The 72089-nt window shown below is 44.5% G+C and overlaps 1 protein-coding gene across 1 annotated transcript; it reads right to left on the bottom strand.

Annotated features, from left to right (window-relative positions):
* Positions 1–29015: 29015 nt before the first annotated feature.
* Positions 29016–29642, bottom strand: LOC109753892 (uncharacterized). The gene has a single exon (XM_020312812.1). The coding sequence runs from the start codon at positions 29640–29642 to the stop codon at positions 29016–29018; it is 627 nt and encodes a 208-aa protein (XP_020168401.1).
* Between the last annotated feature and the right edge of the window lie 42447 nt (positions 29643–72089).

Raw genomic sequence — 72089 nt, 5'->3', positions numbered from 1 at the left:
AAGAGTTCCTAGGCGAGGTGCAAGGAGCAGAAGGCACCAAGAGAGCATCCCGGTGCCGGGAGAGAAGCTGGAAGATGAGGCAGCGGGCCGACAATACGCGACGAAGGCATCGGTGGCCGCGTACTCCGACTTGATGGCCGCCACCCGCCTTCTTCGCCTTCTCCAGCCCTCCTACGCCAGCCGCCCAAGGAGACGACGGGAGCGCCCTGATGGAGAGCTTGACGAGGAAGGCCCTCGACAGGGCGCGTGGCCGAGGGAGGGGCGACACGGTCAGTCGGAGTCGGGGTCGGCATCCCGCCGCTCGACTCCAAAGTCATCGCTGTCGCTGTTGTCCTCGTCACTCCCACTCGAGGAGGAATCTTCATCATCGGAGGAGCTCTCCGCGTAGCACTTTAGGCGAGTTCCAAGATCTCCAAAGACCTTGACGGAGAGCAGGCCGCCCTCCATTAACTTGAAGTAGAGGACGAGCCCCGCCGTCAGGCTGTGGACGCGAGCAAACGTCTTCCATCCGCGATGGAGGTACATGACGTGAGGAGCAAGGAATTCGACGTCGACCCGCGTGCCGCCGTTCCCGCAGCCCCTCATGTGCAACCTGAGGGTCTGGGGCGGATCGAGCTCCATCTCCCGAGCAAATGGGGTAGGGAGACGAAGACGACGATGCAGTGGCCGGCGCAGCCTGATGAAGAACTCGCGGGGCTGGTCCCCGACGTGGCCCTCCATCGCGGGAGGCATCGCTGGCGGAGGCACGGCCATTGCACCGCCTCGTCCCCCTCTTCCCCGAGCACCACGGCAACCTCGGCCTCGCCCCCTCCCCCTTCCTCTCGTAGCCGGCTCCGCCGCCGCGGGCTCTTGGGAAGGAGGAATGCACTGTCGAGCAGCGACCCTCGCCGCCACCGTCGAAGGATCTGCACCCCCTCTCGCCATAGCGGGTGGAAGAAAGAAGCGGAGGTGGAGGAGGATGGATGCTGAGAGAATGTAGGATGACACCCCCTCCCCCTCCTTATAAAGGGGCGGGGTCGAGGCTCGGCCGCCCCACTCAACCAATCCAGCCATCGGAGGCATAGGGAATCAGGACCGACCCGCTGCCCCAATCAGCGACGGCCCGGTTTCCCGCCTGCACCGCCTGCCACCTGCATGGGGGACGCGTGGCGACCGAGCAGGATCGAGGGGACGGGTGAGGCGACAGTTCCCCACCCCGTGATCGTGGGGCGCGGGCGCCTTGAAGATCACGATCCGAGTCCACTCAGTAAATGAGTCGCACCTCTGCGCCTCCCTCTTTTTATGGGGAAGGCGTGAGCCTCCTCTTTACCACGATGTGACGCATGCGTGCAGGAACCGCCCCACGCATGACCCCCACGTCACACACGACCCTCCACGTCGCGCGTTCAACGCGGGTCGTGGGGAAGCGCAGCGGACGAAACAGTTACTACGGTTAAAATCTGCCCCACCTGCCCGCGCACCATTCCGGGCCTGGCCCAACAACGCGTCGCGCTTATGTGTGGCCCAGACCCGGGAGCTCCTGTCTGTGTACAAAAGTAGGGGCTCTCCTTTTGACCCCTTTACTTGTGCATGGGCAGTCAGAGCCGTGCGCCACAGCCACACTTAGCAGGGCAGAGGAGGGAAGCTGGAGAGAAGCCAAAGCACAAGACAACCAAGGCAACGCCAAGACCAGAAACACAGGAGAGCAAGAGGGCGAGGTGGACTCCCTCGGCAAGATCCTTGCCGAGGCAGCCTCTGCAGCCCCGGCAAGAGCCTTGCCAGGGCAACTTGCCCAACGCCAGCAGAGCAAGCCACCCTTGAGCCCACGGGTTCCAACACCATCAACTACATTGGAACCAAGGCTCGGGAGGCGCCTCTGTGGTGGCATGCAGATCCTCGTCAAGATCATAAACATGTGAGATCAGATGAGGACCAGAAGACGGCAACCCTCGGCGGGATCCTAGCCGAGGAAATCCACAAGACCCCCGGCAAGAACCTTGCCAGGGACAACTGCAACGCCACAGCAAGACCCTTGCCGAGGACATCAGCGGGGCCACAGTTAGGCCCGCGTCTGCCAAGGCTCCACCGCCATCCATGCAGCTGCCAGCTCGACCAGCTGAGCAGGCACCTGTGTGGCGGCGAGCGGCCTCCACAACCAACTCAGCAAGCACCTGCGTGGTGGCATGCAGGTCTTCGTGAAGGCTCCACCACCGCGCCAGCCCAGCAGCCAGCCAATGTGGCACCACGATGCCTCATCAGCTCGGACGCTTGTCGAGGCCAGGCGAGGTGGCGACAGCTGGGGCGTGCTTCCTTGCCGTCCCCGATAAAGCAAGGGGGGCACGTCAACAGCGCATTAAATGCGTTTGTCCGACGGTCCCAGAAGATAGGCTTATCGACTGTACACCTTTCCACCTCCTATGTGCCACTGTGGCAACCCCTTTTTCCTATAAAAGGAGGCCCGAGGTGAACAGGAGAGGGATTCGGCTCTTTTGGGCAAGTTGCACCCCGTAGCTAGCTCAAGAACACTCAAATACATCCACCAAAGCAGGACTAGGGTATTACGCATCTTCGCGGCATGAACCTGGGTAAACGATCTGTGTGCTTCCTGTCAGACCTGCTCTTTGCACAACCTCGCGCCCGCCAACCGTAGAAGGGATCCGAGTGACCCCATAGGTGTCGTTTCCACCGACACCCGAATTGAGAGATATGAAGTCTCCAATAAGTTCTACAGCTGCAAAATGGAGGAGAATAGTTCTGTCAGTGATCATATACTCAAAATGTCTGGGTATAACAATCACTTGATTCAACTGGGAGTTAATCTTCCTGATGATAATGTCATTGACAGAATTCTTCAATCACTACCACCAAGCTTCAAGAGCTTCATGATGAACTATAATATGCAAGGGATGGATAAGACAATTCCCGAGCTCTTCGTGATGCTAAAGGCTGCGGAGGTAGAAATCAAGAAGGAGCATGAAGTGTTGATGGTCAACAAGACCACCAGTTTCAAGAAAAAGGGTAAAGGGAAGAAGGGGAACTTCAAGAAGAACGGCAAGCAAGTTGCTGCTCAAGTGAAGAAGCCCAAGTCTGGACCTAAGCCTGAGACTGAGTGCTTCTACTGCAAAGGGGCTGGTCACTGGAAGCGGAACTTCCCCAAGTATTTGGCGGATAAGAAGGATGGCAAGGTGAACAAAGGTATATGTGATATACATGTTATTGATGTGTACCTTACTAATGCTCACAGTAGTGCCTGGGTATTTGATACTGGTTCTGTTGCTAATATTTGCAACTCGAAACAAGGACTACAGATTAAGCGAAGATTGGCTAAGTACGAGGTGACGATGCGCGTGGCAAATGGTTCCAAAGTCGATGTGATCGCAGTCGGCACGCTACCTCTACATCTACCTTCGGGATTAGTTTTAGACCAGAATAATTGTTATTTGGTGCCAGCTTTAAGCTTGAACATTATATCTGGATCTTTTGATGCAAGACGGTTATTCATTTAAATCAGAGAATAATGGTTGTTCTATTTATATGAGTAATATCTTTTATGGTCATGCACCCTTGAAGAGTGGTCTATTTTTGTTGAATCTCGATAGTAGTGACACACATATTCATAATATTGAAGCCAAAAGATGCAGAGTTGATAATGATAGTGCAACTTATTTGTGGCACTGCCGTTTAGGTCATATTGGTGTAAAGCGCATGAATAAACTCCATTTTGATGGACTTTTGGAATCACTTGATTATGAATCACTTGGTACTTGCAAACCATGCCTCATGGGTAAGATGACTAAAACTCCGTTCTCTGGAACAATGGAGCGAGCAACAGATTTGTTGGAAATCATACATACTGATGTATGTGGTCCAATGAATTTGCAGCGGGTATCGTTATTTTCTCACCTTCACAGATGATTTGAGCAGATATGGGTATATCTACTTGATGAAACATAAGTCTGAAACATTTGAAAAGTTCAAAGAATTTCAGAGTGAAGTGGAAAATCATCGTAACAAGAAAATAAAGTTTCTACGATCTGATCATGGAGGAGAATATTTGAGTTACGAGTTTGGTCTTCAATTGAAACAATGCGGAATAGTTTCGCAACTCACGCCACCCGGAACACCACAGTGTAATGGTGTGTCCGAACGTCGTAATCGTACTTTACTAGATATGGTGCGATCTATGGTGTCTCTCACTGATTTACCGCTATTATTTTGGGGTTATGCTTTAGAGACGGCTACATTCACGTTAAATAGGGCACCATGTAAATCCGTTGAGATGACGCCTTATGAACTATGGTTTGGCTAGAAACCAAAGTTGTCGTTTATGAAAGTTTGGGGCTGCGATGCTTATGTGAAAAAGCTTCAACCTGATAAGCTCGAACCCAAATCGGAGAAATGTGTCTTCATAGGATACCCAAAGGAGACTGTTGGGTACACCTTCTATCACAGATCCGAAGGCAAGACATTCGTTTCTAAGAATGGATCCTTTCTAGAGAAGGAGTTTCTCTCGAAAGAAGTGAGTGGGAGGAAAGTAGAACTTGATGAGGTAACTGTACCTGCTCCCTTATTGGAAAGTAGTTCATCACAGAAATCTGTTCCTGTGACTACTACACCAATTAGTGAGGAAGCTAATGATGATGATCATGTAACTTCAGATCAAGTTACTACCAAACCACATAGGTCAACCAGAGTAAGATCCGCACCGGAGTGGTACGGTAATCCTGTTCTGGAGGTCATGTTACTTGACCATGACGAACCTACGAACTATGAGGAAGCCATGATGAGCCCAGATTCCGCAAAATGGCTTGAGGCCATGAAATCTGAGATGGGATCCATGTATGAGAACAAAGTGTGGAGTTTGGTTGACTTGCCCGATGATCGGCAAGCCATCGAGAATAAATGGATCTTCAAGAAGAAGACTGACGCTGACGGTAATGTTACTGTCTACAAAGCTCGACTTGTTGCGAAAGGTTTTCGACAAGTTCAAGGAGTTGACTACGATGAGACTTTCTCACCCGTAGAGATGCTTAAGTCCGTCCGAATCATGTTAGCAATTGCTGCATTTTATGATTATGAAATTTGGCAAATGGATGTAAAGACTGCATTCCTGAATGGATTTCTGGAAGAAGAGTTGTATATGATGCAACCTGAAGGTTTTATCAATCCAAAGGATGCTAACAAAGTGTGCAAGCTCCAGCGATCCATTTATGGACTGGTGCAAGCATCTCGGAGTTGGAATAAACGTTTTGATAGTGTGATCAAAGCATATGGTTTTATACAGACTTTTGGAGAAGCCTGTATTTACAAGAAAGTGAGTGGGAGCTCTGTAGCATTTCTAATATTATTTGTGGATGACATATTGTTGATTGGGGAAATGATATAGAATTTCTGGATGGCATAAAAGGATACTTGAATAAGAGTTTTTCAGTGAAAGACCTCGGTGAAGCTACTTATATATTAGGCATCAAGATCTATAGAGATAGATCAAGACGCTTAATTGGACTTTCACAAAGCACATACCTTGATAAAGTTTTGAATAAGTTCAAAATGGATCAAACAAAGAAAGGGTTCTTGCCTGTGTTACAAGGTGTGAAGTTGAGTCAGACTCAATGCCCGACCACTGCAGAAGATAGAGAGAAAATGGAAGTCATTCCATATGCTTTAGCCATATGTTCTATCATGTATGCAATGCTGTGTAGCAGACCTGATGTGTGACTTGCTATTAGTTTATCAGGGAGGTACCAAAGTAATCCAGGAGTGGATCACTGGACATCGGTCAAGAACATCCTGAAATACCTGAAAAGGACTAAGGATATGTTTCTCGTTTATGGAGGTGACAAAGAGCTCGTCGTAAATGGTTACATCGATGCAATCTTTGACACTGATCCGGATGACTCTAAGTCACAGACCGGATACGTATTTATATTGAACGGTGGAGCTGTAAGTTGGTGCAGTTCTAAGCAAAGCGTCGTGGCGGGATCTACGTGTGAAGCGGAGTACATAGCTGCTCCGGAAGCAGCAAATGAAGGAGTCTGGATGAAGGAGTTCATATCCGATCTAGGTGTCATACCTAGTGTATCGGGTCCAATGAAAATCTTTTATGACAATACTGGTGCAATTGCCTTGGCAAAGGAATCTAGATTTCACAAGAGAACCAAGCACATCAAGAGACGCTTCAATTCCATCCGCGATCAATTCAAGGAGGGAGACATAGAGATTTGCAAGATACATACGGATCTGAATGTTGCAGACCCGTTGACTAAGCCTCTCTCACGAGAAAAACATGATCAGCACCAAGACTCCATGGGTGTTAGAATCATTACTGTGTAATCTAGATTATTGACTCTAGTGCAAGTGGGAGACTGAAGGAAATATGCCCTAGAGGCAATAATAAAGTTGTTATTTATATTTCCTTATATCATGATAAATGTTTATTATTCATGCTAGAATTGTATTAACCGGAAACTTAGTACATGTGTGAATACATAGATAAACAGAGTGTCACTAGTATGCCTCTACTTGACTAGCTCGTTGAATCAAAGATGGTTAGGTTTCCTAGCCATAGACATGAGTTGTCATTTGATTAACGGGATCACATCATTAGAGAATGATGTGATTGATTTGACCCATTCCGTTAGCTTAGCACTTGATCATTTAGTATGTTGCTACTGCTTTCTTCATGACTTATACATGTTCCTATGACTATGAGATTATGCAACTCCCGAATACCGGAGGAACACTTTGTGTGCTACCAAACGTCACAACGTAACTGGGTGATTATAAAGGTGCTCTACAGGTGTCTCCGATGGTGTTTGTTGAGTTGGCATAGATCGAGATTAGGATTTGTCACTCCGATTGTCGGAGAGGTATCTCTGGGCCCTCTCGGTAATGCACATCACTATAAGCCTTGCAAGCAATGTGACTAATGAGTTAGTTGCGGGACGATGCATTATGGAACGAGTAAAGAGACTTGCCGGTAACAAGATTGAACTAGGTATTGAGATACCGATGATCGAATCTCGGGCAAGTAACATACCGATGACAAAGGGAACAACGTATGTTGTTATGCGGTTTGACCGATAAAGATCTTCCTAGAATATGTGGGAGCCAATATGAACATCCATGTTCCGCTATTGGTTATTGACGGGAGACGTGTCTCGGTCATGTCTACATAGTTCTCGAACCCGTAGGGTCCGCACGCTTAACGTTCGGTCACGATCGGTATTATGAGTTTATGTGTTTTGATGAACCGAAGGTAGTTCGGAGTACCAGATATGATCACGGACATGACGAGGAGTCTCGAAATGGTCGAGACATAAAGATTGATATATTGGACGACTATATTCGGACACCGGAAGTGTTCCGGGTGATTTCGGAGAAAACCGGAGTGCCGGGGGGTTACCGGAACCCCCCGGGGAACTAATGGGCCACATGGGCCTTAGTGGAGAGAGAGAGGGCCAGCCAAGGGCAGGCTGCGCGCCCCCTCCCCCTTGGGTCCGAATTGGACTAGGAAGGGGGGGGGGCTTTCCTTCTCCCTCTCCTCCTTCCTTCCCCCTCCTAGTAGGACTAGGAAAGGAGGAGTCCTACTCATACTAGGAGGAGGACTCCTCCCCTCCTTGGCGCGCCCTAGGGCCAGCCGGCCTCCCCCCTTGCTCCTTTATATATGGGGGCAGGGGGCACCCTAGAACACAACAACAGACATTGTCTTAGCCGCGTGCGGTGCCCCCCTCTACCATAATCCACCTCGGTCATATCGTTGCAGTGCTTAGGCGAAGCCCTGGGCCGGTAGCTTCATCATCACCGTCATCACGCCGTCGTGCTGACGAAGCTCTCCCTCGACACTCAGCTAGATCAAGAGTTCATGGGACGTCACCGAGCCAAACGTGTGCAGATCGTGGAGGTGTCGTACTTTTGGTGCTAGGATCGGTCGGATCATGAAGACGTACGACTACATCAATCGCGTTGTCATAACACTTCCGCTTACGGTCTACGAGGGTACGTGGACATCACTCTCCCGCTTGTTGCTATGCATCACATAGATCTTGCGTGATCGTAGGAATGTTTTTGAAATTACTGTGTTCGCAAACAATATTTTGTGCGTGGGAGGAAGCAAGGTTAATGGATACACAGATAAAGGGAGGGAGATTGAGTGAGTGTGGGTTGTCCTGTGATTGAAAGAGTGAAAAGGGTTTGAGAGAGTGACCTAGATAGACAATGTGCATGAGAGAGTATACAATATGAATATGTCGAATTGGGCCCAAACATGGAGATATCGTTTGTGTCTGAGAAAGAGCGAGGTCAATCGAGACATACATACATAGAGAGAGAGAGAGAGAGAGAGAGAGAGATTGAGCGAGCGTGGGCCGCCATGAGGCCGAAAGAGTGGGGGCGGCTTGGATGGACTGACCTAGATAAACAATCTGCATGAGAGAGTATAGAGTGTGTCGACCGAGGCCCGAACAGGGATATATATCATTTGTATGTGAGAGAAAGCGAGGTTAATCGAGACTTAGATAAAGAGAGAGAGAGATTGAGCGAGTGTGGGCTGTCGTGCGGAAGAAAGAGTGAGACAATCTCAAGAGGGTGACCTAGACAGACAATGTGCATGCGTGCGGACGAGAGGGGGGGTCTAGCAGGCAATGCATGTATCTAGCAAGAGATGGTGGGAGGGAGAGAGAGTTAGAGATCTCGGCATGGAGTGCAATGGTGGGTGTGTGTGAGAGATACAGTTTTGGGTAAAGAATTGATGGACTATGGAAGAAGGAGTGGCAAGAGCCTAAGCTTGGGGATGCCCAAGGCACCCCAAGGTAATATTCAAGGACAACCAAGCATCTAATCTTGGGGATGCCCCGGATGTCATCCCCTCTTTCGTCTTCAATCCATCGGTAATTTACTTGAGACTATATTTTTATTCACCATGTGATATGTGTTTTGCTTGGAGCGTCTTGTATGATATGAGTCTTTGCTTTTTAGTTTGCCACAATCATCCTTGCTGTACACACCTTTTTAGAGGGACACGCTTTAATTCCTAGCTCTATCTATGTTGTGTAAATATTCATGCTTGTTCTCTTTTCTAGCAAGAGAGTCTTGTTGCCATGAATGTTCATATTGATGCATCATGGAGTAACATTTCTTAGGTCAAGACATGAACTCGGAGGCTAGCACGGTGGTACTGCTCACGGTCCGCCCTGGCACTGTGTTTATGGTCGTCCCTGACACTACCAAAATCCTGCACCTCAAAACTAAACAGTCACCCGGTCGCCCCATGCACTATAAGGGTTTAAAGATCGTGGAAGTGCAAGTGGCACTTAAAATATATTTTGGTGTGATGACAATGTGGTTAGTGGAACTAATATTGGTTGCTAAAGTCTATCTTAGGATATTGGTTCCATATTGCTTTTGATGGAGATGTGTGACCCCCCAATTCAAAAAGATCAAAGGCGTGGTCTTCCGGCGATTCGAAGGTTTTGTTTTTGGTTCACTTTGAGTCGTAGGAAAGACCGTAGTATTAAGAGGGGTCGGTGTGTATATGTGTTGTGTGGGAATTCCATCACCAAAACATAAACACTAGCCTACCCATTCCTACCACTTAAATCCATAGTGTGTGTGCTTGACGTACTCAGAAACTTAGCAACAGAAAGTTTCTGGGTACCCCGTGCGCACGGGGTCTTTTGACCCCCGTGCGCACGGGGTACTGCGTAACTCTTTGGGAACCCCGTGCGCATGGGGTCTTTTGACCCCCGTGCGCACAGGGTACTGCCTAACTCTCTGAGTACCCCCATGCGCACGGGGTCTTTTGACCCCCGTGCACACGGGGTGGTGTGGAAGTCTCTGAGTACCCCATGCGCACGGGGCTGACTTAGCCCGTGCGCACGGGGTCCAACAGGCAGAGACAGCCACCCGGGCATGAACACTATAAAATCCCCCCTTCTTCCTCCTCCATCCCTAACCCTAATGTCTTGTTGAGCTCCACCATTGCTACACTCCATTTTTCTCAATACTCTCAATCCCTCCACCCAAACTTGTTGAAACTTTGGGGATTGGGAGAGCAAGACCCGATCTACATCTTGACCAAACCAAATCATGTTCCCCACAACATTTCTTCTCCATTGACTTGTTACTCTTGGAGCTCGGGCTCCTAGGCGGTTAGAGGTTCCTCCAGAAGCTTCCTTGCTTGTGGTGTGCTCTTGAGAAGTTTGTAAAGGTGTGGTGGTCGCCTTCAAGACCAATCCCGGGTGATTCGAGGCTCATCCGTTGGGGTGACTCGAAAGAGACTACAGTGAGCCTTCGTGGCATTCCGCAAGATTTGGCTCCGGCACCGCTCTAAACGGAGAGTAGCTCTTCCCCAAGGAAGAGTGAACTTCGGGATAAAATCCGCATCCTCGCCTCACTTGTGGTTAATCCTTTCCCGCACTTTACTGTTCCTTGTATGCTTGTTGGCTTGCTAATTGGATTGTTGCCTAGCGTACTTTTGCTTAAGCTTGCTTGTCATATAGGTTGTGTTCACCTAGTTGCATATATAGTGAACCCTATTTATCCGCGAAACCTTAAAATTGACAAGAAAGATGAAAATTTGTAGTCTCCTATTCACAACCCCCTCCAGTCGACTGTATCGATCCTTTCAATTGGTATCAGAGCCTCGTGCTCTAATATAAGGTTTTACAACCTTAGAGGATATGTTCGATCTAGGGAATGTGGGAGGTGGCGCACCCATTGCAGAGGATGGTGAAAACCTACCGCCCGGCGCGCCCGATGCACTTGGTGCCCCGGTTGTTGCTCCCACCGCTCCTATTAACCCGGGTGCCCCTTTGACCGTGCTGATATTCTTTCAATGTTCGCAGACCTCAAAGCCTTTATGTTGAAAGAAGTTTGTTCCTCAGTCAAGGACGAAATTGATGCTTGCTTAAAGCCCTCGACATCCGCATCAAACTCATTTGATCCAAATGCCATTCATGATGAGGATGACTCGAGAGAACCTCTTGCATCTCCGGCTCGTACTCAAGTTCCCAAGTACAATACCATGGAACCCTTTTACTCACCACAACCCTTGCAACATCCTTGCATTAATCCTGTTGGTCCTCCGCCCCTTTGAAAGCTAATGCATTTGCTAAACGAAAGCTAGATATGGAGTCTCATATTCGCAGCGCTTCAACACAATTTTGGTGGATTGTGGTCAATGGATTCAACCCCAAGGACCCAATGAATCTCATTCCAAGAGAAGCAATTGATGATCAACTTAATGCAACCGCCCACAACATGTTGTGCACCATGGTGACCCAAGAGTATAGTGACTCCATTGCTCTCCTCAAGACCGCCAAGGAAATCAGGGATTGCCTTGAGGAGGCTCTAGAAGCAGATGAAGCAATTCGGATATCTCGATTGGCTTTGTTCACGCAAGAAGTAAATCTCTTTGTGAGGAATGAGGGCGAGTCCGCGGAAGAGGTTTACCGAAGGTTAAAGTCCCTTGTGCTCAATTTGAGAACCTTTGGATGCACTTGGGAAAATGATGACTTCACCAAGGACAAGTTCATAGATACTATGGCTCTCACGGAACATACCATGGTCATGATGATATATCAACGTCTGGATTATCACAACTTCACCATGGCTCAAGTTGTCTCCACTTTCTCCACATATGTTCTTTTGGAGACCAAGTCCAGAAAGACCTTTGCAATTTCTCAAGCAACCAAGAACTCCAATCTTTCCTTGAAGGCCAAGAAACTGATTGACCAACCCTCAAGGGATGAAGAAGTGAGTGAGGAGACATGTGAGGAAGATGTTGACACCTCATGCCCGGCAAATGACTTTGCGGAAGACTTGGCTCTCTTTGTCAAAAAGTACTCTGGGACCATGGCAAACAAAGGGAAGAATCTTTAAGGAAGATCATTTGGACGAAGGAAATGCTACAATTGTGATAGCCCAAGACACTTTGTGCATGATCGTCCGTATGAGAGGCGTGAAGACAAATCCGAGAAGCTTGTGCTCGAGAAGAAGAAGTTCACCAAGTTGAAAGTGCAACTAATCCCCGGGTGGTTTTGGTAATTCTTAACAACATATAGATCATTGAACTAATATCCATTCAAGTTAAATATTTCAGAAAGTTCAATGATTGACATGGCATGGACTAGAGATGTGGACCCCTCAAAATGCTAAGGACAAAGATTGGCAAAAGCTCAAGACTCTTCATTTCTATTTTAGTGATCCAAGATCACATTGAGTCCATAGGAAAGCCAACTATTAAAAGGGGATGAGGTGTTGCTTAATGGTCTACTTGCTCAAAGTTCTTAGTGATATTGCTCCAAAACCCTCAACCACTTTCTCATTTTCACATTTGGTCCAAAACTCAAAGTCAAACTCGGCCCCACCAATTTTCTATCTGGTGCCACCGAGTTCATTTGACATAGCCATTGCCAGAAACCTTAGAAAATTCGGTCACACCGATATGGATCTCGGTCTCACCGAGATGGCCTTGCAAACTCTCTGTTTCCTATTGCAATTATTTTGGTCTCACCGAAATGTGCAATTGGTCCCACTGAGTTTGCTTGACCAACTCTCTGTTTGCTCTTTGCTGAAATCGGTCTCGCCGAGTTCAAGCAATTGGTATCACCGAGATGAGGTTTGCCCTAGCACTAGCACATCGGTCACACCGAGTTGATCTCATCGGTCCCACCGAGATTCCTAATGTTCACATTTTGAACTGAATCGCTCTCACCGAGTTCTTCTATTCGGTCTGACTGAGTTGGGTCAAATGTGTGTAACGGTTGGATTTTCTGTGGAGGCTATATATACCCCTCCACCCCCTTCTCCATTTATGAGAGAGTCATCAGAACGTGCCTACACTTCCACTACTCATTTTCTGATAGAGAACCACCTACTCATGTGTTGAGGCCAAGACATTCCAATCCGACCACAAGAATCTTGATCTCTAGCCTTCCCCAAGTTTCTTTCCACTCAAATCATCTTTCCACCATAGCCAAATCTGTGAGAGAGAGTTGAGTGTTGGGGAGACTATCATTTGAAGCACAAGAGCAAGGATTTCATCATCAACACACCATCTATTACCTTTTGGAGAGCGGTGTCTCCTAGATTGGTTAGGTGTCGCTTGGGAGCCTCCGACAAGATTGTGGAGTTGAACCAAGAAGTTTGTACGGGCAAGGAGATCGCCTACTTCGTGTAGATCTACCCGAGTGGGGAAAGTCCTTCGTGGGCTATGGCCATGGTGGGATAGACAAGTTGCTTCTTCATGGACCCTTCGTTGGTGGAGCCCTCCGTGGACTCGCGCAACCGTTGCCCTTCGTGGGTTGAAGTCTCCATCAACCTGGATGTACGATAGCACCACCAATCGGAACCACGCCAAAAATCTCTGTGTCGACATTGCGTTTGCCTTCTCCAAACCCATTCTCTTTACCTTCATATGAAATGTTTCACTTTCCGCTGCTACACTCTTAGAATTGCTTGTGTAGGTTGATTACTTGACTTGTACTAGTTGCTAAAATCTTCGAACACTTAAAATTGGGAAAAGGCTAGATTTTTATTTGGTCAAGTAGTCTAATCACCCCCCCTCTAGACCTACTTTCGATCCTACAAGTGGTATCAGAGCTTTGGTCTCCATTTTCCTTGATTTCCATAGCTTTGGTGATCATAACCTTGGTTTCACAACCTAGGAGAGTATGGTGTCTAGCGAGGGAAATTACCACCGTAGAGGTCCTTACTTTGATGGTACTAATTTTGCTAGTTGGAAGCATAAGATGAAAATGCATATTGGTCATAACCCCGTCGTTTGGGCTATTGTGCGTATTGGCTTGCAAGGTGAATACTTCGAGGATGGAAGAGAACCGGATCGTGAAGCGTCCGCGGAAGAATTGAAGATGTTGCAATACAATGCTCAAGCATGCGATATTCTCTTCAACAGATTGTGCCCCGAAGAATTCAACAAAATCAGCTGCCTTGAGAATGCAAAGGAAATTTGGGATACTTTGGTTGATATGCATGAAGGTACCGAGTCCGTTGAGGAATCCAAATTGGATGTGCTTCAAAGTCAACTTGACAAGTTCAAAATGAAGGATGGTGAAGGAGTCGCTGAGATGTACTCTAGGCTTGCTCTCATCACAAATGAGATTGCCGTCTTAGGAAGCTAAGAGATGACCGAAAAATTCATCATCAAGAAGATCCTAAGAGCCTTGAATGGAAAATATGATACCGTGTGCACCTTGATCCAAATGATGCCCAACTACAAAGATCTCAAGCCAACAGAAGTCATTGTTAGAATTGTTGCTCATGAGATGTCACTCAAGGATAAGGAAGAGCTCCACAACAAGGCTAGTGGTGCTTATAAAGCTTCATGTGATGCTCCTACAACATCAAGTGAGAAACAAGACTTCAATGAAGAATTGAGCTTAGTGGTGAAGAACTTCAACAAATTCTACAAGAATAGAAGCAAAGAGAGAAGTTCGAAGTCTAGGTCCTACAATGACAAAAGTTCTTCTAGTCGTGATCGCAATTGCTATAATTGTGGAAGACCCAGACACTACTCCAATGAGGGTACGACTCCCTACAAGAGAAGAGAAGATTCACCTAAGAGGAGAAGTAAAAGAGATGAATCACCACCAAGAGATAGAAGGAGTAGAGATGATCGTTATGAACGAGGACCCTCTCGTAGAAGCAAGGATTTAGAAATGAAGGACAAGTCATCAAAGAGCTACACAAGATGAAGACATCAAGCTCACGTTGGTGAATGGGTGTCCGGTTCCGACTCTGACAACTACTCCGAGTGAAGTTATCACTCCGACTCCGAATATACTCAAGATGAAGGTCTTGCCGGTCTTGCACTTGTGTCATCCAACTCCTACGACATATTTGACTCACCAAATGAAGGAATTGGAAGATACTTCATGGCTAAAGGCCCTAAGGTATCACACCCTGAGTATGTTGATTTCAATAGTGATGAAGATGATTTGCTAGGTGATGATGATTTACTTGTTGACAACACTAGTGATGAAAACTACGATGAATTTGCCATTAATCATGCTAATCAAGATGAAATGAATGAAAATGATAAGAAGGAGATTGAGCGTCTAACTAAAGAACTAAACACTCTTAAGTTAGCTCATGAAACAACTCTAGAGGATCATCAAGATCTTTTAAAGACTCATGAGAAGCTAAGTTTCAAGAAGCTAAATTTAGAGCAAGAGCCTGGGTTCTTAAAAGCAATGAATGATGATCTTCGAAACAAAAGTTCTTCTTACATTGCCAAGTGTTTACTCTTGTCTACTTACATGCCACAAGTAAAATCTAGCAACAAGAGCAAGAAAGATTCTTCTTCTAGTAGTAACAATAATCATGTTAAATCCAATATTGTTGCTTCTAGTAGTTCTCTTGATTCCACTAATGATTCTCTTAGCCAAGTTACACTTGAGCAAGAACATATCTTATTGAAGGGAATTATAGAGAAAGGTGTTTACAAGAGCCTTGCCAGAAGTAAGCAATTTGAGGAAATTGTACACAAGCAACAAAGGCACCAGAAGAATCAAGGTGTTGGTTTTGAACGAAAGTTCAATGCCAAATGAGTTGAGTGGGAAGAAGATCAATACCCCAAGATGAAGTTTGTTCCTCAACAAGAGAAGTATGACCCCACTTCTTTCAAAGGAACACAAGCTCAAGATGATCTTCCACCACAAGACCACAAGCTAAAAGGCAAGGACAAGCTTCAAGAAGAGATTGATTCGTTTGAAGAAGCTCCTAACACTACAAAAAATACACTTCGGCAATGACACATGTTTGTCACGGTAGGTCACATTTTCTATCATGCATGTACATCCATGACGATTTTATGACAGAATCAAGATAGTCATACCTGTGCTGTCGTAGAAGTGTTCCATGACATTACCAAAATTATCATCACGGAAGTGTCCACTTCCATGATGATAATGGCGCATCATGGAAGTGCTTTCGTCAAGGGTAACCGACACGTGGCATCCACCGTAACGGGTCGCCGTTAAGCTATCAGGTTCGGTTTTGGATCCAATAACCCGCTAACAGCCACAACCAATGCAAATTTTCCATGTGTAAAATTCTCATTGGCCGACGGAACCACGTGTCAGCTCCGCGTTGGCACATGTGTCACTCATCCAATGGGCGAGATGCACCTATGATATGTTGACACATGGACCGGCCCAAATGTGGCCCATAAAGATTAAATGGGCCGGCCCAACTAAAGGCCCACAAGATTTTGCAGACCATAATGGGCCGGCCTAGCTAAAGGCCCACAAGATTTTGCAGACCATAATGGTCCAGCCCAACTAAAGGCCCACAAGATTTTAAAGACACTAGTGGGCCGGCCCGTTAATAGGCTGCCATGTTTTGGGCCAAATGCCGGCCCATATTTGATCCGGTCCATTAACAACCTGCCATGTTCTGGGCCTAATAAGGGCCCATATGAGATCCGGCTCGTTAATAGCCTACCACGTTCTGGGCCATATTACGGCCCATATCAGATCCGGCCCTTTAAGAGCCTTTGGGCTAAATTGCGGCCCATATCAGATCCGGCCCGTCAACTCGACGCTGTGCTTTTGGGCCCACTTGAGGCCTGGTTAGGATTTCTGTTTGCTAAAGGCCCATTTAGTAATACGGCCTGATATTAGTTTCGGCCTGCATGCCCCCCAAAGAGTTCTCGAGTACTATGCGGGACCCACTAGATGTCATGTCTACTTGACCCATATCGTAGGCCTGACGGTATAGCTTTTGCGTGTTCGCACGCCATGCTGGCGCGTGCAAGTAACTTCACTTAATTCCGTCAACCGTCGCGCCTCCCACGGCCTTCGCCTCCCTCGTGCAGTCTCGCCCTTTGAGACTTCAGACGGCTATAAATGAGCAATTTTTTGCCTACTCTGCATGCATGATACTCCCTCTGGTCCTTTTTACTCCGCGTAAGATTTGTGTCAAGTCAAAGTTTGCAAAGTTTTTGAGCAAATTTATACTAAAAATATCAATATGTACAATACAAAATATATATTATGAAACTACATTTCATAATGAGTATAAAAATATTAATTTGACATTGTGAATTATTGATACATTATTCTACAAGTTGGGTCAAAGTAGAGGTACATTGACTTCAGATAAAACTTATATGCACAATGCAGACTAGTTCCTCCTACAAGTGCGTGCCATGTCCTATCTAGTCATCACAACAAGGTTAGCTATTAGAGTACTACTACCTCCCTTCTAGTTTAAAGGGCTCGATTCAAAAATTTCACCTACTCTTACCAAGATAGAGGCGGTGGAATAGTTTTTATAGTCTGCAAAAGTACTCAATTAATGCTCTCGTTCTTCATAAAAAATGTGTTTACCAATGCATTATCGCATTGCATGCATGCATGAACACTAGTAAATGACAAAGATTTTTACATGCACTAGCAAGAAGCCTGTGCATTGCACGGAACATCAAGATGCATTTGTATGAGTAGTTTATCTTGTGGGAGAAAAGGATGAATGAGGGAAGGCCTTATCTGCAAATGTGGAGAGGAGTGCGGGTAAATTGTCATAGTTTCCTTCCTATCTGTTAGATATAGATCGGACGGCCTATATTGCAGGATGGCAGGCACACCATCATCACCAACTCTGCTTTTTATAAGAGTAGAGAGTAGTTAATATTCTATTTAGGCTACTCATAGTGGAAAGTATCATATACTAGTATCATGTGCATGATACTAGTGTATGATTCGAGACTAACTTTATAGTGCCATGCATGGCACAAAGTAGCATAGTATTTAACATGATACGGTATCTACCTATGTTACTCTAACCCCCTCTCTTCTTTAATTCTTTGCCACATCAGCATGTTCGCTATTCCCGTGTGCATGATACCGGCTAAGATACCACATTACCACCACTATGGCCAGCCTTAATTATCGCATGCAATAATTTAGTGCACCTTGAAACCGGAATGCCTGCTTGACTCTCCTTCTCCCTCCAGCAGTCCCACCACTCCACCCCGTGTGGAAAAAATCTGCATGCATGACTCTCCTGCCCCCGCAGTCATCCAATCCGTTGTGACCAACAATATTTCCACCCCTTCCCTCCCCTGTAATTTACTCCAACAAATATGCACACATAGCTGTTATGTTAATCACGCAACATATCTTATGGGACGCTGCTTCAGTTACTTAACTGCAGGTGCATTGGGTCACTGACATGTGGGCCCAACAGGTTTCTGGCCCACATGTCAGTGACGCAACTGCACCTGTAGTTAAGTCACTGAAGCTCAGTCCATATCTTACGTAGGTGTGCCATTGCTCGCTATAAATACTGCGCCTCCGCGGCATTCGGAAGAAAACTCACGTTCATCGCTATCTCCTCCCCCTACTCCCTCTCTCGTCGACCACCATGGCATCGCCCCTCCCAAGCCCTAGGCGCCCCTCGCCGCACCGCGGGGACGATCACGCGTCGCCATTCTGTTCCTCGCCACCACTAGTCGAGCAGGACGCATCGGTGTTCCGCTCCTCGCTGCGACGCGTCGAGGTGGACGCGTCTGAGTTGCCAGTCTCGCCAGCACGCACGTCGGAGGACGCGCCGGCTCCCCGCTACGAGGAGAATGTCGCGCCGCCCGCCGAGCCCCCCAGCCTTGAGGAGCTTTGGAAAGAAATGGAGGTCGCCTTGTGGGAGGCTTTTCCTCCGGCAGAGCGCGCCAAAATAGAGGCGAGAAGAAGGCCGAGGAAGAGAAGCGCGCCGCGAGGCATGCTGTCTGGCAGGCCTCTGTCATGTTTGAGAGAGTTAGGCAATTGGCTCTTTGGCAGAAGGCTCGTGCGAGGGCTGTGAGGGTGGCGGAGGACACCCGTGCCAAAGCCCTGAGTGCAGTCGGGCCCAAGCGCCTCATCTATGCTTGGCGGTACGTGGACTGGGTGCACGCTTCCAGCGAGGAGGAGTACCTATTGGCGCCGGATCACCACACCGGTGAGATCGCGCTCGCCCGCCGGCAAGCCACTAATCACCACCTCGTGAGTTGCGAGTCTGAGGAAGAGGCGTTGTGTCGGCGCGCAGGGAAACGGCCGCACACCAGGGTACTCATGGCGCGCCGCAAGCGCTCCTGCGAGCGTCGTGGCTTTTATTAGGAATAATTTAGTTTCATAAGGGGATCTCATTAGTTTTGGGACACAAATGATAAATCCCGAACGTTCGGGAATTATTAGCGTCCTTAATTAAGTATGTAAAAGGAAAAGTTCGGAAACCCGTACTCATTTTGTAAGTACATGCATATAGCACAAACTTAACTATATATCGCACTGCACGTCTCTCTCTATATATGCTTGCAGACTATGCTACTACTATTACTTATGTACGTGCAAATGCACATTTTATCATTATGATTTGGTTTTTGTAAAAGTAGAAAAAAACACTAGTCAAGCTTGTGAAACGATTCAATGCAAAAGAAATGCAAAAATGCTCGTTTGATTGTTTACTTTTAGCTTCCTTCTCTATGGTTATTTCTCTATCGTACTTTGTATGGAGTATCTCACTAGTCGGGAAGGCATGCAAATTCCCAAACCGCTTCCTACACCCTGTATCAATTTTTTTGCCTAACAAGTTTTGCCGTGCAATTGGAATTCCAACTTGAGTACTACTACTAGGAGTACCAGGGGCCAGTTCTTTTAGGCTTCTAGATTAGTAATCCCATAACTACTACCTCCGTCCTGGTTTATTGGTCCCCATTGTAATCTGTGTCAAATTTTGACCATAAATTTAACTAATGAAATGTTTATGCATGTCACCCAAAATTATATAACTTTTGTTGACATGCACTAACATTTTATCAGTTAAATCTTTAGTAAAAATTTAGCACAAATTACAATGGTGACTAATAAACTAGGACGGAGGTAGTAGTTTAGAAGCCCAAATGAATGAGTGAGGCGCCTTATGTTACTCTCCACTGTGACTAGTGATACGTCTCTAATGTATCTATAATTTATGAAGTAGTCATGCCACTATATTATCATTCTTATATGTTTTACAATCATTTTGTAGCAACTTTATATCATTTTTTGGGACTAACCTATTGACCTAGTGCCAGTGCCAGTTGTTGTCTTTTGCTTGTTTTTTACATCGCAGAAAATTAATATTATACGGAGTCCAAACACCGCGAAACTTTTTGTGGATTTTTTATGGGCCAGAAGACTCCCGATGGGCCAGAGCAGCACCTGGGGGGTGCCTCGAGGGGGGCACAACCCACCAGGGCGCGCCAGGCCCCCCTGGCGTGCCCAGGTGGGTTGTGCCCACCTCGGTGGCCTCCCGCACCCCCTCTTTGCACTATAAATTCCCAAATATTCCGAAACCCTTGGGGGTTAACCTAGATCAGAAGTGAACACATGATGAATTGAATCTTTACCCTTGTTGTGATGAATTGAATCTTTACCCTTGTTGTGATGAAGAGGAGGTAACCATGATGAGGAGGGAGTAGTCCACCCTCGGGGCTGAGGGTTTGTAACAGTAGCTATGTGTTTAATCTCTCTCTCTCTCTCGTGATCTATATCATGGGCTTTGTTAATATAGTCGGATCATATGATGTTTCTCCCCTCTATACTCTTGTTGTGATGAATTGAATCTTTACCCTTTGAAGTTTTGTCATGTCGGATTGAATATTTAGAGATGAGAACACATGATGTATGTCTTGCGGTATGAATACTTGAGGTGACATTGGGGTATCCTATTGATTCACTTGATATATGTTATGGCATTCAACTTGCGGATCCCCGCGGTGATATTGGGGTAATATTTGCATAGGGGTTGATGCATATTTTTATTATCTTTTCTCCTATAGAAACTTTGGGGTCCCCTTGTAGTTCTTTGTGTGGATTGAGTATCATGAACATGAATTTTCTTTGGTGTTATTTTAGTACGAACTCTTGATTAGATCGATCGGAAAGAATAGCTTGCGTTATTTTAGTACGAACTCTAGGATAGATTGAACGGAAAGAATAGCTTTGAGGTGGTTTCGTACCCTACAAACAATTTATATCTTTTGTTCTCCGCTAATAGGAACTCGGGAGTGATTCTTTATTGCACTTTGAGGGATAATCATATGATCCAACTATGTTTGCATTGTTGAGAGGTTGCACTAGCGAAAGTACGGACCCTAGGCCTCATTTTCAAGCATTGCAACATCGCTTTTGTGCTCGTTTACTATTTGCTACCTTGCTGTTTTTATTTATTCAGATTATAAAAATATATTTCTACCATCAATATTACACTTTTATCACCATCTCTTCGCCGAACTAGTGCACCTATACAATTTGCCATTGTACTGGGTGTGTTGGGGACACAAGAGATTTCTTGTATTTGGTTGCAGGGTCGTTTGAAAGAGACTATCTTCATCCTACGCCTCCCACGGATTGATAATCCTTAGGTCATCCACTTGAGGGAAAATTGCTACTGTCCTACAAACTCTGCGCTTGGAGGCCCAACACGGGTCTATAAGAATAAAGTTGCGTAGTATACATCAAGCTCTTTTCTGGCGCCGTTGCCGGGGAGGTGAGTGCTTGAAGGTATATCTTTAGATCTTGCAATTGAATCTTTTAGTTTCTTGTTTTATCACTAGTTTGGTTTATAAAAAGAAAACTACAAAAAATGGAATTTAGGTTGCATCCTATTATTGATCATCTTTATAATATATTTCTTGAAAATGATGGTTCGGAAAATTATGCTCAGTTATTAGAAGAAGAAGTCAATAAAATGCTTGGCACAAAATATTTTAATGATGAGCATGGTTGCAATGTTGTTAGTGTGAATTCTTTGAATATCCAAAATGCTAATGATGATTGCACAAGTCATGACAAAAATGTTTCTTATAAGCATGTCACTTTTTGTGGAGTGAATTGGGAGTGCCTTTTCACACCAAAAAGGGAAGATAGATTTTGTAAGAAGCATAAATATTTAGAAATGAAGAAGTTGCAAGAGAGGCTAGATGATTGTGCTGAAAGAAGTAACTTTTTTCGCCATCCTTGTGAACTTTGCAATGAATGTGGTCATTTAAATCTCCAATGCAAATTGTTTCATGATCAAATCGTGTCCAAAAATTGTGATAACTTGATTACCCTTGAGCATCATAAAGAGCTTAGCCTTCTTTTGGGGTATGAAGAAATGAAACGTATAACTAAGGGCTTTCCAAATCCTGAGAGATTCCTTGGTTTGATCTAGAGGAGATTTATATGTTTTGTTCGATAAATTGCATTGAGAATCCTTATATTGCCAACTATCTAAAGACAAGAAAACAAATAGAATATGAAGAGAGTAATAATGAAAGGGAAAATATTTCCCAATACCCTCCTAGTGTTTATTATGATGAATCAAGTAACGAGGAGGAGCTTCCTATCCAATCAATCTCTTCAACAAGAAGCTTGAAAGAATTAATTAAACCCACGCATGGTGTGGTGAAGAAGAAGAAAAGAAGAAAGAATAGAGGTAAAAAGGTATCGCTCCCATCACCATCGTGCCTCATGAAAGTGAAGCAAATATGTTGATGGAGGATGATGATATTGATGATGATTTTGTTATGCCTATTGCTTGTTGTGATGATTATGATTGGGAAGACAACGATATCCCTTATGATCTTGAAAATCTTTTTAGCACTTTCTTGGAAGAATGTGATAATAATGTTTGCTATACTATTGGTGCCATTCATGCTATTGATAAGAATGATTGTGATGATATGCAAAACCACAAGCTTGGGGATGCTATGTTTAATGAGTATGATATGTTTGAAGATTTATTTGCTGGAAATAATGCTTGTCCTAAGCTTGGGGATGCTTTGCTTAATGAATATTATCCTTTGATTCCTTCTACTTTCGATAAAAAAATTTATTATGATGATAGCATGCCTCCTATTTATGATGATTACATTGATGAAAGTGGGTTTGGAAGAGTGTCAACTTTAGGTAGTAGTGATCCCACTATTTTGGAGGGTGTTGAATCTTATTAAAATATTGATGAAAGTGGATTTGGAGAGGTCATTACTTTATTTAGTGATACATCCACTATTTTGGAAGAGGTTTCAGTTGACTATGACAATAAAGTTGCTATCTATGATGATTATTATGATGACATGTATGCCATAAAGAGTAATAAATCTTCTATGCTTGTGCATCATGAAAAGAGTGCTGTATGTGATAGTTATATTGTTGAATCCATTCATGATGCCTCTGAAAATTATTATGAGAAAGGAACTTATGCCCTTACATATCTCAATAATATCAAGTTTCCTCTCTATGTGTTGATTGTTTTGAAGTTACACTTGTTTTGCCTTCCTATGCTAGTTGATTCTTGTTTCCATAAGTTGTTTGCTCACAAAATCCCTATGCATAAGAAGTGGGTTAGACCTAAATGTGCTAGTCATATGCTTCTTCTTCTTCTTCTTTTCTCTTCTATGTTTTTACCCCTTCCCTCCTCATTCTCATTCTTCTTCTTTTATTCTTTCTTTTTCTTCTCTTTCTTCTTCTATTCTTTCTTTTTCTTCTCTTTCTTGTTTTTCTTCTTGTTATTCCTTATTTGTGTCATTTTAGAGCTAACATAGGTAATTATGCCATTTTTTGGCCAACTAAGCTTATTATGTCAATTTGGAGAAAAATAAGGTAAGTATAGGTCATTTTTGTGCTAACCTAGGTGATGATGCCATTTTTTAGCCAACTTACGTAAGTATAGCTCAGTTTTTATCTAACTTAGGTAATTATGCCATTTAGGAGGAAAATAAGCTAAATATGCATTTGTTAAGAAAAACACTAGAGAAAACTTACCCTCATCACAACAAATGCGATGAAGATCGCAACTAAGGTAACAATTTATCCAACGGCCTAATGATACCAAGCCTCATTATCAATGGCATATTTTCTAATCTTCTTAATCTTCAAGCGCATTCCATCCATCTTCAAGCGCATTACATCCATCTTCAAGCGCATTGCATTCATCTTCATCTTGTGATCATCGATGACATCGACAACATACAAATCCAATTTCATCTTCTCTTCTTCAATTCTTTTAATTTTTTCTTTCAAATACTCATTTTCTTTTTCAACTAAATTTAACTTCTCGACAAGAGGGTCGGTTGCAATTTTCGGTTCACATACCTCCTAGATAAAAATATCTCTATGTCAATTTGATGGCCATAATTGTCATAAATGCGAAATGCAACAAATAGTTATAAAAGAGAATTTACCACATCCGAATCATAAAGCGGGCGAGGGCCGACGGGGACAGATATCAAGACCACGGCACTATGTATAACAAACAATCATACAAAGTAAGAAAATTATACAAGTAACTATATAAATCATACAATCATAGAAGTAACTATATAAATCAAGTACAACATAAAAAATTGAATACCTAATAATAATCTAGATCGTCGGGTTCAATAAATGCTCCGGGATCAATAAATGCATCATCATCATCACTATCATGAATGAAGTGTTCATCGGGTTCAGCCGCATCAACATGTGGAAGGCCACCTTTACGTAATCGGTCAAGCATTGACAAGTCATCCGCAACAGTAACCTCTTCTTGTTCAGGCTCTTCTTGTTCCGGCTCAGGGGTGAAGTCAGGTTCACTGTCGCTGTCTACTTCAATGTTCTGGTGTGAAGTAGAGCGTTTCTTGAAGCATTTTTTGGAAAGATGTGTTCCTTGGAAGAATTCACCTTCATACGTGTCTGGGTTAATGTGAGGTTCATAATCCTCTTCATTAGGGGGAGGTGGTCTAACACATGGCGGCACTTCATAAATGACATCCCAATCACTCAGATTTGGATCAGTTTGGCAGGCCCATGGTAGATAGAAAACTTGGGTCGCCTGTTGAGCCGTAATATAGACATCGGGAACATCTAAATGGGTGCTTTGTTTGATTTCGACTAGCCCTATATGTTCATGAGTCCTTTTAGTCTCCTTCCGCTGGAACCAGTAACATTTGAAGACTACGACATTCGGTGCATTTTGCCAATAGAATAGAAGTTCATAAATTGCTTCAACTCTCCCATAATAGTCGATAACTCCATCGCCGATAGCAGAGACACAAAAATTTATAGACTTTCGATCGGCCATAGATAGCTCTTTGCCGTAGGTACGAAAGCGAAACCCATTGATGTCGTATTTTTCAAATGAACGGACCTTAAAGTCAAAACCATTAGCGACTTGTCTCAATTCGGCGTCCATAGACTCTGAATTAGCTTACAAGTTTAATACAAAAGGATTGTTGCATTACTCGCAAATTAGACGAAGAAATGAGAATGGTCTAATGGAAATTACCGTTTGTTTGAACCAAGAGATGAAACCGGGAAAACCGCTTCCTTGCTTTACCAGAAGCTCATACTCTTTGATGGATTCCTTTTGGATCACCGCTCCATCCGAGAAACAGGCAACGTATCTGGTCTATCAAAAAATATCCGGGAATAAGAGCAGTTCAAAGGAATTAGAAGTTGCGAAACAATGTACGTGAGAACTTACTCGGTGTATGGCCGCACTTCTGTTAGGTTGGTGAAGATATACAACGAAATGGTCCGCCATTCTTGGACATCCAACGATATTGGTTTCGAAGCACCGGCTGGTGCAAGATTCCCTTTGAATAGGCTGAGGTTGGATTTATGGTCGCCAGCATTGTACCGAGGCTTCGGATTATGCAAATTACAATTTTTGGCTTCGTAGTGTGCTGTCATGAAGTTTGCCGCCTCCTCAATAATGAATGCCTTGGCCATCGATGCTTCAATTCGACGTTTCTTTTTACATTTTGCTCGGAGACTCTTCTGCATCCTCTCAGATGAGTAGCACCAATGATTTTGCATGGGCCCCCACAATCTTGCCTCGGTCGGGAGATGCAAAATCAAGTGTTGCATTGGATTAAAGAATCCCGGTGAAAATATCTTCTCTAACTTACAAATCAACTCCGGCGCCAACTCTTCCATTTCTTTTATCACGGCAGGCGATAGTTCTTTCGCACAAAGAACATGGAAGAAATAGCTCAGCTCTGCCAGTACTAGCTATTCATCCTCAGGGATGAAGCCATGCAACATCACCAGCATTACCCGCTCAATCCATATGTGCCAATCATGACTCTTGAGACCAAATATTTTCAATTTGTCAATACTCGCTCCCCTCTTTAGATTCTCCACATAACCATCGGGGAACATCAACTGCATTTTCACCCACAAGATAATTTCCCTCATAGCTGGCCTTCCAAGATTGAACCATCCCTTTACCTTCATCCAGTTCTGCTTTCCTTTCAGTTCTTGCATGTTTTGTAACGGTCTATCACATAGCCCCTCCTGATCGACTCTAGCCTTAGTATTATCCTTTGACTTCCCATCTATGCCAAACGATGTACCAAAAAGTGCCTCGGCAATATTCTTTTCAGTGTGCATCACGTCGATGTTGTGTGGGCAAAGGAGGTCTATGAAGTAAGGCAGATGCCACAAACATGTCTTGTGAGTCCAGGCGTGTTTCGAATTATACCCCTTGAAATACCCTGGACGCTCTGGGTCTGGCTCGAGAGCGTTTAACTGATCCAGGGTCTCTTGGCCTGTCAACGGAGGTGGTGCAGAGTTTTTGACAACTCTACCTTTCATGAAGTTCTTCTTGTCTTTCCTGAACTTATGGCGAGGATCCGGGAACTGTCTGTGCAAGTCGAAGCAAGGAAACTTGCGACCCACCTGCAGCCAACGATACTCAAGAGCTGCCTTGCATGTGGGGCACGGGAACCTTCCATGCACACACCAGCCAACAAATAGCGCATACGCCGGCAAGTCATGCGTCGAGTACATGTACCAGACACGCATTATGAAGTTCTGTTTGTTAAAGGCGTCGTATGTCTTGAACCCATTATCCCGAGCTTCTTGCAATTCGTCCTTAAGCGGCTGCATGTACACATTCATATTCTACCCCGGATAGTTCGGCCCTGGAATTATCAACGTCAGAAGAATGTTCTTTCTTTGCATAATCTATCCGGGGGGCGGGGAGATTGAGTGGAAAGACAAATACGGGCCAACAACTGTATTGGGTTGCCATCAGACCAAACACACTGAACCCATCCGTGCTGATGCCAACTCGAGGATGCCTTGGATCTGCCACTTTTTCCGCATATAACGCATCGAAGCGCTTCCACGCTTCACCATCCGATGTGTGTAGCATCATCAGATTCCCATCTGCATCTAGTTCGGTTCTTTTGCCCTCTTTGTGCCATGTCATCTGTCTGGCCGTCTCTTTGACCATGAAAAGACATTGAAATCTTGGTACGATTGGCATATACCGAAGAACATTAACCGAGATTTTGGTCTGCGTCTTCTCACCCATACCGTTGTCTACCACAATACATCTGGAAGACTTGCAAATGGGACAATAGTTCAAGTCCGCATACTAAAGCCTAAATAAGACACATCCTTTCTCACAGGCATGTATCTTCTCATAGGGCATCTTAAGAGCATGGAGGATTTTGTCTGACTGGTACTGATTTGCAGGCAGTACACGGCCTTTGGGTAGAAAGCGTCCAAATACTGTCATCATCACACCGTAGCATTCTCTGCCCAAGTTGAATTGAGCCTTCAGAGCCATTATTTGTGAGATGGCATCCAGCTGACAAAGCTCAGTGTGCTCATGAAGAGGACGTTTTGAAGACTCCAACATTTCATTGAAGGCCTTTGCAGATTCCTCCATCTCTTCGTCCGAATCCTAAGCATCATGAAAGTTTTGCACCATGTCTTCCATCCTGGTACCATGCTCGTCGATGCGACGATGAACCACCTCAGCTCTGGCACGTTGGCCAGACTCACCATGAAATGTCCACACTGTATAACCGGGCGTAAAACCACTCTTCTGCAGGTGTTTGCCCATTTCATCATGTGTCCTCTTTTCCCAATTCTTGCACCGGACACAGGGGCACCAGTTTTTCCTCTAGCCATTTGCAAATGCGGCTTTCACAAACCCCTTGGTTTTTGTTAACCATTCATTGGTAATCTCTTCCTGAATAGTGCGACCGGTGTACATCCACGCACGATCACTCATCTTGCTTAGATACTGGATAGACAAGAAATATCTATAATTCAGCATGTATATTCATCAGTTAATCTACTTTGTCAATTTTATTATGTCCATGCAACCTACACTCTAATAGGTAAAGATAGGTCCTAATCCCACCCGAGTATGTGTAGATTGAGTACGTTCTCCATGCTCTACCCCATTCCGAGACAAAATTTTGGCAGCACCTCCTCGTTGTTCTCCTTGGTACGGGGATCGGGGGTGACGGGGCGGCGTGGGCGACAGGCCGACTGGGGCGGGGGGGGGGGGGGGGGGGGGCGGCAGGGGCGACGGGACGGCGGGGGCAGGGGGATCCGGGGCAGGGAGGGTGGTGGAGCAGCGGCGGTGCTGGGCGGCGGGCGGCAGGGGCGACGGGGCGGCGGGGGCGGGGGGCTCCGGGGTAGGGAGGGTGGTGGGGCGGCGGTAGTGCTTGTGCTTGGGCGCGCGGGTGGAGAGAGAGGAGAAGAGAGAGGGGTGGGGCCGGGGAGAGAGGGAGGGGTGGCCGTTAGTGGGCACGTTCTTTGCTGTCAGCTAGTGGACGACAAAGAATCTTTGTCATCCGCTAGTGGGCGACAAAGAGGGGGGCTGGTGGGCCGTTAGGGTTTGGGCCTCCACTGGACCCCACACACCTCTTAGCCGTCCGCCCGCCGACGGCAAAGAAATGGCTGATGGCAAATAGGATCTTTGCCGCCAGCCAGTTCTCTGTCGTCTGTTTTGTAGAAGCAGACAGCAAAGATCTTGCTGATGGAAAATTCTCTGTTTCCAGTAGTGTTTCACCATTACTGTAGTAAAAATTCTCAATTAATCTCATAAATGGCAAGCGATAACTCTAATGGAGCAAAAGCATACATGGAATATTCTAGACTAAACCATAAATGGATACACTTTTATTCAATTGCGATACTCTAATAGAGGAAGATCATGCATGGAAGGTTCTATACTATATAAATAAGAAGTCTCCACATGCTTAGACAGCGGATTACATTGAGCAAAGACTAATGATGAACATTTGAATTGATAATGCATATGACCAGGTGAACCTCCTTGGAGTCCCAGTGTACCATCTTGGGGTGAAAATCATACCAGGCGTCTTCCATGTCCACATTGCCGGGAACGGAGCAGCTTGGCACAGTCCCAGTCAGCATGATGGAGGCGACGTGGGCGCCCTCGTACCTCTGAGGGGCAATAACAGTGAGCAGGCACCCGCACACCGGCCTCGTGTCAGCGTCAGCGGTGTTACCCCTGACGCACACTAAAGAGACGGGGCCGTGGCCTGCGCGGGCCTTGCTGGTGCCCACGGCCAAGAGGAAGACGCTACCGTCCTCCTCCACGACTAGCAGGTGGTGGTGATCCTCTAGCGACCCCGGCACGACAATCGGGTAGCACGTCTCGTACTTGATGTTCACCGCCGCGGGCCAGTAGTGATCGACGGACGGTGCCGTGAGGTGATGCACGAGGGTCGCCAGCGAGCCCTCAAATGGCGGCGTGCACTCATAGCAGTAGCAGGGCGTGTGCATGCATCTGGAACTATGCTCCGCCAGCGAGTGCAGGTCGACGTACCTCTCGCAGCCGAAACTCTTGTAGACGCAGGGCACCTTGCAAGCATCGATCAGGCCGTCCATGAAACAGGAGTGGCTGTAGAGGACGTTGCACCCGCCGAATGGAGCGCAGGAGGGAGTGGCTGTAGAGGACGTTGCGCCCGCCGAATGGAGCGCAGGTGTAGCACATGAAGCAGTAGATGGTGCTCCTCCCTAGTCTCTACTCTTATAAAAAAACTGAGTTGGTGATGATGGTGTGCCTGCCATCTTGTAATATAGACCGTCCGATCTATATCCGACGTATAGAAACCAAACTATAACAATTTTACAAAAGATACCCACACCACTCTCCACATTTCTAGATAAGGCCTTGCCTCGTTCATCCTTATCTCCCACAACCTCATTGCTGAGCAATTAAAAAAGGAAGTCTCTGGAACAATCTGGCATGGTGGCCGCTGCCGGCGCCATCCATCCCCATGCCTCCGCCCAGTCCGGCCAGCAGTCACCACCACGCCCCACTCCTCCTCACCTCATCTCTCATCTTTCTCGAGATATCATTTTTTGATGAAATTCTCGAGATACCATTTTTCCGATAAAATTCGTGAGATATCATTAGTTTTTACACATGGAATTACTCCTACATGGGTCAATCACAACAGGTGTTTCATAAAAAAATGCATCTTGATGTTCCGTGCAATGCACGGGCATCTTCCTAGTTTGCATATAATTCCAAACACCACGTAGACACGGTCTTTGACCATTTTACAACTATGTTAGTATCATTGTTAGTGGTCAGCCGGTGCAAGTTATAGCCCCGGGTGTTTTAACCTTTTTTTTGTAATGATATCTGGAGATTGTTCGCCACAAGCTCAATCCTGGTGAATCCCACGTAACCGTCAGATTTCCATCCGACGGTGGCCTGTTTTTAAGCCATAGTATTTGACAAAACCGCAACCCTTACACACGTATTGTAACTGCGTCGTAAACGTTTGCTGGGGATTGGAGTTAGCACCGATGGCGGTTCGTAGTCGTTCCACGCTCGGGCATTGAAGTTTGTAACTATTTTAGATTAGAATATTCTACTCCTCCGGTGCTAGTAGTAGAGCAGAGTCCTACTCCACTATATGCAAACTAGGGCATAGTAGTAGGTACTGTAGGGAGTACTAGTACTGTGATCACTCAAGCAAGTTGTCTGGGATCGATATGACACTATGCTGCTGGGATGTGTCTCGTAAGTCAATCGGCGTGCTGTTGTCATCATCACCAGTCCACTTCCCACAGCACATATTCGCTTCCCATCTTCGTCCGCACATAATCGTCCAATCTTCCATCCCCGCTAAGGCGCCTCCCCCCTCTTCCGAAACCCAAGCACTAACAATGGCAGAACCGAGCAGTGTCCGCCGAAAGAGTGGCTGGAATTCGTTCCTCAGAGAGGTAAGCAAGCTCATTGTTTCACGTGTGGACAATCTCAGTACCATGCCGCTCGCCGCGTGCTCCTTGGGTCTGTACCGTTTACTCAAAGCCCTCAGGCTAGAGCTTTTTAAGCCAACTCCTTGCTTGCTGATGCCGCCTGATCTTTAGAAACGGCGTGTCACGCAGCATAACGATCGTAGGGTGGCGAGCATCAACCCCCTTGACTGCAATCCGATCCCCGCCACCCTCAACTACATTAACGGTATGTACTGGGTCGGCATGAACACATCTTGGATGGTGCTTGTCGACGGTCGCGGCAGCTGGATGCTCGTGGAGGTCTACAACCGATGATTGATCCCGCTTCCTTCGATTAACACTGCACTGCTTTGGCACCGCGGCCCAGAATACTCAGAATCTTACAGTAGCCAACATGATACCAAGTTTGATTTGCTCAAGGTTGTAATCTGCCAAGTGCCCACAAGATCTGCGAATTATAAAGACTTTAGGCTAATTGCGTACTTTAACCGCGGTCTCGCCTATCTGACAGGTCACTGCGGTAAGTGGATAAATTTGCACGTCCATCGCAGGATCATACATCCTCCATGGTTCTTTGATGCCATTGAACACAAGGGCTTCATTTACGCTATGGACTCCTTCTATGGCTGGATGTATCGCTGGCCTACTCCAGTCATCGCTACAAATGGCTGTTACAGCAATATATTACTTTCCTATGATATCATGATGGCTTGCTTATATTACCATCAACATTTACTGAAAAATATTCATGCTCATAACATGTTGTTCTTAAGATTGACTACAGTATGAGCCCTTTTTTTGACTCCAACTTGATATGATGTTGTAGGCCGCCTGGTGTCCCTACCCTTCCTAATCCTAGAACCTTTCAAAGAAAAGCGGCATGGCAGTTGCAGGTGGTTCCTGGCTCGATCAGACGATGGTGAATGATTGATGATCGTTTGCACGTACCGGACATGTTGTTTCACAGAATACAATCACAGTCACTGCAAGGTCTTTGAGCAGGATCCCAGCTTCTCTAGGCCTTCAAGAATTTTTGACTGGAGGCTAGTAAGTAGCCTTGGTACATGCTCTTTGTTTCTTGGACTGAATTATCCGATTAACCAGGAGATAACCAACGGCAAGGATCATGATGGCAGCGTGGTTTCATTCATCAAGCAAAATTGTGCGTACACAGCGTTCCATGCGTCTCTCCATGCACCATACCCTGATATGTGCTGCCATGCTCTACAGCCCAAAGTTGGAGAGAGGGTCACAAGTATCAGACTTCGACCTGCTGGCTGGAGTTTCCCCCGTCAAGCACCCATCTGGTTCAAGCCGTCAGCCAATCTCCACAGCTTAATAAATAGTAACGCCTAACTGAGCTAGTTAGTTAGATGCGTACACTTGGTGTAGTAGGATCTTTATTTAGTTTGATGCATATACTTGTTCTTTTTTGGCAGCATTTTGTAATGATGGCTGATGTTTGGTTTGGAAGAGAGAGTTGCGTCTTTACTCTTCTGGCCTGCTTACTGCTTCTATTGCACCCCAAGCCCTGGTTGCTGCTGATGTTGTTTTCAATGTACAATCAGTAGTATATTTCGTCTGTTGGTTGAATAAATGTGTTGTTAGAATTACAAACACAATGTTTTTGAAGTCATTGCACGGTCTGATCCTTTAGGGAGTACTATTTTTGGTACAGAACACATTTTCCACTTGCCGATAACATGCAACCCATTGATGAAGGCCCAATAGAGGAGCCCATAATTAACTGGAAGGGAGGCTCTCACATGAATCCGGCCCAGGTACATGCACATGGTCCTCTAAACATAAATAAGTAAATAAATAAAGCTAAATGCTCATGCACCAGTTCTTTAAATTCACGATTTGAAAAGTCAAATTTTAACAGGAGGATATTATTTCCTATGAGAGTGTCGCTACATTCAGTCGATATTATTCTAAGGCAAAGATAGCGACCAGTCTTCTTTCTCCCACCATTTTCTTCCTACAACCAGCGGACCCATTCAAATCGTAGTCAACATCGTAAATAGTTCCGGTCCATTTTTATTTTTTGATAAGAATGCCCAACCTAGCCCAACACATTGGCAACACCACTTTATCCTCCGCCTTGGTGTGCTCACCACGGCGCCGCCGTCCGGCCCTGTCGACATAGTGAATCGAGAGACGACTGTAGTTGTGAGTATGATTGTACGAACCTACCAGGTCCACTCTCGAACACAAGCAGGCGCCTCTTTTATTACTCAGATGCACCCCTCGTTTTTTAACTCTAATCCACCCTGCTGATATGTGGGACCCACATCATTGTCAACGTATAATCAATTAACGACAGAATTGCACAACTTTTTTTTGAGGATTTGTTCGGAGGAGCAGGCTATAAACTAGGTTGTGCGGTTTCTATGGCCCGTCTAACAACATGACCAACCCAGCAGTTTTTCTTTGGGAAAATAGGTAGCCTACTATTTCTTTTTGAAGAATACCCAAGCTAGGCCTATTTGTTTTCTCCGACTTACTGGGCTGCAAATCTTTCAAGACGAGGAGGGATGCATTCCGGCCTGGCCAAAGAGTATGGGCAATGTATCTTAAAAGTAATATCAAAGGGGTTACAAATTCCAAAAAAGTTATAGCAAATGGGCAATTAGTTTTTGTTTTTGTTTTTGTTCTTGATATTTTATATTTCATTGGATTTTAACATGACATAGTACTAATTTATTTTTAAATTTGTTTTAGTATGGCTACTAATTTTTGGATTAAGAATATTTTGTTCCCCAGCAAAAATATGCGAATTTTTAAAATTTCGATTTTTTAACCCTGGCACTGACCAAAAAATGGGCAGCAATTCTAAAAATGGAAAATGGGCTGCAATATTCCATATGAATTAGCAAATGGGTAGTAAATTATCAAACAATAATAGCAAATGGGTTGTACACGCCACAGATTTCAAGGCTGGCTTGTTTACGCAAGGCTTTGTCAGTCAACACACGATTCTTGCAGCAGTGACTGTTGGATGTCCATCCAACGGCCGACGTGCTTCTTCAATCTTTGATCTTCCTGCTCCAGCCGCCTAAACCAGCGCCGGCGGGACTGCCTGCTCCCTCCTCTTGTGGCCTGCTGTGATGCCGCGCAGGTTTCACCAGCCCACCCTACTCCCTCCGCTAGCCTAGCCATCCATCTACCCACCTGCACCTCATGTTATTCTCCGATGACGGCAACCTCACGCCACAGCCGAACCACTCAACCGTCATACTCTCTTCAGTGTGGGCATCCACTGCTGTGTCTTCGCCGGCTCCGGGTCGTTCGATTCCTAGGCCTCACAGTCGTCCACCGCGTTGGTGCTCTAGGCGCGGCGTGCTCAACATTCAACAAACGACAGCCATCGAAATAGGGATGTACGTGGAGAGGCTGACAGTAGGGACCCCCATGGTCCATGGCCGCACGCAACCAACTGCCTCCTTATTACGCAAAAACATGATTCCTCCCACTGACATATGGGGTGCACCGGTTCGGAGGCTGACCTGTGGGCCTACTATGTTGACGCGTACGCATGGCTTTGTCAACTTAGTCAACAAACAATTCTAGAAGCAGTGACCGTTGGATTTTTAATCGAACGGTCCTGCTGCTTCTTCAATCGCTGCTCTTCTTGCACCAGCCGCCCAAACCAGCACCGACGAGACCGCCTGCTCCTGCCTCCAGTGGCCGGCTGTGCTGCCGCGCAGGCCTCACCGCCCCACCCTACTCCCACCGCTGGCTAGGCCATCCCTCTACTGTCTAATCACCCACAACCCGTGTTATCTTGCGGCGACGCCAGCCTCACACCGCAGCCGAACCAGTCAACCCTCGTACTGCCAAAGAAGCTCCAGCGAGCGGACGTCCGGCCTCCACCGGACGACCGGCTAGCGAACGGACGTCTGACCTCCACCGGACCACCGGCGCCTGAAGCACAGCCAATGCCAGCTACAGCACCTCCTAGCGAGCGGACGTCCGGCCCCCACCGGACGACCGGTAATATTAACAGAAGTCCGAAGACACCGGACGTCCGGTGCCTTTTCACAGAACGTCTTCAGCGGACGTCCGGCGACTAGCGGGCGACCGGTCCCTCCTGAGCCACCGAACGACCGGTACCCACCGGACGACTGGTACCTGCCTGTGAGCAGCCGGGCCTTTGGCCTTGTATCCCTCTCCCACTTACCCCTTCGTGGCTCTAGACTATATATACTCCTCCTCCTTCACCATTTGAGTGTTAGCATTGGTTTAGCTAATATGTGAGATAGAGCTTTGCTCATCCATTACGGATCTACTCCACGAGAGAGACTGCGGCCCCTCTACGGAGAAGATCCCCTTGGATTCAAGACCCCCTCTTGGGTGGCCCCATGAGGACCTCCTCACGGAGAAGAACAGGTTACCTATGTATCGTCCCTTCTTGACTTTGGATCGTGTATCTCCCTTTGTGTTCATGGATCTAGCGCATGTGTGATCTATTCTTGTTGGTTGAGTGATTTCTCTCATGTTTCCCTCGTGATTCCCTTGTGTTTTCCCCTCGTGTTCATCGCGGGATCCGCTCCTTTCGTGAAAGATCGGCCGCATAGGGTTCCACCCTACATCATTTTGGTATCAGAGCAAGGTTGATCATGAATTTGGAGCGCCTACCCCTCTTTTTCTAGCTTGATTTTGTTGTGTTCTTCCCCAAATTCGAAAATCCCCACCAAAAATAGCCCAATTTTTTTTGTGATTTGTTGGTTTGATGATGTTTTGTTGATTTTGATCCATGGATTTGCTTGGTTTCGAGTGATCTAGCATTTCCCCAAGTTTCCCGTCTTTCATCCACGAAATCTCGTCAATTTTGACCCCAAAATCCCCAAATTCTGCCCAAAATCCATTTCGCCTGATTTTTGTTTTGCCATAACTAATTCATCCGAACTTCGATTTTGACGTTCTTTAGCTCGTTTTGAAGCTATTTACATCCCCCTTCCCACAAAAATACCACCAACATCATTTGACACCATCCAATTTTTGGAACTTTGGCATCTTTGCCTAGGGCTTCCACCATATCTTCCGCATAGCCACCACCGACTTCCACAACCTAACCCATTTTGTTTCATATTGCATATGTGGTTGCTTTACTAGTGATTCGAGTCTCCTAAGGTGTTTCGGCTACTAAGGGACGGTTGCTTCTTCATCAACCACCACCACCACTTCCGCATAGGCTTACCCACCATACACTTCCACGCCAACTTAAACCGAATTTGTTTGAGCTTGTTTGAGTTGTGGCTTGTGTCTCCTAAGGTGTTTCGGCTACTTAGGGATGGAAACATCAACATTGACTCGCATAACCCATCTTCCACTTCCGCATTGCCTAGTGCAACACCACCGCCGCATTCCACTACCACCATTTGACTTTTGTCCTTGAGATTTTGAGTTCGCGGTTTTTCCGTTTCCTAAGGTGTTTCGGCTACTTAGGGACGAGTCTCCATCATCTTGGTATCTACATCAAGAACACCGCCACTCATCATCATCACGGACAGTAACCTCCATATCATCTTGGTATCGTGGTATCCCTCCATTGTATATTCCCTTGCCATTGCATTGATAACCCCTAGCCCATTTTGCGTTACTTCCCTATCGAGACTAGCCATTAGAGTATTGCTAGCAAAGTTACTTGTGCACATTAGTGATCATCGATACACCTTCCATTGCATATATACCATATCATATTGGTATCATCTTGGTCTCATCATATCATCTCTTGTGTGACAAGTTTGTTCCCGCATATACACTATTGCTATCTTGGTTTGTGCATTCTGCAAAAGTGGCCATATCCAAAAAAAAAGTATAAGCTTTTAAGCAAAAAAAGAGAGAGCAAAGAAGCTTGTAAGCAAGTGCCATAGCATCATACCACATTGCATATAAGATTGTCATATCCGATCATCTTGGATCATCTTGAGAAAAACACTGGGAACATCATACACATAGCATACTTGGGATAGCAAGTTGATATATTTTGCATCTTATAGGTTGTGCACAAGTGTCGTATCCGCCTATAGCGCAATCGTGCTAGCATCTCTCTTGAGTTGTGCAACACGAGCGTTTTCCATGGATTCCACATTTTGTGCTCATTCCTTGGTTGCACGACCCCATTTATCAATCCGTGTGTGCGTTTCCGTGTGCCACATATTGCTATTGGTCTACTTGTTACTCTTGCGAATTTGTGAATCTCTTTCAACATTATTGACTCTTGCTAACATTTTGCATCAAATTTTTGTGCCATTATCCTCACCGAGCTCCACCATAAGACTTATTTGTGTAGGTGTGAGAAATCGACGAGATCGGTACCAATTGTGCTATTTCCTTGTTCCATCATTGAGTGATCATTGATCCGTTTTCAACATCGGTCAAGGTACATTTGGTATAAGTTCTTCTCTTTCTCCCACTCATATTTGCTCGAGTCTTGTGATGGATAGGCAAGGCATTTCATCTCCGGTCTTCGACAACAACGACGGCGTGAACAACTACATCACCAAAGCGTCTATCTTTGATCTACAACGACAAATGCAAGGCGCACAATCAAGATTGCGAGGGTGCATCGAGAACCTCTCCATCGACATTAGTCACTCCGAAGCAAGGAAAAAGGACTACATCGATAACAAGCTTTCCGCACAAAAAGAGGAGCAAGATGCAAGGATGGAGGAGATTCGGGCCTTGATCACTTCCAATTCGTCATCTTCAAGGTGGCGGCGACCAAGTCGATCATCTTCGGAACGCCCAAGCGATGCAAGCGCAAGTCGTCCACGTCCACATCTCCATGGCGACCACCATCACGTTCGTGATCCACATCGTCATGAAGGGAAAGTCACCTCCAAGCAACATGTGCACGACGACGACGAACGACATCTACTACGAGCTCAAGTGCGACAACGACACCATCATCATGAAGATGCTCCACAAGCACAAATGCACAAGTCCCAACAAGCCCTACTTCATGCCAAGTCCAAACTTCATGAGCACAAGAGAAGACCGCGAGACGAGCACCACCAAGACGGAGCTATGGCTACACCAACCACTTCGGCATCTTCGCCAAGTGTTCTCAAGGCATCTTCGCCTTTGGACATACGGCATCTTCGCCTACTTCTCGTGAGTTCGCCTACATCGACATCTTCAACAACAAGGCGACAACCTACGAGCGAGGGCGACACTTCCATCTTCGGAAGTCCCTCAAAGAAGATGGCCGAGCATGGGAAATTCCCTTCGGTCATGGAGACGAGCTACGAGGTGCCACATCATATGGGGCTCCAACAACAAGACGGTGACAAGAAGGTTGAGCATGGGACTATCCCTTCAACCAAGGCGGCGATAGGAGTTGAGCATGGAGACGTTTGCACCTACACCTCTCCGACACCCACATATGACGAGATGTCCCAATTGCCATGTGATGAGAGCCACCAACCCATGAGTGAGATGAGTGACTCTACCATATATGACATTGAGTGCATTTCCTATGAAAGGATGAGTGTGACCACCACTAGCCCCATACTTGAGAGCATGCCACACATCCTATGTGAGGTTGAGAGCCATTTGAGTGACTCCACCAACAATATGAGTGAGAGCATCCTTGAGGGAGTGAGTGAGCCACAACACTTAGTGAGTGAGGTAGTTGACACGGCACGTGAAGCCACTATGATTTCTAACGACTTAACCTCTACTCCGAGTGTGTTTTCTTCGTTGGTGCTAGGTCTCCTACATGACGACATGCCTATCCTTGACGAGTCCATACCTCCAATGGAGACGATGATGGCCATGGTGGACGATGATGCACCCCCCACATGGTTCCATCAAGATGAAGATGACCACGACTTGGTCTTCGACACCTCACCTAGAACACATGAGCAATGTTCCGAAGGTAACATAGGTGATGGTGCTTCTCTTGTCCCACTAGTGGACTATCTCACCAATGATTGCTTGCATGATGTTGATCCACCTATTCCCATGCTTCTTGCTAGTGCGACTTCCTCATGTCATGACTTACCTATTTATGATGAATATGATGACGAGCATGTTGAGTTTCCTAGTTGTGATGCTATGCTCCATAGGATATCATGTGAAAATTCTTTTGGTCACATCATGTTCGACAACCCTTTAAACTTGTCATATGCTATGAGTGAGATCTCCCATGTTGCATCATTTCAATCTCAACATAGTAACTATGCATGCCCCATTAAAATAAATCCCATTTGCACTTATGGCATAGATGACGAGATGATGGTCATTGGCTTTTGTTTTTCATGTGATGATATTGCAATGCTTCCTTTACATGATTTGCGCAATTCATCTACTATGCCATGCCATGATCACATTGTTCCAAATATGCATTGTTTTGGATGTTGTCAATATTCTCCATGTGATGTTTCTACAAATGCTCATGAGGAGACACCCATAGTTTCATCATACATATTAGGAGATCTTGATGCATTCCATACTTTGCATGATTCCCATAATTGTGTGCACCACATGCATTCCATGAATAACAATGCTCTATATATTTCCTATGATGCATTACATAATTTGAGTCTCCATTATGCTATACATAACATCAAACCTCTCATGATGGATGCCATGTTTCTATATCACGCACCTCATTTATTTGAGCATTGGATATTTGGTGCTAACTGACACAAGCACGTGCGCATCATGATGGATGATGTGTACATATACCACGCACACACAATTTTCCCCTTGTCTTTGTTTTGTGTAGGTACTCACGTATACTCGTCAACCTCTCAATCCCAAGAGTTGACGAAACGAGATCTTGAGAGCAACGATGATTTGGGATCCCGTGGATTATCATTCCCACCATTCCCTTCGTGCAAGGACTACGCGCATCTCTTCTACTTGACTCTCACACGGCTATGGGCTATATATCACTTGTTACCTTATGCCTATACTATCGTGTTACCTTATGCCCATATCAATTGTGACCCTTGTTTGCATCTACCCATGATTCACAATTATGATACTCCTATGTGTATTTGCATGCTTGGTGGAGATCCTTGTTGCTATTGCCATGTTTATCATGTGCCTCATGCTATTGTTGATTCTTGTGTTGGGAGAGTCATGATGTCCCATTGCTATTTACATATGGCCTCTCGCCAATACATTGATGATATTTTGCTCATATCTTGCCTTCATGCTTGTGATATGTCTTGTGCATTATTCATGACCACCATTTGCACACATGACATGCTTGACATGATTCCTTCTAGTACGTTGCATCTTCGCACTACTAGCTTGCTTGACTTGATCACTATGATTGCTTGCTTTGTCGCATCACCCATGTTCCATTCTTACTCGCTTTCTTGGTTTGCTGACATACATGTTCATGCCTCTCACATGATATATCTTGTTCATTATCACTTGCCTCCAATTGTTGCACCTATGCTTATTGATCTTGGAGACTTGGACATATTACTTGTGATGCATGCTTGTTTGATTGAGCATATTGTATTTGGTTGTTCTCGCATCATATGCCTCCATACTATGAAATGCTCCCTTGTCCTTTCTTATGATGAGCATGATGCGTACACTTGTTTGGTATTTCACCACACAAATGCTAGGTTTTGCATTTTCACTAACCTCACTTGTTTTTCCGAGTGTTTGTCATGTTCTTTCGTTTTGAAGGATTCACAAGGCGGCACCATCATGAGAAAACTTGGTCATGTGAAGGCATACATGATGCGCAACTCCAACATCCTTGAGAAACTCTTAAAGGTGAATTCCTTCCATTTGAGCCATCCTCAAATATGCATATTCGATGGGTCATTCTTTCATTGTTATTTCCTTCTTGTTGTCTACATGATACATCTCGCGCACGGAGGAGTGAAATTGGAGATTGGCTCTATGGACCTTCACATTGAGGAGCACTCGGACTTATTGGATGTACCTCCGGAAATCCACTCATGCCACGACATCGAGCATTGGTACATCGACACTCCTTTGACACATTGCACCAACACATACATATTTGTTGCTTGTGCTTCCTCATGTCATGCTCGATGGACATATCATAGTCACCACAAGTTTGCATCTTATGCATGGATTGACTCACATTATGATTGCTTTGTTGCATCTTGTATTCCCATGTCATCCATGATATATGAGCTTGTGCATTTCCTTAGCAAATTTGTTGTGATCTTCCTTGATGCCATATTCATACATAATGATCATATTGCCTACTATCAATTGCATGATAACATAATCACATTGAGCACCAATTACCATGTTCATGCTTTTGATAAACCGTCCCATTATGACATCATCTTGCACAATGGTTGCATTGATCACATTCACAACACATTTGTGTGCACAATGAATGATTTTGCTCCCATGAATGCTTTGCATATCATTCTAGATCATCTTGATAAGCTTCATGCACTTTGTCATGAACAATCTTGCCGAACGGACTCATTCGTACATGATGGGCACTTTGTGTGCGCTAACCATTGTATTTCCGAGTGTCGTTTGTGTTTTCTCATTTTGCATGTATACCACTCCGGCGACACCTTGGAGTACTTGGATTGCGCAATGCTTTCAACTTCGTCCAACTACAAGTCCGTCCACGACAATCGTTTCCATGGTGATGAGGATCACGATCCGAGGTCAGATCTTTCCCAAGGGGGAGGAGATGATGCAGAGCATCCCACGTTCATCCCCATGTACACTCCGACTACTCTCCAAGCCCCAAGGATACATAAGATGAGACCTCGACTATACACCATTGGACACAAGGTGAACTCACTCCTTTTTGAACCATCACTTTCCATATGTGAGACATGGCTACTACCTCAAATATATGTGCTATGCATGACCAGGAACAAAGAGGAAGACCATGGACAAGACGGCGAGGACACCAAGTACAAGGAGCTACCAAAGAAGCTCCAGCGAGCGGACGTCCGGCCTCCATCGGACGACCGGCCAGCGAACGGACGTCCGACCTCCACCAGACGACCGGCGCCTGAAGCACAGCCAACGCCAGCTACAACACCTCCTAGCGAGCGGACGTCCGGCCCCCACCGGACGACCGGTAATATTAATGGAAGTCCGAAGACACCGTACATCCGGTGCCTTTTCACAGAACATCTTCAGCGGACGTCCGGCGACTAGCGGGCAACCGGTCCCTCCTGAGCCACCGGATGACCGGTACCCACCGGACGACCGGTACCTGCCTGTGCGCAGCCGAGCCTTTGGCCTTGTATCCCTCTCCCACTTACCCCTTCGTGGCTCTAGACTATATATACTCCTCCTCCTCCACCATTTGAGGGTTAGCATTTGTTTAGCTCATATGTGAGATAGAGCTTTCCTCATTCATTACGGATCTACTCCACGAGAGAGACCGCGGCCCCTCTACGGAGAAGATCCCCTTGGATTCAAGACCCCCTCTTGGGTGGCCCCATCAAGACCTCCTCACGGAGAAGAACCGGTTACCTATGTATCGTCCCTTGTTGACTTTGGATCATGTATCTCCCTTTGTGTTCATGGATCTAGCGCATGTGTGATCTATTCTTGTTGGTTGAGTGATTTCTCTCGTGATTCCCTTGTGTTTTCCCCTCGTGTTCTTCGTGCTCATCATGGGATCCACTCCTTTCGTGAAAGATCGACCGCATAGGGTTCCACCCTACATCATGTTGGTATCAGAATGGAGAAACTGTGTCATGTTCATGGGGAGGGAACGGAATGTGTCGTGTTCATCAAGAGGCAACGGAATACGTCGTGTTCATCGGGAGCCAACCGGCTTGGATGGAACAGCCGAAATGAGGTCTGGCGTACCGCAGAACGAAATACGTCGTGTTCATCAGGGAAGGGTCTAGCGTACCGCAAAATGGAGGAAGCAGACTTGTGTTCGACCGCGTACGGTCAAAACGGGGTCCTGTTGATCGGGAGGGGTCTTGCGTACCGCAAAATGGAGGAAACGGACTTGTGTTGGAGCGCCTACAGTCGAAACAGGATCCTGTTCATGGGGAGGGGTGTGGCGTACCGCAAAACGGGACTCCACGGGCTACTGTTCATCCACAGTCTATTGCCTCGCTCCTGCCTCCATGGGCTACTGTTCATCCACCGTCGACCTCCTCCAGCCTCCACCTACAACTTTTCATCCACGGCGTCTCCCTCTTGCCTCAACCAGCTACTGTTCATCCACGGGCTCCTGTTCATACAGCCTCCACCGACTACTGTTCAACCATCCCTCCACGGGGTCCTGTTCAACCAGCCTCTCCACGGGGTCCTATTCAACTAGCCCTCCATGGGGTCCCTCCACCGGCTACTGTTCATCCACCCCCACCTCCTCGATCGGGGTCCTGTTCATCCAGCGGCAACGACCTCTACTACCACGGGATCCTGTTCATCCAACCCCCACTGGGAACTGTTCATCAAGAGGCAGCTTCGATCAGCTTCAGTTAGGAGCAGTAGAGAAGGAATCACTCGGGTTCAATTAACAGCAAGGGCTCCATCGGGATTCAGTAACGTAGCTAGTGCAATCGCTCGGGTTCAGTTAGAGCCCAAGGACTCGCTCGGGTTCAGTTAAAGTGCAACGCCTCGCACACACGCGCGTACCTGTACGAGAGAAACGCGCAAACCTATGTGCATAGCTCGGCCCCGACCACCCACCGTAACCGGGAACTCCCTGAAATTTTCCTCGCCCTCGCTTCTACCATGATTTTTTCCATCATGGATGGCCAAAAGAATGTCATGTAGGTGCGTCTCTGGCCCGCCCAGGACGATGATACGTCTCCAACGTATCTACTTTTCCTAACGCTTTTCCTCTTGTTCTGGACTCTAATTTGCATGATTTGAATGAAACTAACCCCGGACTGACACTGTTTTCAGCAGAACTACCATGGTGTTGTTTTTGTGCAGAAATAGAAGTTCTCGGAATGGAACGAAACTTTGCGAGGAATTTTTATACAATAAAAGAGAATTTCTGGAGCGAAGACCTGCCAGAGAAGGGCACCTGGGTGGGCACAACCCACCAGGGCGCGCCCCCCTCTCCTGGCGCGCCCAGGTGGGTTGTCCCCACCTGGTGGCACCGCAGACCATGAAACCAACACTATAAAATCCTATTTTTGGAGAAAAAATGAGGGGGAAATAATTATCGCAATCCACGAGACGGAGCCGCCGCCACCCTGTTCTTCCTCGGGAGGGCAGATCTAGAGTCCGTTTGGGGCTCCGGAGAGGGGGGTCTTCGTTCTTCGTCATCACCAACCCTTCTCCATCGCCAATTCCATGATGCTCCCCACCAGGAGTGAGTATTCCTACGTAGGCTCGTTGGTCGGTGAGTAGTTGGATGAGATTCATCATGTAATCGAGTTAGTTTTTTAGGGCTTGATCTCCAGTATCCACTATGTTCTTAGATTGATTTTGCTATGACTTTGCTATGCTTAATGCTTGTCACTTTGGGCCCGGGTGCCATGATTTCAGATCTGAACCGTTTATGTTATCACCATTATATCCATGTTCTAGATCCGATCTTGCATGTTGTAGTCACCTACCATGTGTTATGATCCGACAATCCCGGAGTGACAACAACCGGGCCCACTCCCGGTGATGACCGTAGTTTGAGGAGTTCATGTATTCACTATGTGTTAATGCTTTCTTCCGGTTCTCTATTAAAAGGAGGCCTTAATATCCCTTAGTTTGCAATATGGACCCGGCTGCCACGGGAGGGCAAGACAAAAGATGTCATGCAAGTTCTTTTAATAAAGCATGTATGACTATTTACGGAATACATGTCGATGAACTGGAGCTAGTGCCAAATCGCCCTAGGTTATAACTGTCTCATGATGAATATCATCCAACAAGTCACCGATCCAATGCCTACGAACTTTCCCATATTGTTTCTGCTAAGTTACTACTGCTATCATCACTATTACACTTGCTAGAAAATTACTGCCATCACTATTATTGTTACTATTGTTGCTGTCACTACTATCAAAACTAACAAACTACTTTGCTACTGATCACTTTGCTGCAGATAATTAATCTCCAGGGTGTGGTTGAATTGACAACTCAACTGCTAATACCTTCAAATATTCTTTGGCTCCCTTGTGTCGAATCTATAAATTTGGGTTGAATACTCTACCCTCGGAACTGTTGCGATCCCCTATAGTTGTGGGTTATCAGACGAGAAGCCTATTTTCTGTCATGATGTTTTGTCATAGAAGTAGGAGCCCACCACATCTATGATGATACCGGATTTTGTCACAATTATCGTCATAGAAGTGTCATAAGCATGACATTTTTTCGTTCGGCCCAAAATGTCACGGATGTGTCTTTTTTTTGTAGTGATGTTTTATTTGCTATCTTATTGTGTGAGCATGTTGGTTGCAAAATTTTCTCCATTAGAGGACATGTTTGGTTTTTCTTTTTGCCAAATGGATGGACAAGAATGCCTAAGTACTCCCTCTAGCTATCTATGTTTTTCTCGTCTCAAACTCTATTCATGCTACATCACAAAGTTTGAAAAAGGTCGAATTCGGACCCTCCAGGTGAGGAGCACTCGGAGCCACCGATTCGTCAAGGGCTTAACTTCCAAAACCTCTTAATGCATTTCGGTCAGACCAACTCGCTCCTACTCGGTCTCACCGAACTCATTAAGTTGATCTAGGTTTTCATCATGGTGCAACCGATTTGAACAATTCTGTCACACCGAGTTGCAGCAACTGCTAGCAGTTTTGCATCTCGGTGCCACCGAGTCGTTCCACTCGGGCACACCGACAATGACTGGGTATATATAATGCGGGTTGTTGGAAATTCCTTCAAACACCCGACCGCGCCTCCCAGCTCTGCCGCCCCCTTGGTCTCCGAATCGTCGCCGTCATCGCCAGTGACCCACTGCCGCTGGTCTCCGCCGCCGTCAACGGGATTCTCTCCGCCGTTGCTGCCGTAGCAAGTCCGCCGCCAAGTTAGGGTACAGACTTGACCTCTTTGTGCGTTCTATTATTTCGATTCTTGCACAAAGATCATTGCCATTGTTCTTCCCACGTATGAGATTGTTCTATCCACCAAAAGAATCCATTAGAATAGATTTGATGCAAAAACTTAGGGTTAGGTTTCCATCGAACTCATCTCGGACCGACCGATCTGAGGATCTCGGTCCCACCGATTTGGCCCTGGCCATTGCACAAGTACAACTCAATCTGACTGAAGTGTACAAATCGGTGCGACCGAAATCACTTACTCTGTGAAACCCTAGCATCTCAGAGTCACTGAACTGCATTTTGGTCTGACCGAAACTGTGTGTTTAGACTCTGTTTGTGCTTCGGTGTCATCCAGTTTGTCAAATCGGTAGCTCCGAAATGCTTTCTGCAGAAAACTAAAATTAAGTCTTTGTCTCAATATTTTTGCAAAATAAGCTGCACTTTGTGATGCTCATCCACTCTATATATACCCAACTATTCACAGGGTCAGTTTCAGCTATGTCAGAGGGCAGTGATAGCCAGAACAAGTCTGAAGAGCAAGTTAACCTCAGTGAGGTCACTAGTCCCTCAAGTAGTTATGATGAAGGGAGCAGAAGCACTCCCAGCAACTTGCCAAAGGCAGCCACGAGGACAAAGAAGAAGAGAATTTCTGAATCTGAGGATGAGGACTTTGTCATTGAGGAGGAGGTGACCGCCAAGAAGAAAGTACTCAAGAAAGAGTATGCTGCTGCCACCAAACCTGGAATGCCAAAGAAAGCTCCTGCCAAGAGAGTTCCAATGTCAAAAGCTAGGCAATCCTCTATTGCTCAAGAGCAAGCACAGCAAGTCGGTGGTGCTAGAAAAGAGAAGAAAGAAAGCAAAAAGAGGAAGATGGTGCAATAGATCCAATGGCTGAAAAGCATTCTTCCGAAGAAGAAGAGGAGGAAGAAGAGCCTGTTGCACCTCCTGCAAAGACTTAGAAGCGTATGGGGGATCCCATAAGGACTGGGGCTGCTCCATCAAAGCCCAAGTCTGTCCCAAGCCTCCAACTCAAACTCAAGCCCCCAAACCATCTCCACCCAAGAGATCAACAAGGAACATATCTGCTGCTGAGAAGAATAAAGCCCAGTGCCTGAGGCTCAAGAAGAAGAACAACAAGTGCTCAGAAAGCTGAAGCCCAAGATTCCAGATCATAGTGATGGTCATCCTGTGGCAGAGAACATGAAAGAAAGGAAGGATGCAGGTCTGAGACTCTGGAGACAGACTGATCCCTATGCCACTAGAAGCAGAACTTCTGTGGACTATCGTTTCCACACCAAGGAACAACAAGATTTTTATGAGACAGTCTTGTTGGACAAGAAGCTCGTTGTTTGTGACATGAAGTGGGGTGACTGGACATACATTGATGATAATGAGGACTACTTCCCAGGTGTGCACGAGAGCTTAAGGATGAATGAAGTTGACAAGTTTGTTGGTCAGAAGTTGACCAAGTGGAACGATGAGATGATCATGCAATTCTTTTCCACTGCTCACTTCAACCCAGATGAAAGGATTGTCTGGATGACTGAAGGTACTAAGTATCAATCAACTATCTCTGAATGGGCCAAGTTGATCAATGCCCCAAAGGAATATGAGGATGACATTGATGTATATGCCAAGCCTAGTAAGGATCACAACTCCATGGCCAACATGTACAAGACTATTCCTGATGATGCCTTGGAGACACACACGCTTGGATCAATATACTATCTGATGTCTGGTCTGACCACTATCAACACCATCTTGAGGCACACTCTTTTGCCCAAGTCAGGAGATCATAGAATGGTCCGTGGTCACTCAATCAACTTGCTCCACATGTTTGATGTACCCTAGAAGTTCAAGGTGATGAGTTTGATTGTTGAGACAGTGAAGAGAACAGTTGCTGACCAGAACAGATCATGTCGATATGCCCCTCACATACAAATGTTGATCAATTCCAAGATGGGAACTGGGACATATCTTCTTGATAAAGAGCATCTTCTCACGAGGCTAGATTTTGAGGACAACATGGTTGTCATAGACGCATCCCATACTACTTGTGCAGAAGCCCAGGAGAAGAGAGATAGAGAGAGAGAGAGAGCAAAGGCTGCAAAAGCAGCAAAGACAGCAAGTGCACTAGATGCTTCTACAATGATGCTCAAGACCAAGCAGAATCAACTCAGTTATCTGCTTGAGGCTACAATGAGAATTGAGAAGGGCTTGGCCTCCCTGACTCAAAATCAAGAGAGTCTTGAGAGGATCATTGAGACAAAATTTCATGATCTAGATGTGAAGGTCAGAGAGATACAGACCACAGTGGAGATGCTCCAAGAGGAAGCTGAGGAGAGGAATGACAGACCAACCACAGATTCTTTCTAGAGAGTGCCAAGGGCACAAAGGTCGTCTGCAGTGCCAGTTGTCAGAGATTCCAGGACTACAACTTCAGCACCTGCAGCAACTGCCACGATTGCACCTGTATTTTCCACTCCTCCAGCTCCACAGACATCTCCCAAAGCTTTTGCAGATGCCCTCCTCTCCATGCCATCTATGCACACTGGAGCAACCAGCTAGAAGACCACTTTAGGATCTCCCGGTGATCATGCCTAGAGTGCCGCATAGCACTATGCATTTTCAAACTTTTTGGCACCTTGTTGCCAAAGGGGGAGAAAGTGTATAGATCATTAGGTTTCGAGAGAGAGTGTGTTTTGCTTTTATTTGCCTCTCTTGCTACTTTGATCATTTGCTTGTTTGATTCCTATGCTACAGTTTGTGTTATTCTCATGAGATACTCTTGTGATCATGTGTTTGATCATACTATGCCTTAATGTGTGCTTGCATGATGATATCTATGATATTTGTGTATGCTCAATCATGTTTACCCTTGGTGACGACTGCATGTTGTTTAAATCTTATTGTTTTGAGCGCTCCACCAAGATGTATGTGACATGGAAGAGTGACCCATGATCCTAATCGCATTCAAAAGCAAATTTTAAATAATGCACAAATTTAGGGGTAGCTCTTGCTTATCACATACTTCTCAAAGCGACGATGTATTACTTTCATATTATCATTTGTCGAAGCTTTGATCTATATGTTGTCATCAATTACCAAAAAGGGGGAGATTGAAAGTGCAACTAATCCCCGGGTGGTTTTGGTAATTCTTAACAACATACAACTCATTGAACTAATATCCATCCAAGTTAAATATTTCAAAAAGTTCAATGATTGGCATGGCATGGACTAGAATGTGGACCCCTCAAAATGCTAAGGACAAAGAGTGGCAAAAGCTCAAGACTCTTCATTTCTATTTTAGTGATCCAAGATCACATTGAGTCCATAGGAAAGCCAATACTATTAAAAGGGGATGAGGTGTTGCTTAATGGTCTACTTGCTCAAAGTGCTTAGTGATATTGCTCCAAAACCCTCAACCACTTTCTCATTTCCACATTTGTCCAAAACTCAAAGTCATACTCGGCCCCACCGATTTTATCTATCTGGCTCCACCGAGTTCATTTGACATAGCTACTGCCAGAAACCCTAGACATTTCAGTCACACCGATACGGATCTTGGTCTCACCGGGATGGCCTTTCAAACTCTCTATTGCCTATTGCAATTATTTCAGTCTCGCCGAAATGTGCAATCGGTCCCATCGAGTTTGTTTGACCAACTCTCTGTTTGCTCTTTGCTGAAATCGGTCTCATCGAGTTCAAGCAATCGGTCTCACCGAGACGATGTTTTGCCCTAGCCCTAGCACATCGATCACACCGAGTTGATCTCGTCGATCCCACCGAGATTCCTAACGTTCACATTTTGAACTGAATCGGTCTCATCGAGTTCTTCTATTCGGTCTGACCAAGTTGGGTCAAATGTGTGTAACGGTTGGATTTTGTGTGCAGGCTATATATACCTCTCCACCCCCTTCTCCATTTGTGAGAGAGCCATTAGAACGTGCCTACACTTCCACCTACTCATTTTCTGAGAGAGAACCACCTACTCATGTGTTGAGACCAAGACATTCCAATCCAACCACAAGAATCTTGATCTCTAGCCTCCCCCAAGTTTCTTTCCACTCAAATCATCTTTCCACCATAGCCAAATCTGTGAGAGATAGTTGAGTGTTGGGGAGACTATCATTTGAAACACAAGAGCAAGGAGTTCATCATCAACACACCATCTATTACCTTTTGGAGAATGCTGTCTCCTAGATTGGTTAGGTGTCGCTTGGGATCCTCCGACAAGATTGTGGAGTGGAACCAAGAAGTTTGTAAGGGCAAGGAGATCGCCTACTTCGTGAAGATCTACCCGAGTGAGGCAAGTCCTTCGTGGGCGATGTCCATGGTGGGATAGACAAGGTTGCTTCTTCGTTGACCCTTCGTGGGTGGAGCCCTCCGTGGACTCGGGCAACTGTTACCCTTTGTGGGTTAAATTCTCCATCAACGTGGATGTACGGTAGCACCACCTATCGGAACCACGCCAAAAATCTCCGTGTCGACATTGTGTTTGCCTTCTCCAAACCCCTTCCCTTTACCTTCATATGCAATGTTTTACTTTCCGCTTCTACACTCTTATAATTGCATGTGTAGGTTGATTGCTTGACTTGTACTAGTTGCTAAAATCTGCCAACACTTAAAATCTGGGAAAGGCTAGATTTTTATTTGGTCAAGTAGTCTAATCACCCCCCTCTAGACCTACTTTCGATCCTACACAAGTTTGCAAAGAGGAAAGATGACAAGGCTCTTGTTCATGAAGAATACATGTCTGGAGATGAAGATGACGGCGATGATGATCAAGTGGGCACGGCCGCCATTGCCATGCATGACACTACCTCCTCCTCCACCACCGGCCTCTTCGACTCTCCAAACGATTTCACTCATCGGTTTATTATGGCCAAAGAGGTAAAAGCAAAGTCCAAATCTAAAAAACCCGCCATCTACACTCCCAATGTCTCATGTGAGATAGTGGAGGATGAGTGTGACGAGGGCATGGATAATGATGAGGAATCCTTGATGGCTTTCATGAAAAATCTTCATGCTAAAGCTCGTGCTCGTTTTGGAAATCTCCTTAAGTCTCTCGCCGAATGTGATGACTTTATTGAGAACGTTCAAAACCTCCTCATAGAGGAAAAAGATAGAGTCGAACTCCTCGAGCACGAACAAAATGAAGAGAGTGTCATGAGAGCATCACTTGAGGAAGCCTTACTGGCTCATCAAATTGACTTTGTTAAAACCAATGATGCTTTGCAACTTGCTCTTGAGAACAAAGATTCCCTTAATGTTAGGGTTGAAAGCTTCTAGTTGATCACACAAGACTTGTTGAGGAACACGAGTTCCTTGTGACTAGTTCCAAGGTTGTCAAAGGTGACCTCATTGCCCTCACCGAGTCTTATGCTCAACTTAAAGCTACAACCATTAAGGCACTCACTTCTGTACCTCATATGGATTTGAATGGTCATTCGTGTATGGATAACTTTGTTCATGATTGCACCTCGCTCCAAAAGGAGAATAAGAATTTGAAGGCCCAATTTGAGAAAGGGCTTGTATCATGCATTCAAGGGGAGAAAAACCTTAATGACCTCTCGAGTAACCAAAATGAGTGTGTTGCCAAGGAGGGAATTGGGTTTGATCCCGCATCCAAGAATGGTAAGAACAACAAGAAGAAGATCGGCCCGACTCCTCCTCCTCCCCAAGTGGTAGTGTTTGTGCAAGAAGGGCACAAGGAGATGGAGAAGGAAAAAGGAGTTGTTGGGAGTGGCAAGTTCACTAGGGACAAGGCCATTCCCAAGGAGTTTGCCGGCAAGAACAATCCATCTTATGTCCTCATGAGAGGAGATGATGGCTATACATTTGCAAAATTTGTTGGCACTAACTATGATGATTATGCTTGGACTATTTAGGTTCCTAAGACCCTTGTTGCTAACTCTCCAGGACCCATTGCAAAACAGGTACCTATAACCAAAGCTTGATTCTTGTAGGACTATATCTCTGGTGGAAAACAATGGGCAATCGATAGTGGATGCACCAATCATATGACCGGAGAAAAGGAGATGATTGTGGAGTTCATTGATTCACTCAAGGCCTCTTCGAACATCTCTTTTGGTGACAATAGCAAGGGCAAGGTATTGGGTTTGGGAAAGGTGGTAATCTCTAATGATTCCTCACTTTGAAATGCCATGCTTGTCCAATCCCTTCACTACAATTTACTTTCAACTATTCAATTGGCACATGCCGGTTATGATTCTCATTTTGGTGAATTCCATGTGACCGTCTTTAAGAGAAGCAATCTCATGGTCTTTGTTGGGCATGTTGAAGACAACATTTAGGTGGTTGATTTCTCAAAAGAGAAAACTCATCTTGCAACATGCCTAATGGCCAAGGCCGACGTGGGGTGGCTATGGCACTGACGGCTAGCCCACGTTGGTACGAGAAATTTACAAGCTCTCTCAAAGGGTTAGCACATCCTTGGACTAAACAATGTGTCTTTTGCCAAATATCGTCCTTGTAGTGCTTGCATTGCCGGAAAACTACATGAAAAAGCCCATAAGTGAAGACTATCATCACCACCTTGAGGCCCCTTGAGCTTATCCACTTGAATCTTTTTGGGCCTCCAACTTATGATGGTTTGGGAGGGAGGAGGTATTTCCTTGTCATTGTCGATGACTTCACAAGATATGCTTGGGTGTTCTTTCTCAAGACCAAAGATGAAACTCAAGAAACCTTCATCAACTTTGCCAAAGAAGCTCAACGTCAACATAATTGTGAGATCAAGGCAATTCGAAGTGACAATGGCACCGAGTTCAAGAACTACATGATGGATGAATTCTTGAGTGAAGAGGGGATAAAGCATCAATATGTCGGGCCATATACTCCCCAACAAAATGGTGTTACAGAGAGGAAAAATCAAAATCTTATTGAGATGGCTAGGACCATGCTTGATAAGTACAAGTCTCCATACAAGCTTTGGGCCAAAGCCATCAACACCGTGTGTCATGCTTCAAACCGGCTTTATCTTCGCAAGCTCAAGAACAAGACCCCATATGAACTCCTAATCGGGAGAAATTCTAACGTCAAATACTTTCGAGTATTCGGTTGGAAGTGTTTCATTCTAAACAACAAACCCCAGTTAGCTAAGTTTGAGCCTAGAACTTATGAGGGCATATTTGTTGGATATGCATCAAACTCTCATGCTTACCGAGTTCTCAATAAATCCACTGGATTCATTGAGGAAATGGTAAATGTGGAGTTTGATGAAGATAACGGCTCCCGTGTGGAGCAAATTGTTCCTAGTGTTGTAGGTGATGAGGCTCCTTCACAAGCTATAAGAACGATGGGGATAGGCCACATTCTTCCACAAGAAACACCCCAAGTCCAAGTAGAAGAAGAAGGAGTAAGAGCCCCTCTTGTGGAGTCTCCATAAGGGAAGTCATCACCGACACCACTTGTACAAGATGCTATGAGAGATCATGAACCTATCCAAGAACAAGATCAAGTTGCCTCATATTCTCGAGCAAGATCAAGGGCAAGCTTAGTCAAATGGTGAAGAACCAATTATTGAGGCTCAAGATCAAGCTCAAGTTCATGATCAAGATCAAGATCAAGCCCAACCACAAGGTTCTTCATCATCGTCACTTCCCAATGAACAAGAACTTGTGGTTGAAAAGAGAAGGATGTCTCCAAGGCTAAAACAATCTCAAGGACAAGCTTCTTCATCAAGTCGAAAACCAAGTGAAGCAGAGCCTGCAATCGAAGAGCAAAAAGTGGCCGCCAAGCTAAAGCATTTTCAACATCTCACTGAGAACATCTATGGAAGCATCAAAAAGGGGGTAACTACTCGCAGACGTTTGGCAAAATTTTGTGAGCATCACTCGTTTGTCTCTTGTGTTGAGCCTCTTAAGGTAGAAGATGCACTTGACGATCCGGATTGGGTAGATGCCATGCATGAAGAACTCACCAACTTCACCCGCAACAAAGTATGGACCCTTGTGGAGAGACCCAAAGAGTATCATAATGTCACTGGAACAAAGTGGATCTTCAAGAACAAATAAGACGAACATGGACAAGTAATAAGTAACAAGGCAAGGTTAGTGGCACAAGGTTTCACCCAAGTTGATGGTTTGGACTTTGGTGAAACTTTTGCCCCCATTGCCCGTCTTGAATCCATTCGTATCTTGCTTGCATATGCCTCTCATCATGATTTTAAATTATATCAAATGGATGTGAAGAGTGCATTTCTTAATGGTCCTCTTAAGGAGTTGGTGTATATAAAGCAACCTCCCGGTTTCGAAGACCCCGATCACCCCTCTCATGTTTATGAACTCCATAAGGCACTCTATGGACTTAAACAAGCACCTCGTGCTTGGTATGATCACCTTATGACATTCCTAAGCGAGAAGGGGTTCCAGATTGTGGTAATAGATCCCACTCTCTTCACAAAGAGGGTAAAAGGAGAATTGTTTGTGTGCCAAATATATGTTGATGATATTACCTTTGGGTCCACTAACCATGCTACTAACGTTGAGTTTGAGAATCTTATGACTAAGAAATTTGCTATGAGCATGATGGGAGAGTTGAAGTTCTTCCTCGGCTTTCAAGTGAAGCAATTGAGAGGAGGAACCTTCATCAACCAATCTCTTTATATTCAAGACATGCTCAAAAGGTTCAAAATGCAAGATGTCAAGCCCATGAAGATACCCATGCCCACAAATGGCCAACTTCATCTTGATCCCAATGGTAAAGAAGTGGATCAAAAGGTATATCGCTCCATGACCGGTTCCTTGCTTTAACTTTGTGCATCTAGACCGGATATATATTATGTTGAGTGTGTGTATGTGTGCAACATTTCAATCCGCTCCTCACGAGAGCCACTATTCGGCAGTGAAAAGAATCCTTCGATATTTGGTTCATACCCCAAACTTGGGCCTTTGGTACCCCAATGGATCATCTTTTGAGTTAATGGGGTACTGGGATTCGGATTGGGCCGAAGACAAGGTTAACAAGGTTGAACACAAGTCCACTTCCGGTTCATGTCAATTCCTACGAAGATCTTTGGTAAGTTGGTGTTCAAAGAAGCAAAATTGTATATCCCTCTCAACAGCCGAAGCCGAGTACATTGCCGCCGGAAGTTGTTGTGCTCAGTTATTATGGATGAGGCAAACTTTGATAGATTATGATGTCAAATGTGACAAAGTGCCTCTTTGGTGCGACAATGAAAGTGCAATCAAGATGGCCGAGAATCCAGTACAACACAACAAGACCAAGCATATTGAGATCTGTCATCATTTCATTAGGGATCGTATGGCCAAGGGAAACATTGAACTACTCCATGTCAACACAGAGAATCAACTAGCCGATAATTTCACCAAGCCACTTGATGAAGCAAGATTCTGCATTAAGGCATGAGCTAAATATCATGGATATAAGTAACTTGGGTTGAAATTCTTGCTCATGAACACATACTCATATAATATCTTGTGCATGTTTGTGTATCTAGACCGGATATTATGTTGAGTGTGTGTATGTGTGCTAGATTTCAATCCGCTCCTAAGGAGAGCCACAATTCGGCAGTGAAAAGAATCCTTCGATATTTGGTTCATACCCCAAACTTGGGCCTTTGGTATCCCAAAGGAACATCTTTTGAGTTAATGGGATACTCGGATTCGGATTGGGCTAGAGACAAGGTTAACAAGGTTGACCGCAAGTCCACTTCCGGTTCATGTCAATTCCCAGGAAGATCTTTGGTAAGTTGGTCTTCAAAGAAGCAAAATTATAAATCCCTCTCAGCAGCTGAAGTCGATTACATTGCCGCCGGAAGTTGTTGTGCTCACTTATTATGGATGAGGCAAACTTTGATGGATTATGGTGTCAAATGTGACAAAGTGCCTCTTTGGTGCAATAGTGCAAGTGCAGTCAAGATAGTCGAGAATCAAGTACAACACAGCAAGACCAAGCATATTGAGATCCATCATCATTTCATTAGGGATCATGTGGCCAAGGGAAACATTGAACTACTCCATATCAACACAGAGAATCAACTAGCCGATATTTTCACCAAGCCACTAGATGAAGCAAGATTCTGTGAGTAGCATGACCTAAATATCGTGGATATAAGTAACTTGGGTTGAAATTCTTGCTCATGCACACATACTCATATAATATCTTGCTTAGATGTAGGCACATGTCTAGGATGAGTTACCTTATCCTAGAAGTGCATAAATTGAACAAAATCTTTCACATTAGCCACTTGTAGGTGGCACTTGTGCTGCAAAGATGAGTGTTGGTCTTGGGCCCAAGATTCATATCTTCATGGTGCCATACCAAACAAACTCAACCATGGTGGCCTCGGCCACTGCCCTCCTTTGAGGTCTGTGTCCATTTTCTTGTGTGTGGTGTTTCTGGTCTTCTTCTATTCTCCTTTGTCTTTTATGTCCTTTCCCTTCTTATACAAGTGCTCCATATATTCCCTTCTCACAGTGATAGGTATTCTCTCGCGAAGTATTCAGAAACATAGACCGAGATGCTTTGAAAAGGCTTGGTAAGAGTTGTCACTCAGCCATACCTTCAAGAAGTACTTCTAGTCGAAATTCTTGAGTACCATGTATCCACACGCATGAACCGTGCGCATGGGCCCCCCATTCCCACGTGCTCTGTACTGTGCGCACAGGACCCCCGTGCGCACGGGGCTCACTGATACGTCTCCAACGTATCTACTTTTCCTAAAGCTTTTCTGCTTGTTTTGGACTCTAATTTGCATGATTTGAATGAAACTAACCCCGGACTGACACTGTTTTCAGCAGAACTACCATGGTGTTGTTTTGTGCAAAAATGAAAGTTATCGGAATGGAACGAAACTTTGCGAGGAATTTTTATATCAATGAGAATTTCTGGAGCCAAGATCCATCGGAGGGGGCACCTGGGTGGGCACAACCCAGCAGGGCGCCCCCCACCTAGCACAGCTAGGTGGGTTGTCCCCACCTGGTGGCCATGCAACCCTGAAACCAACGCTATAAAATCCCATATTTCCAAAAAAACAGGGAGAAAGAATTATCACGATCCACGAGATGGAGCCACTGTCACCTCCTGTTCTTCATCGGGAGGCCAGATCTGGAGTCCATTTTGGGCTCTAGAGAGGGGGATCTTCGTTCTTCATCACCAACCCTTCTCCATCGCTAATTCCATGATGCTCCCCACCGGGTGTGAGTAATTCCTTCATAGGCTCGCTGGTCGGTGAGGAGTTGGATGAGATTCATCATGTAATCGAGTTAGTTTTGTTAGGGCTTGATCCCTAGTATCCACTATGTTTTAAGATTGATGTTGCTATGACTTTGCCATGCTTAATGCTTGTCACTTTGGGCCCGGGTGCCATGAATTCAGATCTGAACCGTTTATGTTATCACCATTATATCCATGTTCTAGATCCGATCTTGCAATTTATAGTCACCTACAACGTGTTATGATCCGGGAACCCCGGAGTGACAATAGTTGGGACCACTCCCGGTGATGATCGTAGTTTGAGGAGTTCATGTATTCACCGTGTATTAATGATTTTTTCCAGCACTCTATTAAAACGAGGCCTTAATATCCCTTAGTTTCCAATTGGACCCCGCTGCCACGGGAGGGTAGGACAAAAGATGTCATGCAAGTTCTTTCCATAAGCACGTATGACTATTTACGGAATACATGCCTACATTATATTGATGAACTAGAGCTAGTGCCGTATCGCCCTAGGTTATAATTGTCTCATTATGAATATCCTCAAACAAGTCACTGATCCAATGCCTACGAATTTATCTTATATTGTTCTTTCTAAGTTACTACTGCTATCGTTACTGTTGCACTTGTTACAAAACTACTGCTATCACTGCTGTCACTATTATCAAAACTATCATATTACTTTGCTACTGATCACCTTGCTGTAGATAATTAATCTCTAGGTGTGGTTGAATTGACAACTCAACTGCTAATACCTTCAAATATTCTTTGGCTCCCCTTGTGTCGAATCTATAAATTTGGGTTGAATACTCTACCCTCGAAAACTATTGCGATCCCCTATACTTGTGGGTTATCAAGACCATTTCTGGCGCCGTTGCCGGGGAGCATAGCTATATTTGTTGAGTCACTTGGGATTATTATCAATTTATCACTATGAATAATCTGAAGGATGCTAAGACTAAGATTTATCCCTCTAAGACGAGGGGAGGTAAGGAACTGCCATCCAGTTCTGCTTTAGATTCCCCTTCGGTTATAAGTAAACTTGCAACACCACCACATGCTATTAATCCTGATATGTCGCAAGTTATTGATGATGCTACTTCTGCTATGAATGATGCTTATAATGGTGCTAGTACCTTGCTTGATAATAATGATGTGCCACTTGGTGATTTTCTTGATGAACAAATTGCTAGAGTAATACAACATGATGTTGTTCAATCTGATGATGAGCTTGAAACTAAAACTCCTAAAACACCTGCTAGAACTAGCCTTCCTAGATATGAATTGCCTAAGGTACCGGAAGGTTATGTTATGAATGAGGAGACTCCTAGAGACACTCTTGATTGTAAGGATAGAGATGATCTAGAGAAACTATTATGCAAGTATAAAGAAAAATCTCTGAATGCTAGAATGAAATATGATCCTAAGTTTGCTACATCACCTATCTTTATTGATGATAAGGATTATGAATTCTCTATCGACCCAGAGTTAATTACTTTGGTTGAATCTGATCCTTTCCATGGTTATGAAACTGAAACTGTTGTGGCACATCTTATTAAGTTGAATGACAAAGCCACCCTTTTTACTCATGATGAGAAAACTCGCTATTACTTTATTCTCAAATTATTTCCGTTCTCACTAAATGGTGATGCTAAAGCTTGGTACAATACTCTTGCTCCTGGTTATGTGCGTAGTCCCCAGGATATGATTTATTACTTCTGTGAAAAATATTTCCCTGTGATAACCCACAAGTATAGGGGATCGCAATAGTTTTCGAGGGTAGAGTATTCAACCCAAATTTATAGATTCGACACAAGGGGAGCCAAAGAATATTTTAAGGTATTAGCAGCTGAGTTGTCAATTCAACCACACCTGGAGATTTATTATCTGCAGCAAAGTGATCAGTAGCAAGGCAATATGATAGTTTTGATAATAGTAGCAGCAACAATGGAAACGGTAACAGTGATAGCAGTAATTTTGTAGCAAGCGTAATAGTGTGAGAGCAGTAGTAACTTAGCAAGAACAATATAGGATAAATTCGTAGGCATTGGGTCGGTGACTTGTTGGATGACATTCATCATGAGACAGTTATAACCTAGGGCGATACAGCACTAGCTCCAGTTCGTCAATATAATGTAGGCATGTATTCCGTAAATAGTCATACATGCTTATGGAAAGAACTTGCATGGCATCTTTTGTCCTACCCTCCCGTGGCAGCGGGGTCCATATTGGAAACTAAGGGATATTAAGCCTCCTTTTAATATAGAACCGGAACAAAGCATTAACACACAATGAATACATGAACTCCTCAAACTACGGTTATCACCCTTAGAAGTCCCGGTTTCTGTCACTCCGGGGTTGCCGGATCATAACACGTAGTAGGTGACTATAACTTGCAAGATCAGATCTAGAACATGGATATAATGGTGATAACATAAACGGTTCAGATATGAAATCATGGCACCCAGGCCCAAAGTGACAAGCATTAAGCATGGCAAAGTCATAGCAACATCAATCTTAGAACATAGTGGATACTAGGGATCAAGCCCAACAAAACTAACTCGATTACATGATGAATCTCATCCAACTCCTCACCGACCAGCGAGCCTACGAAGGAATTACTCACTCCCGGTGGGGAGCATCATGGAATTGGCGATGGAGAAGGGTTGGTGATGACGAAGAACGAAGATCCCCCTCTCCGGAGCCCCAAACGGACTCCAGATCTGGCCTCCCGATGAAGAACAGGAGGTGACGGCGGCTCCGTCCCGTGGATCGCGATAATTCTTTCTCCCTGATTTTTTCTGGAAAAATAGGATTTTATAGCATCGGTTTCAGGGTTTGCGGGGCCACCAGGTGGGGACAACCCACCTGGGCGCGCCAGGAGAGGGGGTGCGCCCTGGTGGGTTGTGCCCACCCAGGTGCCCCTCTCCGGTAGGTCTTGGCTCCAGAAATTCTTATTTATTATATAAAAATTCCTCGCGAAGTTTTGTTCCATTTCGAGAACTTTTATTTCTGCACAAGAACAACACCATGGGAGTTCTACTAAAAACAACGTCAGTCCGGGTTGGTTTCATTCAAATCATGCAAATTAGAGTCCAAAACAAGAGGAAAAGCATTAGGAAAAGTAGATACGTTAGCGTAACATCCCAAATTTTCAATTTGGAATGTTATACATAGGTCATGATATGCATATCATATTTTATTTGCATTTGGGTGTGATCCTAAAAATCCTAAGCAACTCAAGGACCCACGGAGAGAGTTGGGGATTTTATTATTTTCATATTTGAATTTTCTCAAATATTGAAATGGGGATCATTTTGGTTTTAATTATTTTTCTCTCCAAAAATATTTCAAATTAAAACATATGAGAGGAGATAATATGAATTATCCAAAATAAATGAAATATTGGAGGAAAAATGTTAAAATCAATCAATAATTTTATTTGGATTTTATTGCTATTTTATTTGAATTAGAAAAATATGCTTTTTTAAAAATTACATTTTAGGCCAAGAAAATGTTCACCTTGTTGTAAATATTCTGTTTAGATGGTGAAAATTGTTTTTGGCATTTTTAGAATTTTTTTCTATTTTATTAGGATTTTTCTCGACGGAATCTTATTTAAGAAGGAAAAAACGAACCGACCTTTTGGGCCGTGCCCGAGCCGGACTCTGTCCGCGCCCAGGCTTTATAAGCCGCCCCAGCCCAATTCGCCAGCCCGCCCCGCACCCCCAAAACCCTAGCCCCACCTCGCGATCCGCGCCGCCGCCGGATCGGCGCCGCCGATTCGCGCCCCGCCGCCCGTGCTGCCGCCGCCACCGACCGCCGCCGCCGACGACTACCGCTGCCGCCGGAGTTCGCCGCCCGCCGGTTCTCGTCAGTTTTTATTTTCGGTAAAAACCCTAGTTGGTTTTTTTCCAGATCGGTTTGGTTTTATTCGGTTTAGTTATTTAGTAAATGTTCGTTCGTTCGTTCGTTTAAACGAACACGTTCGCCGTTCGTCTCTGTTAGCTGACGCTCGTCCGATAGATTTTTCTTTTTCTGTTTATTTTTGGCCAGGGACCTATTCGAGATTATTTTTATCGCAGATTAGCCCCTGATCTTCAAACCATCGCCGTTTCTAAGATGTTTGTCCAAATCCAATGGAACCAACACCAAAATCTTCATCTCGAGCCCCTCTTTCTGTTTAATCAACTTGAACAAGGTTTTGACAAATTTAAAATTTCGTTTCAAGCAGATTTGAATTCGAAGTTCTTTTGACCGTAGTTTCAGTTCCGTAACTCCGATTTGATTGATTCTTTTTGCAAATCGAAGCTCTTCAGGTGCACTTTCAGCTTTGATATTCTTATTTGAGTTTTACCCATGCATATATGCTTGAGTGCTTATGTATGCTATTGTTTTTTTGCGATAGAATTCCCGGAGTGCGAAGCGTGCTACTACGAGTCTCTAGGGTTTGCAGATCGTTAGCAAGGCAAGTAACACATTGATCATACTCTTCATACCCAGTTTTTATGCATTAGTTTCAACCCTCAAACATTGCATGAGTAGGATTGATAACATGTGGGTATTGGGAAGTAGTTGATGAGGTAGGAACCTATTGTCCTGCATTCAAAACTTGGGAGTTACTTCTACGTTATGCTTATACTGCTATGCTGTGCTCGTAGACGTGGATTGGGTTTGAGTGTATCCATGATAGATGTGAGATTGTTAACTAAGGTTTAACTTAAGGTGGCTACTTTAATACACATCTGGGTGGATTGGTTGGGGCACCCTGGGGATATACCAGTGGACTTTCCCGGACACCTGGGGATATACCAGTGTTGTCCTAGGAGATCCCAGGGAACCCGTGTGATCATCATATGGTTCACCACCCAGGCTCAAAGGGATCATAAGATTATTCATGCTAGAAACTTCCGTGTGCAGCCACAAGCTATTATGGGCTCTAGCATAGTTGAGTATGTTGCATGATCTCTTTCAGTGGTAGACTAGCAGATGTAGGGGATGTAGGTTGGTACTGTCTACCCAGAGTAAAGAGTTAATGTTTCTGAAGGACTGTGTCTCGGTCATCCCTTTCTCAAACACCATGCAGTGCGAGAAATACAACGGAGGAGATCGAGTCTTGTGGGGAAAAGTGCGCAAACCTCTGCAGAGTGTACAAACTAATCATGATTAGCCGTGTCCCCGGTTATGGACATCTTGAGTATCTGGTTCTTGAATTATCATGTTGATCTCATCACTCTACTTAATTAATTTGTTGGGTTGTTAACTTTTAATTGGGATTGAAATGGGGTTTACCATTCTCAATGTTTTCAAAAAACTTTGTAGTTAAATAAAATATGTTCCTTTGCAGTAGGGAAACATTGGCTTTACGCAAAAACAATAACCATAGAGCCTCCACCAGCCATATATGCATGTAGTGATAGCTATTATTCATCATTATCCTATGGTGTGAATTTGCCAGCACATTCAATGTAATGACCCTTTGTGGCTGCAATGTCTCATGTTGCAGGAATCTTACGACGAGTAAGTGATACGTTAGGGTTACGATTTCTACACTCAACTTTGCCGCTGGTGTTGATGGGAATCCACAACCTTGTTTTTACTTCCGCTATATGGATTGAGGTAATAGGATTTACGCTACTTTATACATGTGATTTACCTCTGTTATAAATCCTCGAGTACTGTGTGTGTCAGCATACCGATCCACAGATGACACTTAAGCACAGAGACTTGACCGTCTGAGATCGGGTCGCTACAGTTGGAGACGTATCAACTCCCCCAAGCTTAAACCTTTGCTTGTCCTCAAGCAATTCAGTTGATAAACTGAAAGTGAAAAAGAAAAACTTTTACGAACTCTTTTGCTCTTGTTTGCATAAATAAGCTTAAACAACACCCAGGTTTTTAGCCAAGTTTATAACTAACCAAGCCGACAATAACTCTTAAAGATTATAATGACTCATATCAATGACATAATCAACTAGCGAGCAATAATAAGATATCTCAAACGGCAACATGTTGTCAAAACAACCATGATATAATATGACAATAGTTTTATCTCGCTAGCCCTTTCTGAGACCGCAAAACATAAATGCAGAGCACCTCCAAAGTTCAAGCAGCGACTAAACATTGTAATTCATGGTAGAAAAGATCGAGTCATGATGCACCCAACATTAGCTATACACAATGCATAAGTCATGACAGTTGTGCTCTCAGGTTCTAGCGCTTGTTTTAGAAGGTGATGACACAACATAAAAGTAAATACATAGTATCTTCGCAGAGGGAAGCAGTGATTTGAGAGGTGCCAGAGCTCAAAATTTTAAAACAGAGGTAAATGATATTTTGAGAGATGCACCCTTCTCATTTACTTCACGACCATCAGTTATCATATCTTCCATGCTAAGCACGCTAGTGGCGGTTCCCAAGCGATAAAAGTAAAGGTTTGACTCCATTGGGAGTTTTTGTTTGATTATTTGAGAGATTAACTCTATTTCAGTTTACAGTTTGGGACTGGGCATCCCTATTACCGCCCTTTTCTTGTCTGATGGCGAGTGAATAAACACTCGACCTGAGAATAACCCGCTTAGCATGGAAGATACAGACCACCTCCTATCGTTCCATGAACGATCCAGGCACACAAAAAGGATATTTATTTAGAAGTTTCTAGAGGTGGCACATGCAAATTTACTCAGGACGGCAGGGTAATACCGCATATAGGTAGGTATGGTGGACTCATCTGCAAATAAATTTTGGGTTCAAGGTTTTTGATGTACAAGCAGAATTCCCACTTAGTACAGGCGAAGGCTCGCAATTAGATTGAGAAGCGACCAGCTAGAGAGCAACAACGATCATAACCATGCATTATGCAAAGTAACATTGGACACTAGCATGAGTAGGATATGAACACCATGAACATAAATATCATAGAGGCTATGTTGGTTTTGATTCAACTACATGCATGAACATGTGCCAAGTCAAGCCACTCGAACATTCAGAGGAGGATAGCATATCATCATACTACATCACAATCATTTTAATACAATGTTGATATACAAGATAAATCATTATCCACTCCCAGCTACTTATACATGGCATGAGAAACTATAATCTCTAACTATCATTGCAAACATGTTTAATCATAATGGGCTGAATCATGGATACTAGGTTAAACATATTTACACAAATAGAACAAGTCGAGTTCATACCAGTTTCTCTCTGTCACGGCCAGTTCATCGAATGTCGTCATTATTGCCTTTCACTTGCACGATCAAACAGTATGAAAATAATAATGGTGCAAGAGTGCCGTGGACTAAGTTGGAATCTGCAAACATTTTATTCAATAGGAGAAGACAAGGTAAAATGGGCTCTTTATTAGATCAACAATTATTCATATGAGAGCCACTCAACATTTTCATCATGGTCTTCTCCTTAGTACAACTCGAATAAAAGGAAAAGAAATTCAGAGAAACACACCGAAATATTTTTGGAGTTTTTGGTTTTCTTGAACAAGCAAACAAAAGTGAAAAGCGAAAATGAGAAAAACTATTTAGACGGGAAAGCTCTCAACAAGCAAAAGAAGAACAAGGAAATCTTTTGGGGTTTTCTTTTTAATACTACTACTAAGCATGCATAGAAAGTAAACTAGCTACAACTATTTTTTTTGGTTTTTCTAAAGTTTTTCAAACACACAAGAAGAAAGCAAGAAAAATAAATCTAAGCTTGGATGATACAATGAAAAAGTGTGAACACCAACTAATGAAATAAGTGAACATGAATGTAATGTCGGTGGGAATTACGTACTCCCCCAAGCTTAGGCTTTTGGCCTAACTTGGTAGTCGATCAGTAGCCTGGAGGTAGTAGGGGTACTGAGGAGCGGGCATCCACTCATCCCACTGCTGAGGCTCCTCTGTTGCCTCTGCAACAGCCTGAGCGTTCTGGTAGGCGATGATGTCCGCAGGCATGATCCTATATCTGCCCCTGGCAATAGAATCAAACAACACAGGAGCAGGCAACGGGATAATATCACGAGTTTCAATGCTAAAAACCAGGTTATAAGGAATAGGAATGACATGAGACTCTTTATCAGTGAAATGGTGGTGATCCATGGCTGTGTGGTCTAGGTAAACCTTGGTCAGGGGGTAGTCATGATGGCGTATCTCAACATTAAAGTGAGCCGCCAAACGAGTAGCAAAAATCCCACCATGTATTTTACCCTTGGATTTATTAATGTGGAGGCGACGAGCCAATAGCTCCCAAGCTATAAGTGTTGTCGCCCTCCAATGCACGACATAAAACAGCAAGGTCTGGTGAACTGAGCGCACCCACCTTTTCTCTAGCAAGCAAGCATTTTGCAATGAAAAGAGGAAAGTAATGAACAGTAGGAAAATGCAAGCCAACGGCAGTGATAGCTGACACCCCTCTCTCATCTCCCACTGTCAAAGTGCGATAAAAGGTCTCAAACTCCGCCGGCCTAGGCTCGGCTAAGCTCCCACCAGAAGGGATCATGCATATGTGAAAAAATTCAGTAAGTGGTATCTGATGGTTTTCAGCATATAAATCAAAGCTCACTTCAGGAGGATTATTCCTAGTAAGGAAAGTAAAACTTTGAACAAAGATGTTTGTGAGGATTTGGTACTGTTCACACTCATCTGCGATGAAGGCGGTGAGGCCGGCATTAGCAGCATATTGTGTGAACTCCTGAAGGATTCCAGCCTCTTCCAGGAACGGGATGTGCGGCCATTCACACGGCCGTACTTCCGCCAACCTCTGAGGATGGAGATCACTATCAGATGATTCCCCAATTACACCCTTGGAGTTCTTCTTAGAGCCAAACTTCCTAAAGATATTCATGGTTTTCCTATGAACAAAAATTCTGAAATTTATTAGCCCACAAAATTTTCTCAACAAAACTTCACAAAATTGATACCGACTACTCATAGGAATACATAGAGGCCATAGCAAGCATTCAAAATACTTAGAACTCTAAGAATTCAACATGCAAGCTCATATACAGCAGCACCGAGAGTAGCTAATTATTCAAAACATATAAACCACAAAAACAAAAACTAATTGGACAAACGGTGGAGTCACATACCAAGCACCAATCCCCCAAAACAGTTTCAGAAACGAAGCTTCGAGGAAAGAGATCGAAATCCGCGGGTTTGAGGACAAGAACACGGGAGAGAGAGCAATGGAGATTTTTTTTCTGGAGGTAAGTGATGATGTGGTATGAAGAGATAAGTGAGGGGGCCCACGTGGGGGCAACAACCCACCAGGGCGCGCCTGGGGCTCGTGGCGCGCCCAGGTGGGTTGTGCCCACCTGGTGCACCTCCCTATGACATTATTTTCACCAGAAATTCAGAAATATTCAGAAAAATCGTATTAAATTTTCAGGGCATTCTGAGAACTTTTATTTTTGGGTCATTTTTTATTGCACGGGAAATTCAGAAAACACACAAAGCATGGCATTTTATTTTATTTAACTAATAAAAATGAAAGCAATAAGTAGGGTTAGAAGGTAGTGCTTACAAAATTCATCAACTTCATACTGCCAAAAATGATCCATTAATAAGGTTGATTGGGTCTTATTAACAACCACTTTCGATTACGATGAAACCGAAGAACTTTCGTAAATCACTAAGTTACCTCAATGGGGATATGCATTTCCCCAACAATAAGCATTTCATATTTCTTTTTGACAGTAGGTAGAGGTATTTGAAAACTTTCAATAGTGACCGTCGGAGATTTTTCAATAACATTAATACCATTCACTTGGAATTGTTTCTTCTTAAAGTGCACCGTATGCTCATTACCATTGATATGAAAAGTGATCTTGCTTTTATTGCAATCAATAACAGCCCCTACAGTATTCAAGAAGGGTCTACCAAGGATAATCGACATGTTGTTGTCCTCAGGCATCTCAAGTATAACAAAGTCAGTCAAAATAGTAACATTAGCAACAACAACGGGCACATCCTCACAGATCCCGATAGGTATGGCAGTTGATTTGTCAGCCATTTGCAAAGATATTTCAGTAGGTGTGAGTTTATTCAAATCAAGTCTTTTATATAAAGAGAAAGGCATAACACTAACACCAGCTCCTAAATCACATAAAGCAGTTTTCACATAATTCTTTTTGATAGAGCAAGGTATAGTTGGTATTCCCGGATCTCCAAGTTTTTTAGGTACTCCATCTTTAAAAGTATAATTAGCAAGCATAGTGGAGATTTCAGCTTTCGGTATTTTTCTCTTATTTGTGATGATGTCTTTCATATACTTTGCATAAGGAGGCAGTTTCAAGATATCAGTCAAGCGAGTACGCAAAAAGACTGGTCTCAGCATTTCAGCAAAGCATTCAAATTTTTCATCATCTTTCTTTTTAGTTGACTTGGGTGGAAAAGGCATAGGTTTTTGAACCCACGGTTCTCTTTCTTTATCGTGTTTCCTAGCAATGAATTCTCTTTTATCATATCTTTTATTCATAGGTTGTGGGTTATCAAGATCAACAGGTGGTTCTATCTCAACATCATTATCTGGTTCTTTTTCATTTGGTTGAGAGTCTTCATGAACCTCATCATTATCTTTTTCATTATCACTAGGTGAATGTTCATTACCAGATTGAGTTTCAGCATCAGAGATAGAAGTTTCATTATCATCATCAGGAGGCTTTTCTATTTCAGGTTCACTAGAAGTATGCAAAGTCCTATCATTTTTCTTTTTCTTTTTATTTTTATTTTTCTTTTTAGAAGGACTACGTGCATCAGTGTTAGCTACTTGTGAATCTTGTTCAATTCTTTTAGGGTGTCCCTCAGGATAAAGTGGTTCCTGAGTCATTTTACCTCCTCTAGTTGCAACTCGAACGGCAAAGTCATGTATATTATGATTCATTTCATCAAGCAATTCTCTTTGTGATTTAGTAACTTGTTCTAACTGAGTCTGAACCATAGAAGCATGTTTTCCAACAGCTCTAACATCATTTGATATTCTAAATAACAAGTCACTCAAGCGAGCAATCATATCAAAATTGTATTTCAATTGGTTCATAACATTTGCATTGAAGTGATCTTGTTTTCTAATATAGTTTTCAAACTCATAAAGGCATTGGCTAGGGTGCATATTGTGAGGATTGTCATTATCACTGAACTTCATTAGAGAATTTACCTCTACCACCTTAGGCAATGGTGGTGTATTAAGCCCATGTATTTCTTCAATAGGATGTAAATTTTTAACATCCTCAGCTTTAATACATTTTTCCTTCATAGATTTCTTTGCCTCTTGCATATCTTCAGGACTGAGATATAATATACCACTCTTCTTCGGAGTGGGTTTAGGCGGTGGTTCAGGAAGAGTCCAATCATCATAATTTTTCAATATATTATTCAATAATTCTCCAGCTTGCCCAACAGTTCGTTCCCTGAAAACACAATCAGCACAACTATCTAGGAAATCCGTAGAAGCATCGGTTAGTACATTATAGAAGATATCAAGTATTTCATTTTTCTTAAGAGGATGATCAGGCAAAGCATTAAGTAACTGGCAAAGCCTCCCCCAAGCTCATGGGAGACTCTCTTCTTTAGTTTGGACAAAGTTAAATATTTCCTGTAAAGCAGCTTGTTTCTTATGAGAAGGGAAATATTTTTCAAAGAAGTAATAAATCATATCCTGGGGACTACGCACACAACCAGGAGCAAGAGTATTCTACCAAGCTTTAGCATCACCCTTTAATGAGAACGGAAATAATTTGAGAATAAAGTAGTAGCGAGTTTTCTTATCATGAGTAAAAAGGGTGGCTATGTCATTCAACTTAGTGAGACGTGCCACAACAGTTTCAGTTTCATAACCATGGAAAGGACCAGATTCAACCAAAGTAATTAACTCTGGGTCGACAGAGAAATCATAATCCTTATCATCAATAAAGATAGGTGAAGTAGCAAACTTAGGATCACATTTCATTCTAGCATTCAGAGATTTTTCTTTATACTTGCATAAGAATTTGTCTAAATCATCTCTATCTCTGCAAGCAATAATATCTCTAATTGTCTCCTCACTCATAACATAACCTTCCGGTACCTTACGCAATTCATATCTAGGAGGGATAGTTCTAGCAGGTGTTTCAGGAGATTGAGTTTCAAGCTCATCATCAGATTCAACAACATCATGTTGTATTACTCTAGCAATTTGTTTATCAAGAAAATCACCAAGTGGCACATCATCATTATCAAGCAAGGTAATAGCATCATCATAAGCATTATCCATAGCAGAAGTAGCATCCTCAATAACTTGCGGCATATCAGAATTAATAGCATGTGGTGGTGTTGCAAGTTTACTTATAACAGAAGGTGAATCAAAAGCATAACTGGATGGCAGTTCCTTACCTCCCCTCGCCCTTGAGGGAAATATCTTAGTCTTAGCATCCTTCATATTCTTCATAGTGATAATATGATAATAATCCTAAGTGACTCAAAAATATAGCTATGCTCCCCGGCAACGGCTCCAAAAAAGGTCTTGATAACCCACAAGTATAGGGGATCGCAATAGTTTTCGAGGGTAGAGTATTCAACCCAAATTTACAGATTTGACACAAGGGGAGCCAAAGAATATTTAAAGGTATTAGCAGCTGAGATGTCAATTCAACCACACCTGGAGATTTAATATCTGCAGCAAAGTGATCAGTAGCAAGGGAGTATGATAGTTTTGATAATAGTAGCAGCAGCAACTGTAACAGTAACAGTGATAGCAGTAATTTTGTAGCAAGTGTAACAGTGATGATAGCAGTAGTAACTTAGAAGAACAATATAGGATAAATTCGTAGGCAATTGATCGGTGACTTGTTGGATGATATTCATCATGAGACAGTTATAACCTAGGGCGATACGGCACTAGCTCCAGTTCGTCAATATAATGTAGGCATGTATTCCGTAAATAGTCATACATGCTTATGGAAAGAACTTGCATGACATCTTTTGTCCTACCCTCCCGTGGCAGCGGGGTCCATATTGGAAACTAAGGGTTATTAAGGACTGCTTTTAATAGAGAACCGGAACAAAGCATTAACACACAGTTAATACATGAACTCCTCAAACTACGATCATCACCCTTAGAAGTCCCGGTTTCTGTCACTCCGGGTTTGCCGGATCATAACACGTAGTAGGTGACTATAACTTGCAAGATCGGATCTAGAACATGGATATAATGGTGATAACATAAACAGTCCAGATCTGAAATCATGGCACCCGGGCCCAAAGTGACAAGCATTAAGAATGGCAATGTCATTGCAATATCAATCTTAGAACATAGTGGATACTAGGGATCAAGCCCTAACAAAACTAACTCGATTTCATATTGAATCTCATCCAACTCCTCACCGACCAGCGAGTCTACGAAAGAATTACTCACTCCCGGTGGGGAGCATCATGGCATTGGCGATGGAGAAGGGTTGGTGATGACGAAGAACAAAGATCCCCCTTGGAGCCCCAAACGGATTCCACATCTGGCCTCCCAATGAAGAACAGGAGGTGACGGCGGCTCCGTCTCGTGGATCATGATAAATCTTTCTCCCAGATTTTTTTCGTGGAAAAATAGGATTTTATAGCATCGGTTCCAGGGTCTACCAGACCACCAGGTGGGGACAACCCACCTGGGCGCGCCAGGAAAGGGGGGCGCGCCCTGGTGGGTTGTGCCCACCCAGGTGCCCCTCTCCGGTAGGTCTTGGCTCCAGAAATTCTTATTTATTATATAAAAATTCCACGCAAAGTTTCGTTCCATTTCGAGAACTTATATTTCTGCACAAAAACAACACCATGGTAGTTCTGCTGAAAACTGCGTCAGTTCGGGGTTAGTTTCATTCAAATCATGCAAATTAGAATCCAAAACAAGAGGAAAAGTGTTAGCAAAAGTAGATACGTTGGAGCCGTATCACCATGCTCATAAGAAACAAGCTGCTTTACAGGAAATATTTAACTTTGTGCAAATTGAAGAAGAAAGTCTCCCACAAGCTTGGGGGAGGCTTTGGCAGTTACTTAATTCTTTGCCTGATCATCCTCTTAAGAAAAATGAAATACTTAATATCTTCTAGAATGGACTAACCGATGCTTCTAGGGATTTCCTAGATAGTTGTGCTGGTTGTGTTTTCAGGGAACGAACTGTTGCGCAAGCTGAAGAATTATTGAATAACATATTGAAAAATTATGATGGTTGGACTCTTCCTGAACCACCGCCTAAACCCACTCCGAAGAAGAGGGGTATATTATATCTCTGTCCTGAAGATATGCAAGAGGCAAAGAAATCTATGAAGGAAAAGGGTATTTAGCCGAGGATGTCAAAAATTTACCTCCTATTGTAGAAATGTGACGCCCGGATAATTAAGCTACAGTAATCCTCTGCTAATGATGCCACATCACCTCGGTTACTGTTGTTAAACTCCCGTTGGTTCGAATCCGGTCCAAATTCAAATTTAAAATAAAGTCAAAAATAAAAGTTTTCTTATGTCAAACTAAAATGTACAGACTGTGGCAATTTTTCCATAAGTGATTATGGTGGTGAACCAACATTTTTGTAAAGTGTTTAAGTCAACAAAAATTAAATAAAACTATTTAAAGAAAATAATAAAAGGAAAAACCTCCCCCTCACCGTGGGCCGCTTGGCCACCAGACCCACCAGGTCGGCCCAGCCGGCCCACCAAGCCCCTCCCAGATCCGCTTCCCCCCCAGATCTCGCCTCCCCTCACTCTCTCCTGCGGCGGATCCCCTCCGTCCCGACGTCGCACCACCGCGGCCATCGAGCCCCTCCACCCTCGTTGGCGTGTCCCCGACCTCCGCATCCTCCCCTTCTTCCTCTATGCCGATCCATGAGGACCTGGAAGCCTCCACGACACCGCTTCGAGCTCGGCCTCTTCCTCGGGCCGTTGCCCGTCGTTGCCGTCTCTGGCCGCCTC

This window comes from Aegilops tauschii, chromosome 5, assembly GCF_002575655.3.
Source record: "Aegilops tauschii subsp. strangulata cultivar AL8/78 chromosome 5, Aet v6.0, whole genome shotgun sequence".
Taxonomy (NCBI): Eukaryota; Viridiplantae; Streptophyta; class Magnoliopsida; order Poales; family Poaceae; genus Aegilops; species Aegilops tauschii.
Note: the sequence above shows the minus strand (reverse complement) of the source record. Positions and strands in the feature narration are given on the sequence as shown.

What these genes read in the sequence shown, in the direction of transcription:
- LOC109753892 (XM_020312812.1), bottom strand. Translation starts at nt 29,642, where the DNA reads ATGGACGGCCTGATCGATGCTTGCAAGGTGCCCTGCGTCTACAAGAGT.